Consider the following 69,939-nt stretch of genomic DNA (forward strand, 5'->3'; position numbering starts at 1 on the left):
CCAATTATATTAACCAATACACTGCCAGGGACACAGCAGGTAAGGGATATGGAAACTTAGCAGCAAACATTGGCCCAACAAGTGAAAATCCCTTCACCAATACAATTTCTAATCAATCTTTTAACTACTCAAAAGAATCTGTGTTTAGACAGTTTAGAACATCTCCTGCCTCTCACAGTTGGGAGGCTCTGAACAATCACATGAGGCCGGAAAAACCTATTCAGGCAGGCTAGAGGATTTCCAAAGGAGTTTGTAGGTTAAACACTGTCACACCCAGGAATTATTAACTGGAGCTGTAAGCTAACTTTTTTCAGAGAGGTAGTGGGGGACAGCCCCCCGTAAAGTCAGAGGTGTAGGTGAAAGCACAAAGCAGAAAGTAGGCAGATTCTGGTTTTGGGGGTATATGCTCGAGAATTTCCAGGGGGACTCCTGAAGCTCGATCCCGCCTTTGCGTATGCCGAGCCTCCTTCCTCATGACCTTTGTCATGGGCGGAGTTCCTCACGCTGGCTACCGGCAGTGATAGAATTCCAGTTGAGCTATTCCAGATCCTGAAAAGTGCTGCACTCAATATGCAATATGCACTCAATATGCAATATGCCGGCTCCCGGCACAAGCTAAATATGAATAAAACTACCTAAAAAGAAAAGTCCTCGCTGGAGGTATCTCTAAAACACTGTCCACAGAGAGACTTCTGAAATATAGATTAGCCCTGGGATTTCTTTGGAGGGAATGATGCTAAAGCTGAAACTCCAGTACTTTGGCCACCTCATGCGAAGAGTTGACTCATTGGAAAAGACTCTGATGCTGGGAGGGATTGGGGGCAGGAGGAGAAGGGGACGACAGAGGATGAGATGGCTGGATGGCATCGCTGACTCGATGGACATGAGTCTGAGTGAACTCCGGGAGTTGGTGATGGACAGGGAGGCCTGGTGTGCTGCGATTCATGGGGTTGCAAGGAGTCGGACACGACTGAGCGACTGATCTGATCTGAATTGACTCCAATACAAACTAAAAAGTTTTTTTTTTTAATTTAAGAAAAGAAAGAAAAATTAAAAAAAGTACACTTTACCAAACTGCTGCAAGTTATAGACAGCTTAAAAGACAGGAGAAAATACATCCTCTAAATCTGGAGAACAAAACATTAAAGACTCAGCAATGCTTTAAACTGGTAAGAACAGATGCTTGATCTTAGCAAAAGGCCAAGCTTCCCTGGTGGCCCAGATGGTAAAGAATCTGCCTGCAATGCAGCAGACCTGGGCTCGATTCCTAGGTTGGGAAGATCCCTTGGAGAAGGGAATGGCGACCCACTTCCAGTATTCTTACCTGGAGAACTCCATGGACAGAAGAGTCTGGTGGGCTACAGTCCATGGGGTCGCAAAGAGTCAGACATGACTGAGCAACCAATACTACTAACTCTTTAAAAGCAGTCATAAAATTGCAGTCATCACCATCAGTTCATTTAGTCCCTAGCAGTTAATTTTTGTTTGGCTTGATCTTGGGTTAGCAGGTTTGTGAATCAGTTTTCCATTAGAGTTTTAGAAATTCTTACCCAGTTCCATGTTATGATCCTAAAGTCATTAGAAACCTGCATTCTAGAGTCCTTGTCAGGGTTTTTCCCATGAATCACTTGGAAGAGGAAGCATTTTTTCCTGTGGTTGAAGGTAAATTTTTTTCAGAGGAGGGTCAAGAGTAAAGCAGAAACTAACTTTTGTGATTTCTCTGAAGTTTGCAAGTAGATAACAAAACCTCAAAGTCAGGTATAAGACTGAGGTCTGATATCGTGTACACTGCAGTTTCTCCTGAAGAATACGTTTCAGAGCCATCCCATTTCCAGCAAAGATATTTACAACATTTTCCTAGTCCACAGAATCTTCCTTCTCGGGGCAGATGACATTAAAGGGAAAGAAAATCCTTTATCATGTTTTACCAAGAGTAAACTAATCACCTAAGAAATGTCCTGGCTTAAACAGAAAGAAAATGAAACCTTCATTTTGTATCAGGACATTATTGAGCTCAGGAAAAAAAAAAAACTTACAAACAAATCTGTACAATTTTAGCCAGCTTTGACCTCATAACATAAAATTCCTTTCCCGTAAAACTTCTGAAGCTTTCTCTACTCAATTTAGACTTTGTCTTCTTTTCCCTTTCTTATTCTGGAGTGACCAGTCATTTTATTTTAGGACAAAATTACTCTCTTTTTTTCCTTAAAACACATATTTATTGCATACTCTTTATAAAAAAAATCCCATTTTATTCTCATATTTTCTATAGAAAGCTGTTTCCCTTCCTTTTTGTTGTTCCTAAGTGTTATCTTTACACCTGGATTATACATTTTAGCTATTAATAAACCTTAGTTTTCAGTGAAAACTAGGAAGCAGGCAACTGTCTATCATGTATTAGCAAATTTGTATAAATTTGTTTTTCATAGTACTATTTTTTCATGTAGCATAAGACATATATATTAATAGATCCAAATATCTTTTGTCTTTTTGTAATAAAAAGCCAGAAGTAGTCATAAAATGGGATAAAAAATTGACCCACGCTACGACATTATGCCAAGCCAGAGAAACCAGACACAGAAGGCCACGTATTGTGCGGGCCCGTGGGTATGCCGTGTCCAAGAGGCGAATGCATGGAAACGGAAGCTGATGAGCGGTTGCTAGGGACTGGGGAGGGGCACTGGGACTGACCTTCGACGAGAATGGGGTTTCCTTTTGGGGTGATGGAGATGTTGTGGGATGGGATAGCACAACGGTTGTGCAGAAGAGTTGAAGGTACTAAAATCCTCTGAAGTGTATGATTTAAAATGGCGCATTTTTTGTGGTTTTGTGAATTATATCAAAAAATCTAAAAACACTGTAGCTTCTATTTCATTTGTCTTACTTTTCATGTATGGATGTAAGAGTTGGGCAACGAAGAAGGTTGAGCATTGAAGAATTGATGCTTTCTACCACTGAGGGCTGGTGGACCTCGCTCTCGAGGATTTTCTCCTCCCGGGACCTTCTCTCCTCCCACTCCACGCTTGTTATAAAGACCTTAACACACCTCCTTTGTGAATGAGCGTGAAATGGACTCAGACCAAATCTCACTACGCAAACATGGATGGGATTACCTAGTTTGATTTATTCGAGATTTTATCAAGGACCCACTTGTACCACTGCAGAGGCTGAAGCTCCTGAGAGCCATCTGTGGCCCCATGACCATGGTCAGCCCGGCTGAGGGTCCCCAGGTAAAGTTGGGAGGACACGGTGCCGAGGGAGATGCAGGGTGTAAAGCTCAGACCCCAGAGTGAAGAGCCGGGCTCACCCTCCGTCTCCTCCAGGAGACGGTGAGTACCCTGGCTCAGAGGGACACTGACCGCACACTCCAAAGAGCATTCACTGATCATCACCCTGGGTCTGATGAACGTGCGGCCTCTTAGGACACACACACACACACACAGTTTCAGTAACCTGTGAAAACCAGTGTCCCTGAGATAGGGAGCTTTGCCTCGCTGAAAACTTCAGCTTGAGGTCACCCAAGGAATTTAGAAATGAGTTTGTCTTCTTCTGAGAGAGTGTGTTTATTCAGCCTGCTCTCCTGGTTGTCTCATGACCACCCAACTGCAGATGGGTCAGGGTGGACCGCGGGAAGCCAGGTGGGTGGTTGTCACGTGGACTGCGTGTCCATCCCTGTGAGGCTGGGCTGGGGTCCCTGGAGTCACCGTTGAGGTGTCTGCAACTCTCAGCAGGATAGGCATGCGGACCCCACCTTGTGGGCTCCCACAGTCTTATCACAGGGTTTTGTTTTGTTTTGTTTCCATTTCACGCCTATGGGGAAGAACTCCCAGATTAGATTTTAGGAACTTCGATTAGGTTAGATTGAGGAACTCAAGTGAGATCTGCAGATACTGGCGGCTTCCGCTTGCTGCTACGAAGTGTATGTGCTGCTGTCCAGCCGCTCAGTCGTGTCCCACCCCGTGGACTGCAGCACGCCAGGCCTCCCTGTCCACCACCATCTCCTGGAGTCTGCTCGAACTCATGTCCATTGGCCTGGCGATGCCATCCAGCCGTCTCCGTGTAGGTGTATAAGGTGTATACAACACGGTGTGCAAGACGTGGCTTTTCAAGGTCAAGCCTGGCCTAAGTGAGGCTTACAGGGGACTCGAGAGAAAATGCAATTTAGTGCTCCGTGAGGGTGTTCTCCAAATTGTGGGGGATGGCCATGAAATCAGTTAATTGGACCAAGAATAGAATTAAAAAATAATAGAGGGGATTTCCTTGGCGGTCCAGCAGTGAAGACTTTTAATCCCAAAGCAGAGGGCATGAGTTGACCCCTGCTCAGGGAGCTAAGATGCCACCTGCTGCAACTGAGGTCTGGCACAGCCAGATATTTAATGATAAACAAATATTTGTAGAAGTAGAAAGAAAAACAAATAAGCAAAGAGATGTAGACGGACAAGAGTTAGAAAAACCTATAATGGGGGCTCCTATAGATTCAAACCCAAACACGCAAGGACCACCTCTCTCTTCCAGGTTCACATCATCTGTGTGTTCCACGGGTGAGACGTCCTGGGAGAGAGTCTCTTTTTCACTCACTGATGGGTTTAATTTGTACAGTTTTCGGTTTCAGAAATTGGAGAAGGAAAATGGCAACCCACTCCAGTTTTCTTGCGTAGAGAATTCCCTAGACAGAGGAGCCTGGCCCGCTGCAGTCCACAGGGTCGCAAAGAGTTGCACACGACGGAGCAACTATCACATTTCACTGGTATCAGAAATAAGTGAGCATCTTAAAATGTGTTGATAAATTTTACATCCTTGTGATAGACTTGAGAAAAGCTTACGTGACTATCGATGTTATAGATGACAGTTCTTTATTTTCCACCCTAATTTTTGTACCCTAGTGTCAGGGTTCTAGGTTCTGCATCAGTTGGGACATTTATCATGAGTAACAACACCAGAGAAAAACCACAAACCAGCCAACCAACCAATCAAACAAAAATCCTGAGAAAGATGTAGAGTGGTCTAGATTAAGAACTTACTTTGTCTGACAGGGCTACCCTTGTGGCTCAGCTGATAAAGAATCTGCCTGCAATGCGGGAGACCTGGGTTTGATCCCTGGGTTGGAAAGTCCCCCTGGAGAAGGGAAAGGCTACCCACTCCAGTATTCTGGCCTGGAGAATTCCATGGACTGTATAGTCCATGGGGTCACAAAGAGTCGGACACGACTGAGCGGCTTTCACTGTAGTTTTCAGATTCCATGTGTAAGTGAGATTGTACAGTATTTGTCTTTCTTTGTCTGACTTCCTGCACTTAGCACAATGCCCTCCAAGTCCACCCAGTTTGCAGTAAATTCCCTAACAATTTTATTGCCACGGGTCCTGGCAAGACCCAAGAGAGAAAGGGAGGAAGAAAGGAAATTGGCAGCCCCAGATCAGGAGACAGACTTTTCTAGGTGCCCTGCATGGTCCCACACCTGCCTCACAGACGATTGTGGACATGCTGGCCTCAGGGGGATGGTGTGGGATTCCCTCCTCTCCTGTTGTGTTATCTGGAGCCCTTCTCCTTCAGTTGCTCAGTCATGTCTGACTCTGTGACCCCATGGACTGCAGCACACCAGGCTTCCCTCTCCTTCACCATCTCCCTGAGTTTGCTCAAAATCCTGTCCATTGAGCCGGTGATGCCATCCAACCACCTCATCCTCTGTCATCCCCTTCTCCTCCTGCCCTCAATCTTTCCCAGCTATATTATACATTATACTGATAATGTATAATATCAAGTTTAATTTTTCTAAACTGACACGAATTTTATTTCTTGCCCATATTTCTTTTCACTTTGAGACCCCTCTGCCTAGCTTCTCTGTCCTTACTTGAATTTGCAACACCATCAAGTTTATCGTGAACTGAAAAGCCATAATCTTTCTTCCAAATGACTATGGAAGGTGTTAAATGAGACGGATAAAAAGGAGCATTTCTTTAGCACCTACTGTGTGCAGACTCGTACTTTGTGTTTTCAGATTCACGATTATAAAGTTAACAGCTATTACTTCTTTTTAAAATACTCATTTCTTTATTTGGCTGTGCCGGGCCTGAGCTGCAGCATTCAGGGTCTCTAGCTGGGGCACAGGGGCTTAGTTGCCCCGTAGCAGGGGGGGCTTAGTTCCCTGATCATGGATCGAACCAGGTCCTTTGCAAGTAAGAGTCTTAAGCACTAGACAACCCGGGAAGCCCCAGAAGCTGCGGTTTCTAACGATGGACATCAGCAAAGAGGGTCCACTGGGGTCACACGGCTGATGCATCGTGGGGGAGGAGGAGATTTCCAAGATCTTCCAAATATTCCACAGTGGGTACACGGCCCAGCCCGACAGGAAGCCTGGTTTCCTGGCTCAGAGTCCCACGCCCTCCCCAATATTGCAAAATCTGACTTCTTTCTATGCAGGGCCACCATACTCCTTGCTGACTGAGCAAGGCAGGAGCTCTGGGGCTGTCATTCTGGCATATGCTTCATTCTGCTGTGCAAGGGTTTAGAAGATGAGGTGCCTGACATTTCCACTAGTCATGTACAGAAGTGAGAGTTGGACCATGAAGGAGGCTGAGTACTGAAGAATTGATTCTTTTGAACTGTGGTGCCAGAGAAGACTCCTGAAGAGCTCCTTGGACAGCCCCTTGGAAGTCAAACCAGTCAGTTCTAAAGGAAATCAACTCTGAATACTCATTGGAAGGACTGATGCTGAAGCTGAAGCTCCAATACTTTGGCCACCTGATGGGAAGAGCTGACTCATGTGAGAGAGAAATGTCAAGCGGAACCACTAGAATTATATAAAAATTTGAGACGATAGCAAGAGGTACCTAGTAAGAATCAAGTATAGTTTCGAGTTCACAATCCTGAGTTTCTACAGAATATACTTTTTCAATCAAAATAATTATGTGTGTACCAACTGCTGTTTGTAAAACTAAAGAAAGGACTGAAGTGATGAAATACCATTTTTTGGTCTGAGATATCATAAAATTGAATTACACTTGTATACTTATATCCCCTGTATAAATTACTATATCAAAGTCTTTAAATGCTTTTTATCTCTGGGGGAATAAAAGAAATGCTCATTTTACTGGGCCCCAGTGCTCATAGAAGAAAGTCTGACTTATAGTCAAAGCTATGGTTTTTCTAGTAGGCATGTACAGATGGGAGAGTTGGACCATGAAGAAGGCTGAGTGCTGAAAAATTGATGCCTTCAAGCTGTGGTGCTGGAGGAGACTCCTTGGACAGCAAGGAGATCAAACCAGTCAGTCCTAAAGGAAATCAGTCCTGATTATTCATTGGAAGGACTGATGCTGAAGCTGAAGCTCCAATCCTTTGGCCACCTGATGCGAAGAGCTGACTCATTGGAAAAGCCCCTGATGCTGGGAAAGATTGAAGGCAGGAGGAGAAGGGGATGACAGAGGATGAGATGGTTGGCTGGCATCACTGACTTGATGGACATGAATTTGAGCAAACTCTGGGGGATCATAGAGGACAGAGGACCCTGGTGTGCTACGGTCTATGAGGTCACAAAGAGTCAGACATGACTTAGCAACTGAACAACAGCAATAAGTCTATCTGAATAGTGGAATATTATTCAGGCATGAAAAGGGAGGGAGTTCAAACTCCTGCTGCAACATGGATGAATTGGAAACATGCTCAGTGAAAGAGGCCAAAGACCACGGATTATCTGCTTCTGTTTATGTGAAGTGTCCAGAATAGGCAAACCTACGGCGACAAGAAACAGGCTGTGGCGTCAGAGGGGATGGTGGAGACCAACTGCTCGTGGATGTGGGGTTTGTAGGGGGTAATGAAATGTTCTGGAATTAGGCAGTGGTGGCGGTTGCACAATCTTGTGACTAGACTAAAAACCGATGTGTATACTTGAAATGAGAGAAAAGTATCAAATGTGAATTATATCTTAGCAGAATAAAATAAAGTCCAGAGTCTTCCTGGAACACACAAGACCCTCTTTTTCCAAGCTGGCGTAGCCTCGTGTCTTGCCCTTGTTTGCTGCCGCCTGGGCTCTGGCCTCCTGTCTCGCTTTCTCTGGCTTCTGACCTCTGCCTGGTGTTGCCCTTGAGCCAAAGCCCTCGCCCCACTTCTCCCCGCCCTTTCATATGCTGTCTCCTCTGGACCCTGCGGAGATCAGCTTAGAAATCACCACCTCTAACAGTCATCTGTCTCCGCCCCAGATTGTGTTGACGCGTGCATGTTATAGCTTTCTGAGTGCAGACATGCTCGACTGCGTGCCAGCTGTCTGCTCACCCTTCAGTCCCCTGGGAGAAGCAAGCGCTTCGGAGGCAGGAACTGTGTCTAATGCTTTGGCCATAGTCTCTTCCAAGTGCACCAAGCCGTATCAGGTACCCACTAAATGCAGGCCCTTGATCTTCTCTTCCAAACACACTGGATAGTTACTTTTCATGAAGGTGAGAACAATCAAGCTCAAGGAAAGGAGCAAGTGGAAGTGAAAGCTGCTCAGCCGTGTCTGCCTCTTTGTGACACCATGGACTGTATAGTCCATGGAATTCTCCAGACCAGAATTCTGGAGAGGGTAGCCTTTTCCTTCTTCAGGGGGCCTTCACAACTCAAGGATGGAACCCATGTCTCCCATGTTGCAGGTAGATTCTTTATCTGCTGAGTCACAAGGGAAGCCCAAGAATACTGGAGCGGGTAGCCTATCCCTTCTCCAGCGGATCTTCCTGACTCAGGAACTGAACTAGGGTCTCCTGCGTTGTAGGCAGATCCCTTACCAGTGAGCTATCAGGGAAGCCCCAGGAAATGAGAAGAATGTTTAAATCCCGTAACACGTGGGAGCCATCCTGGAAGTCCAGACCGTCTGACCATGAAGACCAGCTTTGCCCTCGTGGCTAGGTCTGGTCCTCAGGGGGGCTCTTGCCACCCCAGCTCAGCATGTCACCCCTCCCAGTGCTGTCCAGCAAAGCTGGCTGAGCCGGAGTCACAAACCTTCAGGCAAGGGTGGTCCCCCAGCCCACCTGTTCTTTTCCAAGAGTCTGGCAGCTAGAGACTTTGCAAAATCCAACACCTTGAAAGAATACATCAGTCGTGTTGCAGCCTCCAGCTGCTGGACAGCGTGTCAGTAACAGTTAACCCGGCGGGTCTGTCTGTCCTGTGGGAGCCGGGAGGAAGCACGTGGGGGTCTGCACGGCTGTAAAACACCGCCTATCGGTGGCCTCGGATAGGAACAAGGTAGAGGCTGGACCACAAGAAGCCACCGGTGCCCAGAGGGTTTTGACCACAGAGGCGGCAATTTCACGTCATGTGATCTGGTCGCCAGCACTGGGCACCTGGAGGCCTCAGGAGTGATGGAGAGGCCATTGTCCCCACAACAGACCCGAGCAGAGGCAGCCTGGGTTTCCCTGTTACTGTCCTCACCCACGTCAGGGGCAGGGAGGCCTCTAAGACATTCAACACAGAGAAAGGGGAGGCTTGCGCTTCTTACAGCTCAGCACATGCTTGAGGCCAGAGCAACCCCGCGGGGAGGCGGGGGGCATGGGAAGGGGCTGCATGCTCCTGGCAGGAGAGCAGAGAAGCCCTCGCCCTGAATGTCTGGAGCCACTTGGAGAGTATCCCAGACAAGGAAGAAAGGAGTGGGCCCGACTTGCCTTCCAGAGGGCTGGTTATTCTCTTCGAGGCAGACCTCCGGTTCTGGGTGGGGGTGCTAGACAGAGTGAGCAGCCATCTGGGGTGTGGTCCAGGTCAGAGACGATGCATGTGGTTGCGGGCGCAGAGCAGGGGGAAGCTGAGGGCCAGGAGAACAGGGATGCTCTGATGACTTGTGATGCTGCGGTCAGTGGGGTCTCCAGAATTCTCTTACATTCTCTGGAATGTCATCCCTCATCAGTTGCTCCTCTGTCTCATATTTTAGTCTTTACATTTTCACGTTCAGGAAAGACTGAAGCACAAGCAAGCACGTCGAAGAGGTGAACAGAGAAACAAGAAAATGGGCGTGTGAGGGGGTCGGTGCTGCGTGGGCTTCAGTGCGTCCCACTCTGAGCGGCTGTTGAGAAAAGGGTGTTGAGAGTCAGGAAAGGCTTGAGGACCGTTGCCCAGAACAGCAGCCAGGCAGCAGTTCCTGACTTGACTTCTGAGCGGCAGCAGACCTGTGGGCTTCCCTAGTGGCTCAGATGGTAAAGACTCTGCCTGCAGTGCAGGGGGCCTGGGTTAGATCCCTGGGTTGGGAAGATCCCCTGGAGAAAGGAATGGCAACTCCAGTACTCTTGCCTGGAGAATCCCATGGACAGAGGAGCCTGGCGGGCCGCAGTTCCTCAAGTCGCAGAGTCAGACACAACCGAGCGACACACACAGGGCCTATGAGTGTCTTCACTTTTCAGATGAGGACAGAGTCAGAGGCCCTAGGTGGCCCGACCCAGGCGTAAGTTGGAGGGGCCTGGGGGCTGGATTAAAGAGAATGATATGGCCGTGAGCTGGTAGCGGTACCCAGCAGCGTCATCAGGGTGCACTCTGCCAGGTTTGCACGGGAGGAAGTCCCCCATAGAGCGGGACCCTCCAGAAGCCACAGCACAGGGTGCCACCTGGCACAGGGGAGCTGCTGGGGCAGAGGGGAGTTTCAGAGGGATTGTGGGTCTCGGTGACATCACTCAGCAGCGTGGTGGGAGCCTCTGTGTCAGAGAGCGCCAAGCGGAGCTGTGGCTTGAGGTCTTTCCTGGCCGGTTGTTTGTCTTATCTATTGCTCACAGATGATGGTTGCAGTTTTGGATAAACAGGCAGGTCCTGACTGACTTAAAATCTGTTTATTTGGGCTCTAAGTGAAGTAAGTCAGAAAGAGAAAGACAAATATCAGGATATCACTTAATGTGAAATCTGAAGTACAGCACGAATGAGCCTACCTTAAACAGAGACAGAGTCACGGACACAGAGAATGGACTGTGGGTTGACGAGGTGGAGGGGCTGGGGGAGGGACAGTGTGGGAGGATGGGGTTGGCAGAGGTTTGCTTTTATATACATAATGGATAGGCAACAAGGTCCGACTGTATAGCACAAGGAGCTATATTCAATATCCTGTGAGAATCAAAATGGGAAAGAATAGTTAAAAAGAATGTGTGTATATGTATAACAATCACTTTGCTGCGTAGCAGTCATGAGCACAGCACTGTAAATCAGCCACACTTCAACTGAAAAAAGCAATTGGCTGTGTCAAAATTGAGTTTGGTACTGGTGGGCTTGGAGCTAACGGGTTCTGGCCTGCAGTACGCAGAGGGCATCTCTGACTCTCTTGGGAAACACCAGCTTCTTCCAGCTGGTAGAGGGGAGGCCCGTGTGCTCAGCGGCCTGTGGCATCGTCGCTCCCTGCCCAGCTGGGCATGACGTTCTTTTGGTTCTGACATGTGTGTGTCCCCCCTCCACACAGCTGGGGTTCCAGATTCCAGGGAGGAAATGGGGCTGGGACTTACATGCAGGGAAGATACGGCCGGGAGCAACCCTCTCAAGACCTGGCCTTAGGCAGACTTTCTTCTAGCTCAAGTGATGCCTCCATGGTTGCCCCAACAACACTTTAGGGGTTGGTTCTGAGAGCACTGGGAATGGGTCCTAGAGATGTGTTTCAGCTTCTGCTCTTCCAGTGGTCCCATCCGTGGAAGAGTCTGTCCCAAACGTTCTTGGTGGTGAGCGCGAGGTACCGACAGTAAGTCAACATCCAACACCCTTCCCACCTCCATCACGCAGCAACATGCCCCAGAGATGCTAGGATCTAGAGCCTGGACCCATCCCATGGACCACTTCTCATGTTCTTCATTGTATAATGTGGCTTGATTTTTATTTCTATAAAAAAGGCAACTAGGCTATTGGTCTTTCCAAGGGTCGTGCCCCTGGGTGCCTTCTAGAACAGTCCACCTGGGCACAGAGGTGAATCTGTCCCTGGAGGGGACACGCGTGAACCAAGATGGGCGGTGGAGAAGAAATGGGACTTCTCTGTAGGAGATCATGCTCTCACCTTTCCTCCGAGTGTGAGAACCCTCTCACTCGCCCCTGGCCTCACCATCTTCTCTGGACCCTCAGGTGAGATGGCAGGAAGGCTGTGGCAGGGTGAGAAGTGGGGAAGAGATTGTTACACCATTAGCCTTACAGTCGATCTCTGTCCTTCGCATCTCAAAGCCTGTTTCTTTGTTTTCAGGCTCGCCATCCATCGTCCTCCTTGTAGGATGGTGAGAATCCTGCCGTTGAACCACCAATGCCATCTCTGTCATTGTAGCTCTTCAGTTATTTGATTTCTTCCTTGATTTTTTCCTCAACCCTTCCTCGACAGTTTCTCCATGGCCTTGCACATGATTCCACCATTTTCAACCATCTAAAAGTTTTAAACCTTTGTGTGTGTAAATGCCTCAAATTCTTAACAGTATCTGGTAGGGGATATTAATATTTAGCCATTATACAATTATTGTTTACATTTTAAATCAGTATATTGTGTTTACAGTAAATGATGTATGTTTAAGTTTTTATGTCATATAATTTAGTTTGTTAAAGATAAGAAAAAAATTATTGCTCAAAAATGTGTACTGTTACAGTCCTTACAAACCGCTGATATTCTCAGGGTCAATAGTTAAGAACTAATGGCATTTATCTTGGGCTTCCCGATGGCTCAGATGGTAAAGAATCTGCCTGCAATGCCTGAGACCTGGGTTTGATCCCTAGATTGGGAAGATTCCTTGGAGAAGGGAATAGCTACCCACTCCAGCATTCTTGCCTGGAGAATTCCATGGACAGAAGAGCCTGGTGGGCTACAGTCCATGGGGTCGCAAAGAGTGGGACATGACTGAGTGACTAACACTCACTTTTTTTGCATTTATCTTCACATGCTTGTAAAATCACTGCACTTTCATGGTCTGCAGGAATCACATGAAAAACATACTCTGAATTTTGGAGGGAAACATGTCACTGAAGCCACAGAGGATGGTTATTAAGACCTCTAACTGTAGATTCAGACCACCTTGGGGAGACCCTGACTCTATTCTTGCTTGACTGAGAAGCCATTAATCATCCCCCGCCTTTGTTTCAGCATCCCTAAGATGAGGATGAGAACCCCTTGGAGTTTACTGAACTTCTTGGTTATATGCTACTGCCAAGTCACTTCAGTCATGTCCGACCCTGTGCGACCCCAGAGACGGCAGCCCACCAGGCTCCCCCATCCCTGGGATTCTCCAGGCAAGAACACTGGAGTGGGTTGCCATTTCCTTCTCCAATGCATGAAAGTGAAAAGTGAAAGGGAAGTCGCTCAGTCGTGTCCGACTCTTAGCGACTCCATGGACTGCAGCCCACCAGGCTCCTCCATCCATGGGATTTTCCAGGCAAGAGTACTGGAGTGGGTTGCCATAAATGTTCTTAATAGATTTTAGTCTTAAGCCATCATTTCTTTTTTTCTCTTTTCTCTCCCTCCTCTCCTGGGCTCCCATTATGCATATTTTGGTACTTCATCATGTCCCACAGTTTCCTGAGACTTTTCATTTTTGCTCATTCTTTCCCCTCATTTACCTTTGATTTATATAATTGCTATCAATCGATCTTAAAGTTTGCTAAATCCATCTTCTGACAGTTCAAATCTCCTTTTGAGCCCTTGTAGTGAACTTTCAACTCTATTTTAAACTCCAGAATTTCTATTTGTTCTTTTAAAAAATCATTTCTCTTTCTTTTTAAAAAATTAATTGAAGTACAGTTGATTTACAGTGTTATGTTCATTTCTGCTATACAGCAAAATCTGCTACACACACATACACACACACATACACATACACACACATACATACACACATACACACACATACACACGCACATACACATACACACACACGCATACGTTTTTTCCATTCTTTTGCATCGTGGTTTATCCAGGATATTGATCATAGTTCCCTATGCTATACAGTAGGACCTTTTTATCCATTTATACGTAATAGTTTCTTTATTGATTTTTCTCCACTTGATGAGATACTGTCATCACACACTTCTTTCCTTCTTAGGCATGGTTTCTATTAGCGCTTTGAGTGTATCTGTAGTCGCTGCTTTAAAGTCTTCCTGCTGAATTCAACATCTGGTCGGTCTGACCATCTCTGTTCTCTACTTCTCTCTTACTCCAGTGTATGAGTCATACTTTCACATTTCTTTTGCATGTCTTGTAACTTTTGTTGAAAACTGAACATTTTAGATAACATATTGTAGAAACATGAATACTGTTTCCCATCTTATGTAGCTGTGAGAATCTGCTTACTTTGCCTAAAGTTTCCTTATTTCTTGTAAATGGTGATGGTATCTCTGTTCCCACCTGCTAACCATGACACTTACTTCCATGACTTACTCAACCTGTAGAGTTGATGCTGATGAATGTCAGCTGGAGGAAAGTCACTGAAAGAATTCTGGTCCCCCTACTTTCTAAGGGCTTCCCTGGTGGCTCAGGGGATAAAGAATCTGCCTTCAATGCAGGAGACCAGGGTTCGATCCCTGGGTTGGGAAGATCCCCTCGATGAGGGCATGGCAACCCACTACAGAATTCTTGCCTGGAGAATCCCATGGACAGAGGAGCCTGGTGAGCTACAGTCCATGGGGTCACAAGAGTCGGACACGACCGAGCGACTAACACTCTCACACGTCCACCTACTTTCTAATGATACAGTAAACTTGTTGGCTGAAAGGTTTAGCAGTGACACGAAAACTGAGTTAATATACTCTCTTCACATATAGTTCTTAAAATTGATAGATAGTCCTGAACTTCTGGAATTCATCTGGTAGCAACAGCAACTAATTATCGGAGAACTTTTATATGAATGCTTGGCAACAAATAAAAGTGCTGAAATGTTCAAAATGTTGAACAATTTTTTTGTTTGTTTGTTTCATGGCTTCTTCTGGAACACCTTTGTTGAGATTTTCACTGATGGATGCAAAAGCAATGATGGATTAAACAGCCTGTGCCTTAGCTCAGATCAAAGAAGCGGCAAAAAGTGTGACAGTACTATTGTGTCGTATTCTTTCCCATCATCACGGCTTCACAGCAATTTTCCGAAAAGGCACCTTCACCCAGGAATGTCCTTTACTCTTGATGAAGCAGTAAAAACTCTTAATTAAAAAAAAAAACTCTTAATTTTGTGAAATATATGCCTTGAGTACATGACTTTTTAATACTTTATGTGACTAAACAGGGAAGTATATTAATCTAAGTATATAATATAATATATAATAAACTTGCATATTATATAACTAACATTACATATTTAATAAATATAATATATTATAAATATCTGTCACTTTGGCTTTATACCAAAGTACAATAACTTTTTCAAGCATTGCAATTACTTGAGCTGAGATCTTAACTAGCTTCTTCCTTCTCTTGATCACCATTTTTATTTGAAAGCATGATTGATTGACCAACTGTGCATATCAGTTCAGTTCAGTTGCTCAGTTGTGTCCGACTCTGCGACTCCATGAACCGCAGCACACCAGGCCTCCCTGTCCATCACCAACTCCCAGAGTCCACTCAAACTCATGTTCATTGAGTCGGTGATGCCATCCAACCATCTCATCCTCTGTCGTCCTCTTCTCCTCCTGCTCTCAATCATTCCCAGCATCAGGGTCTTTTCAAATGAGTCAGCTCTCTGCATCAGGTGGCCAAAGTATTGGAGTTTCAGCTTCAGCATCAATCCTTCCAGTGAACACCCAGGAGTGATTTCCTTTAGGATGGACTGGTTGGATCTCCTTGCAGTCCAAGGGACTCTCAAGAGTCTTCTCCAACACCACAGAACAAAAGCATCAATTCTTTGGCGCTCAGCTTTCTTTGTAGTCCAACTCTCACATCCATACATGACTACTGGAAAAACAATAGCCTTGACTAGATGGACCTTTGTTGGCAAAGTAATGTCTCTGCTTTTGAATATGCTATCTAGGTTGGTCATAACTTTCCTTCCAAGGAGTAAGAGTCTTTTAATTTCATGGCTGCAGTCACAATCTGCAGTGATTTTGGAGCCCCCAAAATAAAGTCAGCCACTGTTTCCACTGTTTATCCATCTATTTCCCATGAAGTGATGGGACTGGATGCCATGATCTTAGTTTTCTGAATGTTGAGCTTTAAGCCAACTTTTTCACTCTCCTCTTCCACTTTCATCAAGAGGCTCTTTAGTTCCTCTTCACTTTCTGCCATAAGGGTGGTGTCATCTGCATATCTGAGGCTATTGATATTTCTCCTGGAAATCTTGATTCCAGCTTGTGCTTCTTCCAGCCCAGCGTTTCTCATGATGTACTCTGCATATAAGTTAAATAAGCATGGTGACAATATACAGCCTTGATGTACTCCTTTTCCTATTTGGAACCAGTCTGTTGTTCCATGTCCAGTTCTAACTGTTGCTTCCTGACCTGCATACAGATTTCTCAGGAGGCAGGTCAGGTGGTCTGGTATGCCCATCTCTTTCAGAATTTTTCACAGTTTATTGTGATCCACACACTCAAAGGCTTTGGCATAGTCAATAAAGCAGAAATAGATGTTTTTTTTGAACTCTCTTGCTTTTTCGATGGTCCAGTGGGTGTTGTCAATTTGATCTCTGGTTCCTCTGCCTTTTCTAAAACCAGCTTGAACATCTGGAAGTTCATGGTTCACGTATTGCTGAAACCTGGCTTGGAGAATTTTAGGCATCACTTTACTAGTGTGTGAGATGAGTGCAATTGTGCGGTAGTTTGAGTATTCTTTGTCATTGCCTTTCTTTGGAATTGGAATGAAAACTGACCTTTTCCAGTCCTGTGGCCACTGCTGAGTTTTCCAAATTTGCTGGCATACTGAGTGCAGCACTTTCACAGCATCATCTTTCAGGATTTGAAATAGCTCAACTAGAATATAACTGTGCATATAAATTTTCTCAAAATGAACAAAGTGAGCCAGTCATTTCAAGGAAAACAACTGGAGCCACTGATACCATTTGGATTTTCAAGAAAAAAATTAGAATTCCGAAAAAAACATGCATCTGTTACACTGAGTATAATGGCTTCCCAATGATTAGAGTTTTCTGATGAGATTCACGGGGATGTTAACAACGTGACAGACTGATAGGCTGTTGTTTAGTCGCTAAGTCTTTTCTGACTCTTTGTGACCTCGTGAGCTGTAACCCTCCATGTTCCTCTGTCCATAGGACTCTCCAGTCAAGAACACTGGAGTGTGTTGCCATTTCCTTCTCCAGGGATCAAACCCATGTGTCCTGAATTGGCAGGTGGATTCTTTACCACTGAGCCACAAGGGAAGCCCCACGATAGACCAATAGATAGATAGATGATAGAGTGTATAACGAATTGTGTCAATACCTGAAAAATCTACATAACTCCATGAACCGATATTTTCCAGATGACTTATAAATGATACTATGAAAATAATATATGGTAAAAGATCTGACCAAAATGCAATTTAGATAAATGATTTTAACTTAACAGTGTATGAAAGTTTATTGATATGATTTCAGATTCCACATTACGACTAACCTTGAAGAAACTACCACTTGTTAAGTTTTGGCATAACTTCAAGGAAGCATGGGCTTTCTTGATGGCTCAGTGGTGAAGAATCTGCCTGCAATGCAGGAGACTCAGGAGATGCAGGTTCAATCCCCAGGTCAGGAAGATCTCCTGGAGGAGGTATGGCAACCCACTCCAGTATTATTGCCAGGAGAATCACATGGGCAGAGGAGCTGGAGGGCTACGGTCCATAGGGTCATGAAGAGTCAGACATGACTGAAGCGACTGAGCATCCATGTACATTTCAAGTTTCACAGAACGGTCCTGGAAAGGCCATCCAACTCCTCTTCCCTTTTCCTCCAACATATCTGTGTGAGGTCAGGTTTTCTTCATGCACATCGACCAAACTAACATTTTGCAACAGATCAAATGCAGAAACAGATACTCGAACTGTCTTCCCATGAGCCAGACACTGAAAAGATGTGCATAACATGTAAAACAACACCACTCTTCTCACTGAGATTCTATATTTTTTAAAAAAAATCTGTATTTACTTTTCATTAAAAATAGACTGGGTGGCTCAGACAGTAAAGATCTGCCTGTAATGCAGGAAACCCAGGTTCAGTCCCTGAGTCGGGAAGTTACCATGGTAACACGACATGGGCTTATTGTTTTATTTTAAAATAACTTTATGCATTTTAATTCTTCAGCTTTAGGATGGTAAATATCAATAGGTATAAATGACACACACCAAAGTTCTTTGGGGCCTTAAGATCAAAATACTTGTGAACCACCTTTGAGGAGTTCCTAGAGATGTGGAAAGGGGGGGACGCGGTGCCCTTTTCACTTACCGTATCCAGCTGTGGGAGACGCTTGAGCTGGCTGACACAAAGATGCCAAGCTTTAGGCATGCACCTGTCTTTTGGGCAGATACGATTAGTGTCCTCTCCTACGACCAGCAGGACACTTTCCTTCCCTTCTTGTTCTTGTCGAGTGTGTCTAATTGTCAGTTCTGGGAGGCACAGTCTTGGAAAGACCACACCAGCTGCTCATCACGGGAAAGTATCTCATGCAATTGGAAGTAAAACTGAACATAGCAGGAAAAATCTTTCCGGGGCGAATTTGGAATGTGTTTTCCAGGCACTAAGTCGTGTCTCACTCCTCGCGAGCCATGGACTGCAGCACACGGGGCTCCTCTGTCCTCCACTATCTCCCAGAGTTTGCTCAAATTCATGGCTACTGAGCTGGTGATGCTACCTAACCATCTCATCTTCTGCCACTCCCTTCTCCTTTCGTCCTCGATCTTTCCCATCCTCAGGGTCTTTCCTAACACTTTGGAAGGTGTGATAAATGATTTCTGGTTCTGCTCATCCCTGGGAAGCTTAGGAGCCTGGGCTGGACCATGGTGACTCCACGCCAGAGGGCATGACTTGAGACTTTCATCATTTATTTCTGATCTTCCCAGGGGGCTTGGCCGGAGCTAGCCTCTCTCCATCCTCATCCTCCTGCTGTCTCTCCCTAGGGGCAGGAGGTCATCCTGTCCACAACTAGACGTGATTTCTGAAAAGAACGTGGCTCACGTGTTCAGATGGAGTAGATTCAGCTGTTCCCACCCAACCCCATGGTCCCCCCTGGAAGTGCTAGTCTAGAAGCAAGGGTGCTCAGCGTCCAGGACACCTGTGTGGTTGTGGGGATATGAGAGGCTGAGACTTGGAAAGAGATTAAGGGACAGAGTACCGGGGAAGATCAGGATGTGAGTTGAGGAGGAAGATCCCACGCAGTGTGGCCCTGGAGGGACATTCTCCCAGGCACGACTCTCACATAAGGCAAAGCCACCAAGGTATAGCGGGTAGTTCAAAGTCTCAAACTTCACCGAGATGATGGATGCCAAGAGTCAGGCTTGTTCCAGTGTGCTGCAAATGTGTGGTAAAGATTTGGTTCAGAGAAAAAGCCACAAGTAGAGACAGCGATTCTGAGAATATCGAGGCAGAAAGCGAATGTGAGGATGAGGCAACGGGGGAGGAAACGTGACCGTGAGATACGCTCCTGAGATGATGCTTGGACTCTGATTGGCCAGTGACCCCACACAGGAAAAGACAAGCGGCTTCGAGCCAACTTGATAACACTCAGAGCCCCACTCTCCTAAGGAGCTCCTGAGGGTGGCTCAGTGGCCCAGGGAGAGAGTGGACTTCTCCAAGATCAGACTCCTTGAGAAGGTCCTTCCTGCTCTCACAGACAGGATCCTGGACTGAACCAGCACCCAAGGTAAGAGCGAGCCGTCCGCCTCCTCCTTTACTACATTCCCCGGGTGGTAAGCTCGAGTCTGCTTTGGAGCCCAGAGCATCTGTGGCTTCTCAGGTTCCTCCTGCCTACCACTTCCCTGTGTCTTCCCTGACCTGCCATTGCTTTGTTGTTCATCCAACCTCTTCTCCCTGGCCCCCAGGCTTCTGCCTGCTGCTTTGATGGGGAACTCTGATGTCTCAATGTGGACCACACCACTGATGCCTAGGTCCTGCCCTTCTGGACATTTCTCCAATGGGGTTTCCCCATCATCTTAAAAGATGAAGCTGTGAAAGTGCAGCACTCAATATGCCAGCAAATTTGTGAAACTCAGCAGTTGCCACGGGACTGCCAAAGGTCAGTTTTCATTCCAATCCCAAAGAAAGGCAATGCCAAAGAATGCTCAAACTATCCAGCCAAAATAGCTCAGTTGGGAAAGTGTTAGACTGAAGATCTAAAGAATGCTTAAACTATCGCACAATTGCACTCACCTCACACACTAGTAAAGTGATGCCTAGAATTCTCCAAGCCAGGCTTCAGGAAAACCGTGAACTTCCAGATGTTCAAGGTGGTTTTAGAAAAGGCAGAGGAACCAGAGATCAAGTTGACAACATCCACTCTCGAAAAAGCAAGAGACTTCCAGAAAAACATCTATTTCTGCTTAATTGACTATGCCAAAGCCTTTGACTGTGTGGATCACAATAAACTGTGGAAAATTCTGAAAGAGATGGGCATACCAGACCACCTGACCTGCCTCCTGAGAAATCTATATGCAGGTCAGGAAGTGACAGTTAGAACTGGACATGGAACAACAGACTGGTTCCAAATAGGAAAAGGAGTATGTCAAGGCTGTATATTGTCACCCCACTTATTTAACTTCTATGCAGAGTACATCATGAGAAATGCTGGGCTGGATGAAGCACAAGCTGGAATCAAGATTTCCAGGAGAAATATCAATAGCCTCAGATATGCAGATGACACCACCCTTATGGCAGAAAGTGAAGAGGAACTAAAGAGCCTCTTGATGAAAGTGAAAGAGGAGAGTGAAAGAGTTGGCTTAAAGCTCAACATTCAGAAAACTAAGATCATGGCATCCGGTCCCATCACTTTATGGCAAATAGATGGGGAAACAGTGGCTGACTTTATTTTGGGGGCTCCAAAATCACTGCAGATTGTGACTGCAGCCATGAAATTAAAAGACTCTTACTCCTTGGAAGGTAAGTTATGACTAACGTAGACAGCATATTAAAAAGCAGAGACCTTACTTTACCAACAAAGATATGTGTAGTCAAGGCTATGGTTTTTCCAGTGGTCATGTATGGATGTGAGAGTTGGACTATAAAGAAAGCTGAGTGCCGAAGAATTGATGCTTTTGAACTGTGGTGTTGGAGAAGACTCTTGAGAGTCCCTTGGACTGCAAAGAGGTCCAACCAGTCCATCCTAAAGGAGATCAGTCCTGGGTGTTCATTGGAAGGACTGATGTTGAAACTGAAACTCCAATACTTTGGCCACGTGATGCGAAGAGCTGACTCATTTGAAAAGACCCTGATGCTGGGAAAGATTGAGGGCAGGAGGAGAAGGGGACCACAGAGGATGAGATGGTTGAATGCCATCACTGCCTCAATGGACGTGAGTTTGGGTAAACTCCGGGAGTTGGTGATGGACAGGGAGGCCTGGTGTGCTGCAGTCCATGGGGTCACAAAGAGTCAGACACGACTGAGCCACTGAACTGGCTGATGCCGTTTTTACATCAGGACTACACAGCACAGAGAGACAAGTGCCTTAAACCACAGAAGTCTGAAATGGGACAGCTACTGAAGCCAGCAGTCACAGGGCTCCTGAAAGAGGCAGTCTAGGACCAAAGATGAGCCTACCTCAGTGAAGATGGCTTTGTCCTGACCAGCCTTCAACCATCGAAGCCACTGCCCAGCCCAGGGGGGCAGGTTCCTTCCAAAAACAGGGCCTCGGGAGATTTTGGTGAGCAAAGCAGAAGTCATTCTTGATGACACTCATCTCCTAGTGATCAACCCTGTGTCATTAGAAAATTGTTACTAGTGCATTACAGATCTACAGTCTAAAGCCATCTGAAATACGGTAAACCCTGCCAGCTGCTGATGTATTTCACTAGTTCAAACTTCCAGGACCTGCTGCTGTGCTGCCAGCCCCCATCTGCTTCTGAGCCCGGCTCTGAGCTGCCCAGCCCTCACTCCCTACTGTGTCTTCCTCTGCACTGTTCCCCAGCCCTGCCCCTTTCCACCCTGTGGTGTCCTCCCCTTCAGCAGCTTCAGCTCCCACTTAAGATGTTTGTTAAATCTACACCTCCAGACCACAGCTCCCTTCCAAAATCTTGGCTATCTGAACGTCTTTACGTGGGTGTTCCACAAACAATCCCAAATCAACATAAGTAAAAATGAATTATCTTCTACTTACTGACTTCCTTCTTCAAAGTCTGCTTTAAAACTTAAAAAAATTTTTTTAAATTAAAGTATCATTGATTTACAATGTTGTGTTAATTTCTGATGTACAGCAAAATGACTTTGTTATATGTATGCATATATATTCTTTCTGTTTCTTTTCCATTATAGGTTATTACAAGATATTGAATACAGTTACCTGTGCTATACAGTAGGTCCTTGTTTATCTATTTTTTATGCAGTAGCTTGCATCTACTATAGTACAACTTTTGAGCACATCATACAAGTGTTAATTGCTCAGTCGTGTCCAACTCTTTGCAACCCCACAGACTGTAGCCCGCCAGGCTCCTCTGTCCATGGGATTTTCCAGGCAAGAATACTGGAGTAGGTTGCATTTCCTCCTCCAGGGGATCTTTCCAACCCAGAGATTGAACCCGGGTCTCCTGCCTTGAGGGCAGACTTTACTGTCTGAGCCACCGGGGAAGCAAATGCACTAGTTAATTAGCGGGAGGGGTAGGCACCCAACCCAAACCCTCTGATCCCAAAGTCCCCCTGGCGCCCACCAGTGAGTCCACATTTCAGATCTAGTGGACGGGGTCCTGCGTGGGGATGTAATTTGTAGCAATGAGAGCATGCATTGAAGAGCACACACTTGGGGGATAGTGTTAAACATGGCATTATTCGTCGGCAATTGGATAAGCAAGTCTAGGGCTGGAGAGATGGAGGCTGACGATGTGTGTTTGGGAACTGAGTGACGAACAAGAGACCATGTGAGTGGATGAGATCGGATTCACGGGTGTGGTTTAAAGAAAACAGGACAGAACGCTGGGGAACACAACCTGGAAAATATCAGCTTCTAGGGGATGAGAAAAGAAGAGGAGCTGAGTTAGGCCGAGTACAAAACAAGGAGAAGTTGGAAATAAGGGAGGGGAAAGGCAAGAAGCATGTAACCTGAAGGGCAGAGAGGACCTCTCAGAACCTGAGCCTGACCATGCAATGGGAGACCTCACACAGGAGTTTCCTCAGAGCTGCCGCAGCAAATAACCACAGATTTATAACCTTACAGTTATGGAGGCCCAAGATCCAAAATATAGGTCTCACTGGGCTAAAATCGAGGTGTGAGCAGGGCTGTCTCTCTTCCAGAGGCCCCGGGGGAGAAGCTGTTCCCTGGTCTCTTTTCGTCTTCTGGAGGCGCCTGCATCCTTGACTGGGGCCCTTTCCCTGCTCTTCAAAGTCAGCTATCACATCACCCCTACTTTGTCTCCCACATCACAGCTCCTTCTCTGACTCTCCTACCCCACCTCCTTCTCATAAGGACCCTTGTGGTTACCTGAAGGGCCCATCTGCCTATCTTACAGTCAGCTGGTTGGCGGCCTTAATTCCATGTGTAACTTTTATCTCCTCTCTCCAAATCTAAGTCATCATGGGCCCTGGGGATTAGGACACCCCTGCGTGGCTGACCCTCTTCCCTGAGTCATTGGAATCAGGGTGGTATTGAAACAACTGGAGTTGACGAGATCCCCAGGGACTCAGGCACAGGTCTCCCTACAGACCTCAGGGCATCTGAGCTGCTGAACACAGTGGACTCGGCACCTGGACCCAAGTAAGGAGCCAGACCAGATGCCTCCACCCACCTTCACATCATCCATCATTCCCTCCCGGTACCCCAAACTGCTCTTCATGGCCTAACTATACTAAGAGGTCTACCCTTGGAGTAGACATGCTCCCTCAAGCCCCTGGCTCTTCCTCAAGTGGTTTCTTTGCATCGGTATCATCTTCTTGGTAACGTCTACCATGTCTTCAAGGGTCAACTCCCACCTGAGTACTAGAGCTCCTGTAGTATGGCCACAGGACAGTCACACTGTCCTGTAAATGGTTGATCCCTTGGGTTTCTTGGGGTCAGAGACCAGATCCCCCCAACTCCCCCCACCCTGCTTTCTGCTCAGAGCCTAAGCTGGAGGGGACACCTAGCAGATCAGTTTGTTGAGTGTAGAGATGAATGCCCAAGAGGCCCTGCTCATGAGGACAAAGCTGAGCTGCCCTCTTGCCCTCTAGAGAGAGCCAAGGACCACAGGAAGGACCTGCACTCAGAGCATTTGTGTCCGGGCTTGGGAGGGGGCGAACAGAGGAGACGGGGAGAGAAAAAGAGACAAGTGAGGGGAGGTGGGAGGCACGGAGGGAAGGAGTCGGGGGAGAGGGAAGAGGAGACGGGGAGAGGGGGAGAAGCGAGAGCCCCCCTCACTTGCCTGAGGGTCCATACCTCCATCTCTGACTCCCCAGGAGTGCCAGGAGTCACAGGACAGGGGGATCCAACAGTCCTGCCGAGCCCGGATCGCCTCACCATGGACAATTACTGCGAGACTCATCATTCCAGCCCTGACGCTGCAGAGCGGGCTGAAGGGTCACACGATGTTGAGCATGTGGCCCTCCGGTCCCTCGCTGTGGTTGTGGCCCTTTTCGGACTGGTGGGAAATGGAATCGTGATCTGGTTTGTCCATCTGTCTCACAAGAAGACCTCCTTCATCATCTACAGCCTCAATCTGGCCATAGCGGATTTCATGAACCTTGGCTTCCAGATCCTGTTCTCTGTCCGCCATATCCTGAAGCCTTTCCTCAACCATTGCTTTGGTCTTCATGCCCTCTTTATGGTCCTGAGGTGGTTCTTCTACCTCACTGGTCTGGGCATCATGACCGCCATCAGCTTCCAGCGCTGTCTGTCCGCCCTCTTCCCTATCTGGTATCGGTGTCATTGCCCCAAGCACCTGTTGGCCATCGTGAGCACGCTCCTTTGGATTCTGACCTTTCTGTTAAATGTGCTGAGAGGTCATGCCTGCGGTCAGTTATTCACCAAAGAGGAAAAGTTCTGTGACGAATTTAAGACTGCCACCGCTGTGTCGGTCTTCCTCCAGTTCTCCGTCCTGGGCATTTCCAGTCTGTTGTTGCTCCGGCGAGTCCAGGCCAGCTCCCAGAAGCATCAGCCCAGAAAGTTCTACCTGGTCCTCCTGCTCTCGTTCCTGGGCTTCCTCTTCGGCCTGCCTCTCAGTATCATCCGGTTCTGTACAACTGAGAAAATTCACATCTTCAATGACATCTGTGTCCTCTTGTCCTGCGTCAACAGCACGGCCAACCCTGCCATTTACTTCTTCATCGGGGGCCTTCAGAGGGAGCGGTCGATGGAGGCCCTCAAGGTGGTCCTTCAAAGAGCCCTGGGTGAGGAGATGGAGGATGCTGAGGACCAGAAAGTGACCCCAACTGGCAAGACGGAGAGCGTGAGCCTCTGATGGAATGGTGGGGGGCTCCCAGTGGATCAGTGTCCCTACAGTCTCGTGGACGTACCCACACCTCACCACCAGCAGGAGAGAGATCCCCAAGTCAGCACCCCCAAAGAGCTCCCTTCCCAGCCTCCCTTCTGTGTAAAAACCGAGAACAAATCACCAGAAGTAGGTGTGTATGTGTGTGTGAAACCAAATGCACACATCTGAGGCCTTTGCTTGTGCTCAGGCGCTCAGTCGTGTCCAGCTCTGTGCGACCCCGTGGACTGTAGCCCGCCAGGCTCCTCTGTGCATGGGATTTTCCAGGCAAGAATACTGGAGTGGGTTGCCATTCCTTTCTCCAGGGGATCTTCCTGACCCAGGGACCGAACTCAGGTCTCTTGTGTCTCCTGCACTGGCAGATGGATTCTTTACCACTGAGCTGTTGGGGAATCCCACTGAGCCTTTCAAAACCTGTCAGATTATCCTTCAGAAAGTTTATGAAGTCACACTGACCAACCTCAGAAGGTCGACTTCAACATCTGACTTATTGTGAAAGTTCTGCTTGTTTCCAGGTTGGGATGCAAAATTCCTCTCGGGTAAAGCCTGGGCGTTGGAGACGACGTGCCTTTGTCCTCTGCCCATTTTTCTGGCATGTTCTGGGGTCTGAATACAGTGCTTTTGTTTTTAAGTGGATCTACTTTCTGGAATGTGTGTTCTCTCTCAAAGTCCTCTCCTTCCGTCTTTAGAATTCCTGCAAAATAAAGCTTTGTGACCAGTGCTACCTGGGGGACAAGGTCCAGTTGGGGCCGGTTTGGTTCCGTCAGTAACTCATGCTACAGTGACACTCGGCTGTCCATATGGTCCCCAGACTGCTTTGGTCATTTGAGGGAAGTACTTCAGCCCAAGCTTGTAGGACCACCCCAGGGTGAGCAGAAGGTGCTGGTGGGTCTTACTTTTCAGGATCGACCCCAGAGACTCCGAGCTAGCTCTGGGTTTGACGTGAGGCTTGACAGGAGATGGGGCATGGGGCTTGTCTGTGGGGCTCAGAAAAAAGGACCCTGTGTGACAGGCTGGTGCTGCAGACAGGAACCCATCGGTTCTCATTAGCCAAGCTCTGGCGACTCTCATAACCAGGGGACACTGCCCTAAAGCTGGGGGGACACTTCCTATAATTGGGGGACATTACCTTATAATTGGGGACACTGCCCTAGAGCTGGGGAACGCTCTCTATAACTGGGGGACATTGCCTTATAACTGGGGGACACTGCCCTAGAGCTGGGGGACCCTACCTTATAAATGGGGGACACACCCTATACACTGATGACCAGCGGCCAGGGTCCTGGGGCCTTTGAGTGCAAGCGGCCCCTGCAGGACAAGGTACAGGACACCGCCCCTGACCACTGCCCCAGGGCTGACCGCCCTCCACCTCCTTGCCCTGGGGCAGAGGCCCCCACCCTGCTCCCAATGCACAGGGTGCAGGAGCCGTGGCCTCAAGGGGGCATGCAGGGCTGTGGGGGCCAGGGCAGCAGACAGGAGGACTCTTCTCCCCAGGGAGTCAGCAAGGTGCCTGTCCTCTCAGGAACAGTGGGGGGTGTTGACACCTGCAATGGGGGGCCTGCCCGTCACCCCAGGTGACAGCCATCCCAGAAGCTGACAGCATGGTGTGAGCCGTCACCCCTCCACTGCTGAACCCCGTGGTCACGTTATCTTGAGTTTATCTGTATCTCCACCAGCGAGGGCCCTAGGCTGGGATGAGACCCAGGTGGTCAGGGAGGACTGCCCGCATTGGACCCACCCATCACTGGCTGGCCATGCCCCCCAAACCATCCTTGAATTAGGGGAACACTCATCAGCAGAACTGGGCCACATCACCTACCTTTGACCAGTTTTGTTTTCTTTCTGGAGTCTCCTGAAGGCGGACTGCGTTCTCCTTTTAAGAGGAGACTGTTGCTGTGTTTTAGGAAAAACGCCTTCACGGGGTCTTAGTACACGTGCGCTGCCGTAACACGTGTCACTGACTTGGTGACTTGTGAACAAAACTGCGCGGTTCAGAGCTCTGGAGGCTGGGAGTCAAGACCAGGTCCAGTGGGGTGCGGGGAGGGCCCTCCTCTGGGTCGGTCTGGTGACTTCTCACTGGAGCTGGGGGCTCTCTGGGGCCTCAATAAGGACCCTGGTCTCCTCCATGGGGCTCCACACACAGGCTCTCATCACCTCCCAGAGGCCTCTCCTCCAACATCATCACATGCAGGGACAGGGTTTCCACACGTGAGTTTCGGGGGGTGTGAACATTCAGCCTGTAGCCCTGGGATTTGGCTCCACAAGGCCAAGACTCTCCTAGAACAGGGGTTGGAGATGGTGGGCAGGACATGGCTTCTCATCATTGCATAATATGCTGCCTTTATGTCAGGTGACTACATCCCAAACTTGTGGCCCTTGGTGGGGTGTGGGAGGAGTGGTCATTCTGCCCCCGCGCCTGCAGGAGGGGCTCTGGATCCTGGGGTGGGAGACACGCAGATGGAGCCGGCCTTCGGGGAAAGAGGGCAGGGTGCCCTGTCTCCTCCCCTCGGCCCACACCTGCGGTGGAGACTTCTTAACACGCCCCGGGTGTTGCCGTCACCGTGGGGAGGTGAGGAAAGGCTGTGCGCCTGCTGTGCGGCCCAGTTCTGCAGGCGCATCAGCAGGAAACGTGGACGTAGTCCAGAGCTGGGGCCAGGCCAGGGCCTGAGGCTTCCTGTTCGGAGAACTCACCATCTATTTTTCCTAATTCTGTAACACCTCCTGGTCCTCTTTGGAGGACCTTGGGGTGGCAGCCAAATAGTTCAGAAATGGGCATATGGCCTAACTGAGCTCATCCGGGGCTTCTACTGAAGAAACCCTCCATGCACTTGCTAGTCTCCTGCTGGACTTGAACTTGGGAGTCTGTACAACCAGAGTCACAGTGTCGTGATGCAGAGAACGGAGGAAGCCCATGTTGAGAGACAGGCTGGGGGAGGAGAGAAACAAGTTCCGATGATGTGGCACAAACCCTGGGTCCAGCCAAACCTGAAGCTGTCACTCTCTGGACTCAGCACGTCAACCAAGAAATTTCTTTCTTTGTTCGCCAGGTTCTTTTCTTGGGTGGGTCTTTTGGTAACTCACATGTAGAAACTTCATGCTGATGCAGTTTGCAAATATTCCTGGGGAGTCTCAGGAAGTCCTGGGGTTCCAGCAGAATGGGGGCTGAGCTGTATCGCTCACACCCAAGCTGGACCTTCCACAAGGCCAGCAACCAGAACCCAGCTCTCTGATCCCACCTACACCAGCCTCACCCCAGGACGGTGAGACCAAGATGGACAGAGGAGGCTGGAAAGGACAGTGGACAGCAGCCTCCCCAGAGGTCTCTCCCTAGGGCAGCACATGGCAGGGTCAGGGATGACGACCCCACAGCCTGGCCCCGGGTACATGTGAAGCCCTCCCTGGTGGCACAGGACAAGCTGCAGGAGGACCTACGTCCCTGCAGGTTGAGGTCCTCAGAACGACAGTCACAACAACCAGGGCTAGTGGTAAAGAACCCCCCTGCCAATGAAGGAGACATAAAAGATGCAGGGTCGGGAAGATCTCCGGGGGGAGGGCATGGCAACCCGCTCCAGTGTTCTTGCCCAGAGAATCCCCAAGGACAGAGGAGCCTGGCGGGCTACAGTCCATATCGTTGCAAAGAGTCAGACACGACTGAACAACTGGGCATGCATGCAGGAAACAGAACTGAGGGAAACGGGCCGGTTTACAGTGAGAAGAACCATACGCAAGACAGAAGAAGAAAAGGAGGAAGGGCTGCTTTGCAAAACTACAAAGACTGCAAGGGTGGGTGACCGGTGGGGACAGTCACTCTAGAACCACCCTCTACCCCCCAGCACCTCCTTCATCCCCGCCCGGAAAATCCTCCTGCAGCTCAGGTGAGACTCAGGAGATGCCACACAAGGGCCAGAGGGGCTGGGGAAGTACTGGCTTCAAGAGGGTTTAAAACCACATCCTCTGTGGGGTGCAGAGAAGGGAACCCTCCTCCACTGTTGGTGGGAATGGAAATTGGTACAGCCACTCTGGAGACAATATGGAGGTTCCTAAAAAAAAAAAGACAAAAACTAAAAATAGAGCTGCCATATGATCCAACAATCCTACTCGTGGGCTGTTGTTCAGTCACTAAGTCGTGTCCAGCTCTTTGCAATCCCATGAACTGTAGCACACCAGGCTTCCTTGTCCTTCATATTGCCCAGAGTTTCCTCAAACTCATGTCCATTGAGTCAGTGACGCCATCCAACCATCTCACCCTCTGCTGCCTCCTTATCTGGAGGAAACGCTAATCCAAAAAGGCACGTGTACCCCCCTGCTCTTTGCAGCACTAGTCACAATAGCCAGGACATGGGAGCGACCCAGATATCCACCGGCAGATGAGTGGATGAAGAAGATGCAGTGCACACGCGGCGGGGTGCTACTCAGCCACAGAGAAGAACGGAATGACGCCGCGCGCAGCAGCCCGGACGGACCTAGAGATCGTCACACTAAGTGAAGTCAGACAGACAAACTTCACAGGACGCCGCTTACACGTGGGGTCTAAACCAGGACACGAAGGAGCCTCTCTGCGAAAACAGGAACAGACATAGAGAACAGACTTGCAGGAGCCAGCAGGGAGCGGCCGGGGAGGGTGCAGCGGGAGGCGGGGTCGGCAGGTGTAAACGTTCACACGTGTTCTCAGGACGGATAAACAACAAGGCCCTACAGCACAGCACAGAGAACTGTATTTATATCCTACGACCTCCTCTAATAGAAAAGAATATTTATATAAAAAAAGATATAAGTATGCATATATACATAAAACGGAATCACTTTGCTGTCCAGCAGTAATTAACACAACACTGTAAATCCACAGTATGTATTTCAATTAAAAATTCAAATAAAATCGCATCCTCTTCCCTTCAGCCTTTTTAAAAATGGAACTAGACTGTATGGTTCCCTCTCCTTGAAATACGTCAGATGGGGCTCCACTCCCGCTCTTGGTCGCTGGCAGGCGGGGAGCCCTCCGCACAGGGCCCAGCCTCAGTCCACGCCGTCTAGCTCCTGCCGCTGTCTCCCCTCCAGCTGGAGGACCTAGAAGAGGAGACGTGGTGGTCACCACGAGGGCCCGAACAGCCACGCTGTTGAAACGCACCGATCTACCCGAAAGAGCGTCACAGACACAGGATCGAAAACGCAGGTCTGCAAACTGCACCTGCAGGGCAAGGAGACCTAGGGTTGGGGGTGGGGTGGGGTGGGGCGGAGATCCCGAGTCTGGAAGGACCTGTGCCGGCCGGGGGTGGGGACAGGGGTCACTGCTGGGCTAGAAGGTCACAGCAAGCCCATCTTCACCAAGCTGTGTTTTCCTACATGTGCGGATCTTCCAGCTGCGGTCTCTGAACCCCATGCCTGAGCATGTCTTGGCCGGAGCCAAGTCCGGCCCCTCACTAGTTCTTTGTGGGGAGGGGGCGTCCACGGCACTGTGGGGTGCTCAGCCTCATCTCTGGACTCTGTCTGCTAAATGGGGTGGGGTACAGACCTCACCCCGGGCGGGATAACGTCTCTGGACATGGCCTGACGCCCCCTGGAGGAGGGTCGCGGCTACGCAGGGTCGCTTGGCTCCCATCACCTCCTCATGGATGCTCCCTTCTGCCCCACCCCGCGGTCCTCCAGCTCAACGCGGCTCTTATTGTAAGAGGAAAGAACCTTTGGGATTTATTACAATTTATCACTAAAGCAGGGGTCCCCAACTCCCGGGCCATAGACGGGCACCAGTCCACAGCCTGTTGGGAACCAGGCTGCACAGCAGGAGCTGAGCGGTGGGTGGACAAGCAAGTGAAGCTTCGTCTGCCCCCCATCACTCACGTTACCACCTGAACCATCTCCCCTACCCCCCATCTCTGGGAAAACTGTCTTTCGTGAAACTGGTCCCTGATGCTGAAAAGGTTGGGGACCACTGCCCTAAAGAGATGTTGCCCATTATACGTAAGGGTCATCTCTGGGAACCCTGCCTCCCAGGTAAGGAGCACCAAGCTGAAATGCCTGTGTTTAGTTCACAGGAAACACTGACCAGACCCACCTGTGAGTGACTGCAAGGGAGAAGGAAACGAGCCGTCCCCCCCACAAGCCCACGGGAACCAGCAAGTGTTTGACTTTGCTCCCTCCCCTCTTAGTATAAAAGGAGCCTGGATTCTAACTCAGGCAAGATGGTTCTTTAGGACATGAGTCCCCCACCTTCTTGGTCTACTGGCTTTCCCAATAAAGTCGCTATTCCCTGTCTCAGCAACTCATCTCTCCATTTACTGTCATGCATCAAGCAGGACGAGCTTGGACTTGGCAACAGTATCACCATGTATCACTTTCACGGATGCCGTGTTCACTCATCAGCCGTCTTTCTCCTCCCATCACCTTCACTGGGGAGGGGCTGCCTCGAACTTGCCTCTATCACAGAAAAGGGAAGGATCTAGACTTGCCTATTAAATTGATTTTGTTTCTGCTTCCTTTATTCTACTATTAATCAATAAAGAAAAACAGATGGTTCAGACAATGCAAAGCCAGTTGGACGCCCCAGTAGTCTAGAAATCACAGTGGTTGGGCTCACACTGACCGTGGGATGGAGCTGCTAATTTTAGCATCCTCAGTACAGCCCAAAACAGCACATGCCAAGCTCTGATGGACCTGAAACATCCTGGACGCTTGGCAGAAAGCAGGACAGTAAAAAAAATGCCACCATATACATTAACCATGTACAGGGAAGCCTGGCGTGCTACAGTCCATGGGGTCACAAAGAGTCGGACACGACGGAGTGACTGAACATTAAAAAGCTTTTCAGTCCTCCGTGGAGACGAGCAGGTGGAGGAGACGAGCTGGTATTCCCTCGACAGATGTTTAAGAGGGAGAGAAAACATTCCCCCCGGCTCACCTGGTTTTCGATGCAGCGGAACTGCCAGGGCCAGCGGGTGTTGTACAGAAATGGCCGCAGGTCGAACCTGTTGTCGTCCGGGCTGTAGCTCTCGGCGTGGTATGCGGGGGTCAGTGTGGTCATCTTGTGTCTGTTCATGGAATACTTGGAGAAAAAGCACTTCACTTTGTCAGCCACCTGGGAGGCGAGGGGTGCACAGGGCCTGGTGTTAGCAAAGCCGGGAAGCCCCCACACTGGCGTTCTCAGCAGCATCGCGCAGGCCAGTTAACAGCCTCCCCTCAGCAGCCGCAGAGCACTGCCTTGGGACTTCCCCAAAGCCAGGAGTGGACCGATGCTGCTGCCTGGGCTAGAGCAGCGAACTGGAGCTGTAAGGATGGGGGTTCCTGACTCCAGCATCCTGGAAACTGCATCAGGAGACCTGGGCAGGGGTCCCAGGAAGATGTATTGCTATTTCATGAAGCTTCCAGATGGTTCTGCAGGGACCACCCTGTCTATGGGCTTCAGCCCTAATGCGCCTGACAACTAGGGGAAAAGAAGCCATATTCTGACCTCGGAGTTCGTCCTCTGCCCCCAAAGAGGGGAGGAGCTTGCGTGTTGTGAGGGGGCCCAGCCCCACTCAGATAAGCTCAGCCAGAGCAGGGGAGGGCTGAGAACGGGGCTGTGGTTCCTTCCGGAGTGCTCTCCCCCTAAAGTCACACAGTGGCCACCTGCTCCAGAGCCAAACCTACCCGCAAGGTGACCTCGCCTGCCAGCTCCCTGCGGACGCTGGGCGCCTCGCCTGCCAACTCCCCTCGGACGTCAGGTGCGCCTCACCCGCTGGCTCCCCGCAGACGCCGGGCGCCTCACCTGTCGGGGCGAGCAGGTATCCCTCCACATGTCGAGGAGTTTGCAGAACATGCTGTAGGGGCCTGTCTTGGCGACCTTCCGGAGCCTCCCGTAGACGGACAGCTCCGCATATGTCATCCCCATGTCTTCCTGGGGACGAAAGAGATGCGCCTCATGAGTGACAGCAGGTCAGCGCTGGGGGGACAGCCTGAAACCTCTGCTGGAGATGGAACCAAACTCCCCGCCCCCGCCTCCTCCCGGCCCCAACCTCGAGAGACCCGAATTGAACATCAGAGGTCAGCAACGGTGACGCTAAGCCCTGGACTCCCAGCCGGGGCCCCAGTTATGGAGCACGGTTGCTCGGGGGCAGACAGGAGGGCACGCAGGAGCCCCGGAACGCGGAGGTGGCGGAGGAAGCTCAGCGACAAAGCCAGCACGGCTACCTCATCGGTCTGGGACACCCGTCCGTGGGCCAGGGGCTCCAGCTCAGCTGTGGCCGGTGCTGCCAGGATGCTGTGGTCAGGGCACACAGAGGTCGGTTACAACAGCTGGGTGTTAGCGCGACAGACATCACGCAAGTGTGGAGACGGGGAAGCGCCGACTTTCCAGCCTCTTGAGGGGCAGAGGGCGGCAGTGGCCGCCGGATCTGGCCACAGCCAGGGTGGCAGTGATGGGAAGGAAGCGGGTACCTGGTCTCGGGGCCCGAGTGCCCTTGGAGGCCCGACCGCTTCCATCAGGCAATGGGTGCTACGGAAGGTGGCTGAGAGGGGGCAGAGTGGCCGGGGCTGTGCTGAGAAGACGCGTACCCGGCGCCCCAGGGGCACAGCCATGGCCTCGCGGGCACACGCACCTCTGCAGGGCAGGAAGCTGGAAGCGCTCCACGCAGAGCTGGACGAAGGCTCTCAGGTCCGTCTTGCTGATCCCGCCGATGGGGTTGATGTCAGCGCTGGAGCAGTCGTACTTGGTCAGGTAGCCAAGGAGGCTGCGGCCAGAGAAAGGACAGGTGGTTTCGAGGCAGCAGACCTGGGAGCTGCAGACTCCGAGAACCTGGGGGCCTGGCCATCCTGCCCCTGGGTGCCGGGACACGCCTTCTTCCGGGGCCCTGGAGCCAGAGCTTGGCAGACTCGAGGGTCTCAGGGGAGTCTGATGTGCTGGGGCAGACTGGGGAAAGGGCAGGTGCTGCGGATGGCCAAGGAGGGGTATCCAGCAAGCCGGAGGGGACACAGTTTGGGGGATGACCAGTGCCAGCCCCGAGTGGTGCTCCTTCAACCAAGCCCGAGGTGGGTGTAAGGTCACTCCGTGTCCCGTTAAACGGACGGCTGATGGTACGAACAGGGTCCGGTCTGTGGGCAAGGGTCAGGATTTCCAGGCCAGAAGAGATGGCCATTTTCATCTGACTCCTGTGCCTCTTCCACTCCTTGACTGCTCCCAAAGGTGCACCCAGAGCAGCAGCAGAGTGAGGGGGGCACAGACCCACAGGAGTGGCCTCGGGTGGAGCGGGGTCTCCTCCAGGCTAGGGGCCGCACACACCTCTCGTCCACATTGGCGGATCCGAGCACGAGAAGCCCGCCGGGGGCACCGCGAGACCAGAGGCTCAGCTGAGCGAAGAGGTAGGCGATGACCATCCTCACCCGCGCCTGGCCCACAGGAGGGTGTCACCATGCCGGCCGGGGCTGGGGGGACGTGCGCTAACACCACCTCCCCACACCTCAGACAGCGGGAATGCTTAAGTGATGCAGGAGCTTCTAGCGGCCAGAGAGTCCTGGGGCCCATGGTCCCTTCCCTGAGGGGCTCCTGCACTCAGCAGGGAGGGACCAGGGCCTGAGATGAGAGCTCGGCAGTGGAGAGACTGGGCTGCAAGGCCAGCGGGAGAGACCTCGGCTGCTCCGGCCAGTCCCTGCACCCCTGGGGAAGGCCACCAGCAACCCCAGGAAGGGGATGGAGACAGGGTAGACCCCAGCAGAAGTAGCTCACGCCCCCTCTTTCCCTGCATGGACCACCCAAGGTCCAGCTCCCCTGTAGCCGATCCCTGAAGATGCAGAAGACACACACACTCGGACACACTCACACCTCATGCTCACAGACTCTCACGCCGATGCACACTCACACACACAGAGTCACGTGCTTGCACCCCCACACACGCACACTCAGATGCCCCACTCCCTTACTCTTGCACACTAACCTATTCCTGTGCACACACCTGTGCACACTCTCACCCTCGTACCCCTCCGCACATCTCACACACGCACACACGCAGAGCCCCATCTTCGTCCACGAGGCTGCACGCTCCGCGTCTCTAAGAGGCGGGCTGCTTGTGGACCCCCCGCCGGCCGCCCCTGGGTTTCCTGCGGTCCCTGCGTGCGGACGAGGTGTGCACCTGGACGTTCTGCAGAGCCAGGTTCTCCCGGTCGCTCCCTCCGTGAACCGCAAACCGAGGGCTCGCACCCGTCACCAGGCTGAAGAGGCCCACGAGGGCCTTGACCACTGGGTCGATGTGGAGACCGATGTGGTGGCTGGAAGGCGAACGGGCGGGCGTGCAGACAGTGAAACAAACCCACGGGGCACGGAGCTCGCCGTCTTCGAGGGCCCCGTCCAGCGGCGTTGAGGACATTCACTATGCGCTGCCACCACCTCCAGCTCCAGAGCCTTCCATCAGCCCAGAAGGAGACCCTGTGCCCGTGAGCAGTCCCTCCCCAACCCCCTCCTCTTCCAGCCCCTGGCGACCACGGACACCCTTTCTGTGTGTGTGTGTGTGCATGCGCGCTCCGTTGTGTCTGACTCTTTGTGACCCCATGGACCGTAGCCTGGACAGGCTCCTCTGTCCATGGAATTTTCCAGGCAAAAATACTGGAGTGGGTTGCCATGTCCTACTCCAGGGGATCTTCCCAACCCAGGGATCGAACCTGCATCCCTTTCGTCTCCCGCACTGGCAGGCAGGTTCATCACCACTGAGCCACCAGGAAAGCCCTAAGATTGGCCTATTCTGGACATTTCGTAGAAACGGAATCACACAGTAACTGTCCTTTGGTGTCTGGCTTCTTTCACTGAACTTAAGGCTTTCGGGTTCATGCAGGCGGTAGCCTGTGTCAGCGCTTCCTTCCTTTTCAAGGCTGAGAAGCACCCCTGTGTGCGAACAGACCACATCATTTCTCTACTCAACCGCTGATGCCATGTGAGCTGTGACTATGCTGCGTGGACACGAATGTGTGAATACTTGCTCATTTCTTTGCTTTCAATCCCTCTGGGCATCTCCCTGGGAGCAGGATTGCGGGGTGGGGGTAGCTTTTAGCTGAGCTCTGCTTACAGGATGGGCAGCTCCTTATTTTTTCTTTGGAGGCAGAACAGATGGAACGTTCTGAACGGAACCAAGTCTCCCTGAACAGAAAGACGCACCCCCCGCCTGTGTCTGGTACAGTGGCCCCCGAGGGAGGCAGAGGAGGGCGGGTGGCTGCACTCCTGGAGCGGTGAGGGGCTCTGTGCTCCCACCTGGAGTGCATCAGCCTGCTCCTGGGAAGGACTTAGGGGGAGGGGCGATCTCAGACACGGAGAAGATCTGGGGTAAAGCTGATGGGAAGCCACATCATCAGCAGTTGAGTAAACACCTCGCCTCTGGGGTGCTCAGTGACCCACAAATGGGGTCTCTGGGGGAGCTTCCCGTGGTCCCCGCCAGCCGGCTGGGCCCGACACCAGGGACCAGCTACCTTCCAATCTGCTGGGCCAGCTCTCGGGCCCTGTCGCAGGTCTCCTGGGAGGAGTTCTCGCTGGCCATGTAGCAGGTGGTCAGGACGCGGCCGCAGAGCTCCCGGGGGTCCTGGGGGGTGTAGCTGAGCTGGTTCACGATGGTTCGGACATCAGCCAGCACCTCCAGATCTGAAACCCGTGGGACAGAGGGCACGTGCTGTGTGCCAGGCGCCTGCACCACCCGGTCCCTCTCTACTGCCCGGCAGTCTTGCCGGATGGCACCACAGTGCCCGTTTCTCAGCTCTGGACGCTTTGGGAATGGCCGACGTCACCCCTCATGGTGGCAGGGTGTGAACCTGGGCTGGCCTGACCCCAGGGCCCTGTTCTTTCATCCTGGTCAGGCTGCTGACACACAGCAGCAGCAGGAGGTACCCTGTGGGCTTGACGGACTGGGCCACGAGGGCCTGAGGCCCTGGGACTTCAGCGGCCTTGCTGTGCCCAGGCCCCAGGGCTTGGGGTGATGCTGGGACGTCTCAGCATGCCCCCACCACAATGCTGGGTTGGCCCCTCTGCTCCTCCCGCAGGTTGAGCCCCCCTGGAACCTACTCGGGCCCCAGGCGTCACCTACTTCCACGCTTCACAGCCTCGCAGACCTGGTGGCACATGGAGTAGACCAGGCAGGCGGTGGCCGCGCTGTCCACCCCGCCGCTCAGGGGAAGGAAGAACCCTGCCTGGAACAGGCCAACCGGATGGCGGCGTGAGCGGAGCCGTGAGTGAGCCCGGCTCCCGCAGCAAAAACGAGCGCCCACGAAGTGCTGTCGCCCGGGGAGGAGAAGGGAGCCCTGCGCATTCCACAAGGTGAAGGGAGCGCCACCGTGGAGGGCCCAAGGCTGAGTCTCCACCGTGAATTACAGACGCGCGCAATCACACCACTAGGCAGGAAGTCTTGTAACTCGGGGTCATCAGACAGGACCCCAAAGACGGAGCCAAACCTCAGGGCGACCTCGGCCAGGGTAGCCGAGGCTCCTGACTGAGGCAGAGTCAGGACATGTTTGCATTAAGAAACACCTGTCAGGACTTCCCGGGTGACCCAGTAGTTAAGAATCTGTCATGCAATGCAAGGGACCCTGGTTCGATCCCTGGGCGGATCCACCTGCCGCAGAGCAACTAAGCCGTGTGCCCCAACCACTGAGCTCACACTCAGGAGCCCAGGAGCCGCTATGACCGTGGCCTGTGTGCCTCGAGCGCGGCTCCACGACAAGAAAAGCCGCCGCAGTGCGAAGCCCGTGCTCTCAGCCGTAGAGTAGCCCCCGCTCATGGCAACTAAAGAAAGCCCGAGTGCAGCAACAAAGACCCACCTCAGTCAAAAAGCAAATTAAATAAATAAAACTTAAAAAAAAAAGTCACCGGCATGCCACAAAGTCAAACGCAAACCCACCGTGGAAGGATTAAAGAGGGCTGGCTGGCCAGATTCCCCCCATGTCTTACCTGTCGGCTGCGTCTTAAGAAGTCCCAGAGCCAGCACGCGGGTCCCAGGCTGGGGAATGGTGGGAAGCATGAGGTTGGCGAGCCGCTGCCCTGGTTCGCAGCTCACCTGGGGGCAGGTGCCCAGGTGGACGCAGGGCCGGTGAGCGGCGCCAGCACGCTGCCCCTGGCTGCTTTCAGCCTTTCGAGGGAATGAATGCTTCTGAAGCCTCAGAGCAGCCCCAGGAGGTAGGTGCTCTCGTTGGTCCCGTGGGGGAAATGGAGACACAGAAAAGCAAGCACGGCGTCTCCGTGCCCGAGGGCCCAGGGCAAGGCGGGCAGGGCTGGGCGTGGGGCCCGCGCTCTAGTTACAGTGTTGACTGCAGGCCCTGGAGACCAGGGTGCAAGGCCCCCAAGTGGCCACTTGGCGGTGCAGCAGGGGACGGAGGGAGCGTCCTGGGAAGGACAGTGTGTCGGTCGCTCAGTCCTGTCCGACTCTTTGCAACCCCGTGGACTGTAGCCCACCAGGCTCCTCTGTCCATGAGATTCTCCAGGCAAGAAGGCATGGGTTGCCATGCCCTTCTCCAGGGGATCTTCCCGACCCCCGTCTCCCGCATTGCAGATGGATTCTTTACCATCTGCAGACCCTTCTCTACCCCCTCCCCTGCACACCAACAGCCCCACCTGATCTCCTCGGCGGGACTGTGGTATTTCCACTCGATAGGCTCAGACACAGGCTCCAGCAGGTCTTCATGGCAGGAGAGGGCGAAATCCACCTTCACGCGGGGGTAGGGGCTCACCCTGCTGGCCTGGGAAGGACACTCCCTGAGGGCCTGAACCCAAACAGGCCCCCGGGATGACTGTAGGGGGGATGCTACACAGTTCAGAATCCCTACACAGCTCAGGGACCCTTCACAGCCACCAGGATGGCCAGGACACAGATGGATGTAGCACACGCTGGTGGGATGTGGGGAAGTGGAGCCCTCACACAGCGCTGGGGGGATGCGAGGCAGAGCAGTGACTGAGGACAGTCTGGCAGGACCTCCCACAATTAAACAGAGCATCACCACAGGACCAGGGCAGTCCCAGGTAGATAACAGAAGACACACAAGCATGTCCACACAGACGCCTGGCACATGCCACAGCAGCACCGACCCTCACGGCCAGAGCAGAAATGGTCCAAATGTCCCCTGGCAGGCGAATGGACGCACAGCGTGTGGGGTACCCGGGCAGTGGGGTATTACTCAGCCATACAGAGGGATGAAGAACTAACTCAGGCCTCAGCACGGATGAACCAAAACACTATCCTCAAGGAAAGAAGGCAGTTGCAAAAGGCCACATATTATACGATCCCATTTATACGAAACGTCCAGAATTGGCCAATCCATAGAGTCAGCACAGACCGTGGTTGCCAGGGGCCCTGGGGGAAGTGGACGGGGAGTGACTGACAACTCATGGGTGCAGGTTTCTTCAGGTGAAAAGAACATTCGGACACTGATGGTGGTGATGCTGCTCAACTCCACAGACACAGTAAAGACCACTGCATCTCGTGCTGAGATCAGTGAATTACAGGCTATGGGAATGACATTTCAAGGAAGCTATTGTTAAAAAAAAGTCTCCGTCTTTGATGAGCATCCTATGGGTGTGTTTATAATCGCTTACCGCCAGGTTTCGAGATGAAATCTCCGCCCTGTAGCTTCTGATGTCCTCCAAATCCAACGTGGCAGTGAGCACTTCCTAGAGAAGGGAGTTTCCAAGAAAAATCATGATTTCCTATTTTTTTCCCTCACGCACATGTTTTCATAAGTATGCCACATTATACACAATGAGTCCCGCCTTCTAAGGCAGGGACTAGGGGCCTGGGGAGAGGGGAGCACCCATGGTGCGGCCCACCCAAAGCCCTTCCCTCTTGTCATTGCCACCAGAACGTCTACTGAATTGACACACTTGCTGATAAGACACAACAAATGTCTGCTGGGAGCTTTTGAGCAAGCTTCTTAAAAAGACACAGGGAGAGCAAGGGCCCTCTTTCTGCCTTTGAATGTGGTTGTATGAAGATGGGATGGCTGGAGCTGCTGCAGCTGTCCTGTGACCATGAGGCAACTGACACTGACGCCTACACAGAGGAAGGCCCAGCTGGAGAGTGAAAGAGGGATGCAGCCAGAGCCCCGGCAGTCATCACACAAAGGTCACAGCCCAGATGTGCTGCATGTGTTCTAGGACACGACGCTTCATTTGCCTTTGAGTCCAGATGAGATGGAGGTTGTGCCACGTGCAACCAATAGCAGAAAATAGAAAAGTTTTAATTCAGAGATACGACTCCTTTCTTTATGAAAAGAATCCTAAGCAGATCATACCACTAGGCTATCGTCTCATACGTGCAGGTGCGGGACAGCAGGAACTACCTCTGAGGGGGACCCGGTGTGGCCGGGCGTCTGCTCCTGCTGCCGGCCATGGGCAGCCGTCTATGCCAACACCGAGCCTAACCCAAGACAGAAACGTCTGTGAAGAGACAGAGAACAAAGAACTCCCACTCCACTCATTCTTCTGTCATTTCCCAAGTACTGGTCAGCGAAACCACCAGGCTGCTCCTGACAAAGCCACAGAAATTGGAAAGACCCCAGAGGAGTGAGTCCTTCTTGAGAGGAAGGCCCCAGTCCACTTTTCCTGGAAGTAGGTTAGCTTCACACAAAGGCGGGATCGAGGCCATGAGAAGCATGTGCCCTCGAGAAGGTCCACAGACCAAAGAGGTGGCAGAACTGAAGGGCACTGCCCCCACCCCAAGGCAGTGATGCCACCTCCATCAGGAACAGTCAAATCAGAGAACTCTGGCTCAAGGGCCCCCCGGGGGGGTGTGGGGCAACGGCACCCAGGTTATGGCGTGGCAAACAATCACCCGGGTGCTTGCTGAAATGGGGGCTCCTGGGGGGCCTGGAACCTGCAGCCACCTGCACACCTGCTCATCCAGGTGCAGGTGGTCCCCGAAACTCACTCCAGTCTCCCGGCACCAGGTGCCTGCGGCCCGGACGTCTGGCTGAGAGTCCCGGCCAAGCGGGCCTGCACCGAGGCATGTCCAAAGCAGACGAGCACTGGCTGTCTGCATGGACTTCATCTTCGCCTCCAGCGGCCTTCTGTCTTAATCAAGGTTACTGCTGAACAGCAGGAGGCCTCTGGGACCCCGCCACCTGGAAGGCAAGGTCTGGGTACCATATTCATTCCCACCAGGAAGGCAGGATCAGGGTCCCCATGGTCTGGGGACCGTCTGCAGGGAGGTGGCTTCTTCCAGCTGCACACTGCCAAACCCTGGGCTTCGCTCTGAGCAAGAAATACCATGAATTCGTTCCAAGGTTCCTTTCCTCAGTCCATTCTGAAACCGAAGTTTGATTTCATAACCACCTCTTTGCTGACAACCTCGGTGAGACCGCTCAAGTACGTGAAACGGTGAAGTCACAGACATCGCATCAGAGGGCTCCGGAGAAATTCTTATTCAGAGACACCCGCTTGTCTTGCTCTGGCAGAGAAAGCCCCAGAAACCCTTTTTTTCTCCTGCTACTACCTGCTTCTGTGAACAAGCATTTCCAACACTTGTTTCCAAAAACCCCGAAAAGACAAGATGAGAGATACCATGAGAAGCCTGTACTGGCCGCCTGAGCCCAGTCACAGCGGCTCTTTCTGGCAGAACCGAAAGTTACTTTGTGTTGCGTTTGCAGATTTGGAGTCGATTCCCATTTGGGGGCAATAACCGTCATTTTCTTTATTGGAGGCTTAAAAAACTTTCGAGAGCCACACAATTCTCTTTGCTGTTGTTCAGTCACCAAGTCATGTCCAACTCTTTGCGAGCCCATGGACTGCAGCACGCCAGGCTTCCATGTCCTTCACCATCTCCCGGAATTTGCTCAAACTCAGGTCCACTGTGTCGGTGATGCTATCTAACCATATCATCTTCTGTCGTCCCCTTCTCCTCCTGCCCTCAATCTTTCCCAGCATCAGGGTCTTTTCCAATGAGTTGGCTCTTCACATCAGGTGGCCAAAATAGCTTCAGCTTCAGCTTCAGCTTCAGTCTTTCCAACGAATACTCAGGGTTGATTTCCTTTAGGATTGACTGGTTTAATCTCCTTGCTGTCCAAGGGACTCTCAAGAATCTTCTCCAGCACCACAATTTGAAAGCATCAATTCTTTGGCACTCAGCCTTCCTTATGGTCCAGCTCTCACTATGACCCATCTGTCTTGGGTGGCCCTGCATGGCATGGTTCATAGCTTCATTGAGTTATGGAAGCCCCTCCACCATGACAAGGCTGTGATCCATGAAGGGGACACAATTCTTTACAAGGACCTTTTCATCTTGTCTTATTCTCTCTGTGAAGGAAACTAACATCCAATCACATGGGAAGGCTCTGCACCCATGTTAATACGTGTCTTTAGAAGCAGATGGCTGTGGTTTTCATACTTGTGGCCCCAGTGAAGTCATGATCCCATGGGGGGACATGTCCCCCATCCCCCGGGCTGGTCATCAGTTCAGTGAGACCAGAGGAGCCCCCAGAATGGGGCCTCCCCACCCAGGAGGGCGGGGTAGGTCTCCAGTCCTGCTTCCGGAACGTGGGGCAGTCGGGGGAGGCAGGGCCCACAGCTAGCATGTTGTTGCTATTCAGCTGCTCAGTCGTGTTTGACTCTTTGTGACCCCGTGGACTGCAGCACACCAGGCCTTCCTGTCCTTCACCATCTCCCGGAGCTTGCTAAAACTCATGTTCATTGAGTCGGTGATGCCATCCAACCATCTCATCCTCTGTCATCCCCTTCTCTACCTGCCTTCAATCCCTCCCAGCATCAGGGTCTTTTCTAATGAGTCAGCTCTTCGCATCAGGTGGCCAAAGGATTGGAGCTTCAGCTTCAGTATCAGTCCTTTCAATGAATATTCAGGACTGATTTCCTTTAGGATGGACTGGCTGGATCTCTTTGCAGTCCAGGGACTCTCAAGAGTCTTCTCCAACACTACAGTTAGAAAGCATCATTCCTTGGCCCTCAACTTTCTTTATAGTCCAACTCTCACATTCATACACGACCACAGGAAAAACCATAGCTTTGACTAGGTGGAACTTTGTTGGCAAAGCGATGTCTCTGCTTTTTAATAAGCTGTCTAGGTTGGTCATAGCTTTTCTTCCAAGGAGCAAGCATCTTTTAATTTCATGGCTTCACTCACCATCTGCAGTGATTTTGAAGCCCCCAAAATAAATTCTCTCACTGTTTCCATTTCTTCCCCTTCGATTTGTCATGAAGTGATGGGACCGGATGCCATGATCTTAGTTTTCTGAATATTGAGTTTTAAGCCAACCTTTTCACTCTCCTCTTTCACTTCCATCCACAGGCTCCTTAGTTCCTCTTTGCTTTCTGCCATAAGGGTGGTGTCATCTGCGTATCTGAGGTTATTGATATTTCTCCCGGCAATCTTGATTCCAGCTTGTGTTGCCTTGACCTCTGGGGAAAAGCCTCCAAGGGCCCACCTGCAAGGCTCTTCCCTGCTCTGCTCCTCCCAAATGACCCCCTTATCGCTGGACGACGTGCAGTGTCTGCTTATTCCTGGGACCAGCTCCAGCTCCCCCCGAGCCATGGGATTCTTCCCACAAGCCCATCCCATTTTCCCTGGAGCCAGGGGCCACCCACCCTTTGGTCACTACCAAGCCCCCTCCTTCCGCAGCTCCGGGCCTCTCCTTCAGCTCCTGCAGCCTCGTGGGGACCTCCAGGGCATGCAGGGCTGATACCCCGCCGTGAATCCATCCATCCGGTGTGCTGTGTGGGGGTGTCCCCATAACCTCGGGGTAGGAAACCCTCACCTCACCAAGGAGGTGAAGAGGAAGCAATCAAAACCAGCAGGATCCCTCCCAGGGAGGGCACATCCGGTCCCGGGTTACGGGGAGAGCAGAGAACACAGGCTCTGAATGAGAGACCCTCCCGCCATTGCTCGGGCCGGCTCATACCACGTCATCCAGAGAGAACTGGGACCCCTGGGCAAAGATGCTGCCGTTCATGGCTATGAGAGCACAGCCGTCGTAATACAGCCGGTCCCCATCGCAGCCCTTCTGATTGGCCAGCAAGTAGATCCCGCCGTTCTGGAAAACACAGCGGACAGCAGTGGTCAGCTCTGATCCATCACCTACCTTCACCCTCTGCCGGCCCAAACATGAGAAGCTTCAGGCCTCCAGCCTTGCAACTCTGCTGTACTAGTAGTCAGTGCCCCAGCTCCAGCCAATAAAACACACGCCTCCAGGGAAGGCCCCGCAGCTATGACGCCCTCGGCCTCGCGAGGCAGCAGGCGTCACACAGAGCGTCTACTCTCACCCCCAACAACCCTCCAAGGCAGGCGCTGCCACCTGCCCCAGAAGGGAGGAGAGACGGAACTTTGGAGAAGACAACTCCCTGGATTAGGAAGCTGAGATTCTGCCCCCGGAAAGAGCAGACACGGCCCCTGGGGTCATGCTGCCCACAAGAGCGGCAGACTCGTGGGCATTCCCCGTGCCTGGCTGTGGTGCAACGGGGTCCTGATTCCCGGTCACTTGTCCCGAGACCACTGTGACGGCTGAGAGCCCCGGAGCTGCACGGCTGGGGTGTGAGGCCAGGGGCCACTTGACGGTCACATGCTGGGTGCCCTGCTCCAGAGAGCGGAGGTGGCAACAGTGTCCGCCTCACAGGGTGCTTCCCGCCATTAAATGAGGTCATGGACGTGGGGCCTGGGAGAGGGAGCCACAGGGCCGGTCGGCCATGGCCGGACCCAGGAGGAGCGCCGAGCAGCCTCATGCTCAGGCCTTGCCCTGCACTGGGTGCCGGGTCCCACATGCATGAGACAGACACACGCCAGCATCCCCGCCGCCGCCTACCTTGGTGGTAGCCATGGTCACCAGGTCCACCCGGGCGTGGGCTTTGCGCAGCACGTGATGGCTACCCGAGGCGTTGGTGAAGATCTCCACGCCGTCCAGGCCCATGTCCACGTGTGGGCTGCGGGCGGAGGGGTCGGAGAGAAGAGACTCGTGTCCCCAGCCCGCCCACCCAGCCCCGCAGCTCCTGGGGTGTCTTCCCTGCCCTGGGCTGAGACGCAAGATGGCTGCAAACCCCCAGCCCCCCAGGCCCCGCAAGGATGGGGATCAGGGGGCAGGGCTGACCTGTGGGGCGTCCAGAGCTCCTCACAGACCTCACTCCCGATACAGGTGTCCCATGTGGAGAGGACGGCATCCCCAAAGGGCACAGTTTCCTGGGGGGCGGTAACCAGAGCTCGTGAGGCCCCCTGGCTGTCCTGTCTGGGCCATGTGCTGAGCCAGGACTCCAGAGGCCACACGTGGGACTCGCAGGAAGGCTGCCATTTTGTTTCAAGCCCTAACGAACACCCACCTCCCCCACTACTCCCCCCCGCCCCGAGCCCCGCCAGGAGCAGTCCCAGCCCAGGGCCAGCGGGTGTCTCCCCTGCGGACCGAAGAGCCCCGGCCACACCCTTCACCCGCCCAAGAACCCAGCTCTGAGCTGCCATGACCTTGACTGTGGCTGTAACCAACTGTGACTCAGCTCCTGAAGCTTCTGGGGCCCAGTGGGCCACCAGCATCCACCATGCCGGCTCCCGGATGCTCTTCCGACATCGTCTGTGCTCCGGTGGTCCCGTGCCCACGCCAGAAACGACCCAACTGAGCCTGACAAAGTTCCCTCCAGCTGACAGGTCACCCAGCTCCCGCGCGGCAGGGCTGGGGCAGGATGCAGGCTCCTGTTTCTCCAAGAGCCTCATTCATGGCCCCTTGAGGGGTGGGGCTGCTGGGAGGGGGGTGAGTGGAGATGGAGCTGCCCCCTGAGGGCGCTGCTCGGGTCTGAGGTGTCTCCGGGTTGAACGTGTGCTGAGAGGGTCATGCGGGCATGGAACCCACCTTGGCCACGTCTCTCGGGGACCAAGTTTCAGCTGTGCTCCTATTTCACTCGCTCAAGAGAACTTAACCCTGGAGGCCTGGGATCTTGTTCAGATTCCCTGACGACTGTGTGTGTGAGCTCAACTCCTTCCATCTCCAAGGGCAGGAGCCGGGGGAAGCCCGCCTTTTTCTGTTCTGAGGCCTCGGCTCATGAACACAGCGCTCACCCTGGACCCTGGGCCATTTGTCCATGGACCACCACATCCCCTGCCCTTGAAACCCTGACCACGGAGGGCAGGGCTAGAATCTTGACCCCATCCTCCTGGGACAAGACCAGGGCTCAGGGCAACAAACAAAACACCCAGGATGGCACCCAGGGACGGGCCCCCGACCTGCACTGTCCAGGCTACAGCTGTCACAGGGCTGGCTTGCTCTGCCTCTTGAAAATGGCCGTGGATTTTAGTCCATGTGTGCCCAGGGCCAATTCCCGCAACTTGTTCCCAACCAAAGACAGCAAACAGCACCCTTCCACCTGCAGATGATCCCACGTGGGCTTAGGGGGTCACCTGGTGGGACGTTTAGGATGTGAAAGGGTCCTAGAAGAGTGAAACGGAATGAGTGTCGTGGCAGGAGGATTGCTGCTGAAATGACTGTTTCACACACACACGTGTTCTGGATCACCGTGACTTCACATTGTTCTCGTTGCTGCAACTCAAGGTCAGAAAAGCCTCCAGGCCACTTGGGAGACGCGCAGACCTGACCGACAGTCCCCTCCCCCAGTCTCAGCCGCACCCACCCAGACTGCCACGCGGGTGGCAGAGACCCAAGAGGGCTGGGGACACCGTGTCCCCGGAGTTCATATCCTGAAGCCCTGACCGCCAGCATCTCAGACGTGACTGTGTTTGGAGATGAGGTCTTCAAAGAGGTGATTAAGTAAAATGAGGGCACCAGGCTGGGACCTAATCCCACAGGACTGGGGTCCTTGTAAGAAGAGGTCAGGACACAGACACTCACAGGGACGACCCTGTGGGGACACGGGGAGGAGATGGCCGTCCACACGCCCAGGAGAGCGGCCTCAGGAGGACCAGTCCTGCCCACACCAGGGTCTGGGATTCCAGCCTCCAGGCCTGGAGAGAATGAAAGTCTGCTGTCTGAATCCCTAGGCTGCAGAATTGGTTATGGAAGCCTGAACAAGTTAATGCACCTGGCAACCAGAATGGAAACTCAGGTAGGAGCCAGAGATACCAGGGGCCCCTCAAAACATTCCCTGTGAGCCCCTGGCTCCCAAGCCCCCACTGGAAGTAGATAGCACAGGGTTCCAGCAGGTTCCAGGATGAAGGGATGGACAAGGACCCCCTGGATAAGGCTGCAAGGTCAAAGCTCTTCACACCTGGACAGCCAGGTACCAAAGACAAGACAAGAGAGATTTCTGATGCTGAGTTTTCACAGAATAAACAGAAGCCAAGTAAAGTCTTCCATGAGTTTTACAATCAGAAATCCCCCAAACTCGGCTTGTTGGGCAGCCCCGCGGCTGGAGCCCCAGCCCAGCAGGGAACAGCTGGCCAGGGTGGTAAGCCCCCTCCCAAGCTCCACCGAGCCCATCCCACGGTGTGAGCCAGAAGAGAGGAGGGACATCATGTAGGGACAAGGAGGCGCCCACTCCCCCATTCTCCTGGGCCCCTCCCCGCTTGTGACAGAAATCACCCCCCGGCTGTGTTTTCCTTACATGGGACACAGTGATGCCGTGACTCTGTCCCCAAGGGTCCTGCCCCCACGGCCCACTCCAGAGGAACAGTCTGACAGACGAGTTTTCTTCCTCAAGACTCACCTGCTTCGTCAGGTCCTGTAACATCCGGGGGAGAAAATACTCCTCTGTTTGCCTAGAAAGGAAACCACCACAGACCTGAGTAGGACCATCTCAGGGAAAACGCAAAATGGCATCCAGAGGCAGAGTAAAGCTCAGACTGAGAGTGCGGAGCCTGTGAGCTGGCAAAGGAGCTGTCGAGTTTTGACACTCGCTGTTGCAACCACTTTAAGTCAAAAAGGGAAGAGCAAGGCGACTGCATGAGGCTTCCGGGACATGGAACACCGAGGCACTCGGGGCTCCCTCAGTGGCCCTGCCTGCCCCACGCTTTCATTATGCCCTCTGAGAGGCACGTCAGGGGACTGTCCAAGGAGACACATTTCCCCACAGAGAAATGCGGCTGGAATTTCTGATCAAAGTTCTTCAACCAGAAAGATCGCACTGCATGAAGCCAGCATGCAGAGACAAGCCTGTATCATCACTGAAGCAATCAGTCACGTTCCGAATTGTGAAAGATGGCTAGAGAGTTTAATACACAACTTCTGTACAAGCCATCCCAGAAAGTGAAAGTGTTAGTCGCTCAGCCCTGTCCAACTTTTTGCAACTCCATGGACTGTAGCCCACCAGGCTCCTGTGTCCATGGAATTCTCCAGGCATGAATACTGGAGTGGATTGCCATTCCCTTCTCCAGGGGATCTTCCCAACCCAGGGATTGAACCCAGGTCTCCTGCATTGGCAGGTGGATTCTTTACCATCTGAGCCCCCAGGGAAGCCCAAGCCACTCCAAGGTCTACCCTAAAAGGCAGAATTCGAATACTAGATGGTTTCCAAAGCTGACCTCAAGTAGGCTGTTACCAGATGTACCATGAAGACACTGAATTGACTGGATTTCTTTTTGCTTTCTCAGAATTCACAAGAACCTCCTGGGAGATTTCAGTGACTTTTATTCCAGTAAATTTTTTGATAAAGTTTTTTTTAATGTGGACCATTTTTAAAGTCTTTACTTAATTTGTTACAATATGGCTTCTGTTTTATGGTTTGATTTTTCAGCCCTGAGGTATGTGGGATCTTAGATCCCCAACTAAGGATAGAACCCACGTCCCCTGCACTGGGAGATGCAATCTTAACCACTGGGCCAGCAGGGAAATCCCTTAACTAAAATTCAAAAGCAGAGACATTGAGGGGATGATGCCGTCTCGCGCTCACTAGTGAAGGGAGCGGACACTGCAGATGCCCTCTGAGCCCTGAGCTGCCTTGGCATCCCACGATGAGCACTCAGTTCACCGTTGGTAGGTTTGTTCACAGTGATGTTGCTGTATCACAATCCGTTTTCAAGGGACAGCCGCCCAAGGTTTCTCCCTTCATCGTCACCTCCCCCTTCAATTCACACATGAAGAAGAATGTATACGGGGCCCCCCTGGTGCCTCAGTGGTAAAGAATCTGTCTGCCAATGCAGAAGACACGGGTTTGATCCCTGATCCGGAAGATCACACATGCTGTGGAGCAGCTAAGCCCGTGCTCCACAACCACGGAGCCTGTGCTCTGGAGCCCATGTGCTGCAACCACTGAGGCCGTGTGCCCCAGAACCCACGCTCTGCAGCAGGAGAAGCCGGCACAGAGAGAAGCCCACCCACGTCGCAACTCGAGAGTAGCCCCTGCTCGCCACAAATAGAGAAGAGACCACATAGCAACAAAGACCCAAGGATAAATACACACAATGTTTGAAAAAGAATGTATCTAGACGTATAACTGAATCATTTTGCTGCTCAGAAGAAATTAACACAACGCTGTAAATCAACTACATGTCAATAAAACGTTTAAAAATCACGTTAAAGATTCCGTCGGTAACAGCAGCAACAGTGGAAAAAAACAGCACTAACTGTAAGAAGAACAGGACGATTCTGTCCCAGGGGACGCCTGACAACGTCTGGGGACATTGTAGACTGACAGGGATGCAGATGTATCCGCCAGTGGAGGCCAGGGATGCTACTGCACGCTCTTCCACGCACAGGACGCCCCCACAACAAGACCGAGCCAGCCTCAAGGCAACAGGCCTGGAGTAGAGAAACCTGATCTGTAGGATCACGTGTAGAAAGACGGATGACGGGTGACTGATGACTGAGATTTTATGTGGTGTCTGATAAACTAGCTACAAATTAATCAGCAGCATCAGGCAGCCGTCACTAGACGACAGGCCCCGTGTGGGCAGGGACGCTGGCCCGAATCTGTCTGTCTCCCCCACGCATCCTAGGAGCGGCCACCATCTGGGCTCCTGGACCACGGCGCGGGCAGTGACTCACCGGCTCCTGGACCATGGCGTGAACCAGCGCAACTCTCGGTAGTTGCCCTCATTCGCCAAGGCCATCTTGGGTCTGATGAGCAGGATCTTCCTACAGACAGGGGAACAAGGCCGCTCCTGAGATGAACACGCCCCACGTGACATGGAGCAGCCACCAGCCCGTCCACCCTGACCGTCGATGGGGACAGAGCAGCTAAGACCTGGAGGGTGGGCACTTGCCAGCAACTGATGCCCAGGGTCTGCGAGGCAGACCTTATTACAAGGTCGCCCTCCCAGGACTGACCTTCTGACCACAGAGCTGTGTGTCCCCAAACTCCACCCATCGTCCCTGTACCTGATGTCTGAAGGTGTCAGTGGTGACAGAGCCCAGGAGAAGCAGGGCCACCCAAGACACCTGCCTTCCTGGTACCCCACCGCCATGAAGGTAGTTCCAGAAGAAGCCACGGCCCCTGGGGACCAAGCCCCGAGCCTGGGGGAAAAGGGGGTCGTGCTGCTCCCAGCGGTCACCCACCTGTTGAGGAATATCACCCTGCAGTTATAGCGGACGTTTCGGTGCATCACGGGCCTGCGGAGAGAGGGCACGCACGTCTGCAAAGAGCAGAGCCCCACGTCTGCTTTAACATGAAGTTTCTCCGGGTCCTCTATGGGAATCAGAAGGCTCCTCTGTGGTTTCTCAAATAAAAGTGAACAACAAACCCGAGTGTTTCTGCCACAGCACAGACTCTAAATGGCAGAGTCTTCTAAATCCAGCAAAAGTCCCTCCCACTCAGGGCTTGTCCTCTCCTTCCAGAAGGTTCTCAGACCATTGAGTGGCCGCCTCCCTCCCTCTGCTCACATCCCTGCTGCCATGTCACCTGTCCATCCCCTGCTGGCCTCAGGGACTTACCCCTGCATGTCCCCAGTTCTCTGCCACAGCATCTCTCCTGACTGAGCTCCCCCACCAAGAAGGCAGGGCAGGGGGACCGGCCCGGGAGCCAGGGCAGGGGCAGGGGGTGGAGGGCGCTGGACAGATCTGCTCGCCTCTTTGTCTGGACCCCTCAGGACAAACACCCTCCCTGATCACCTGGAACCTTCCTCCTCTGCAGCGGAGGGGCCAGTGCTCCAGAGGCCAGGGTACTCTGCTGGCCTCCGGCTGGGGCAGCACCAGGCGGGGATGGCAGAGTCCAGCTCGGGGCGAGAGTGCAGGAGCTCAGGGCGGAAGGCATCAGGCACCCGAGGAGGAGGGCCTTAAGGATTGATCATGAAATAAAAAACAATAAGGCCCAGGCCCAGGGACAAGAGAAAAGAGGGCCAGGGCGCGAGATGGCAGCACCCGTAAGCAGGGCGGGCTGTCGAGTCAGGCGGCCGGGCTCCATCCCGCTTCACACTGGCTGAGCCGAGTGGCCCCGCTTCCTCCTCTCGGAGTATTTTAAAGGGCAGGATGCAGGCAGGCTGCCTAGGCCGGGGCTCGGCACACGGATGCCGCCAGCCAGCACTCCCACGTTACGGTTTCCATTCCTCCCGGGCCAAACCAAAACCTCACTGCATTCACGTTCATACAGAAACGTGTTCAGGGCAGGAGGTGAACACCTTTTAAACGAAAAAGAAACCTTTGGTGAATATCTGACTTCCAGCGGGAGTAAGCCTCTCAGACAAAAACAAACCAAAAGCATGACAAGAAAGATTTTAAGCTCAAAACGTAAAATTAAATAGCAAACAACAGACAAGGAAATGTATTTTTATCATATATGGGGACAGCTTGATATCTGTCATGTGTAAAGAACTCTTAATAAATCAGACACAAACACGTCAATTGCTGGCAAAAGAACAAGCAAGAGTGTGTTACAGATGCCGAAAAAACAAATAGAAAAGTTCTATTTCATAAATCATGACAACAAAGAAATATGATAGCTTTGTTAAAAAAAGTTATTGCTTACTCTAAGATTTTCTCTGTCTTGTTTTTCTAAGGTGTCTTGATTGTGAGCTGGCCCCCTGTGAGCAGTGCTAAGGGTAACAAGCCTCTAGGCACAGAAAGCCGGGAGGAGACTCAGCATCTTTCTCTTGAATAAGACACTTCTAGATGGTGAGAATCAGTGGCATCATGGCATAGCCGTTACTTTGTTCAGTGGCACTTATACTGCGACCCCAAGGACTGCAGCCTGCCAGGCTTCTCTGTCCATGAACTTCTCCAGGCAGGAATACTGGAGTGGGTTGTCATGCGAATTCTTAGTTTCAGTATGAGGGATCTAGTTTCCTCACCAGGAATGAAACCTGGCCCCCGCTGTATTGGGAGTGCGGAATCTTAGCCACTGGGCCACTAGGAAAATCCCAGAAAAACACTTTAAAATATGATTGTTAATATTTTAAGGGCAAAAAAGTAGAAAAATTAAAGTCAGATTACAAATTCAAGGCCAGAAGAGGAAAATAGGCCAAGAGAACAAACAAAAAGACAAGGGGAAAACAAGAAAGAAAGAAAACACGGTGACCAGAACACTTAATAGAGTGGCAGGAATCCGTCCATGTGGTGGGCTGGGTGAAGACCCCCACTGATGGCCCCGTCCTGATTCCCGGGACCCGAGGACATGTCACCTCACGTGGCAAAAGGGACCCTGCTGACATCATTAAGCTACAGATCCTGAGACAAGAGATTACCCCAGACTCCCCAGGGCTCTCATCGGAACCACAGGGGTCCTTATACGAGGGAGAAGGGCGCTCGGAAGACATGAGACAAAGGGGGCAGGGGCTGCAGTGATGTGACCTCTGGCTGTGAGGATGGAGGGAGCGGCCTGAGCTGAGGACTGCGTGCCAGCCTGGATGCTGGACTTTACAGGAAAACCGATTCTCCTCCAAGAGCCTCCAGAAGCAACCAGCCCCACTGACCCATTTAGACTTGTGACCTCCAGAACCACAAGACAGCAAGGTTGTGTGGTTCTGTGTTTTGTGTTTGTGGTAAGCTGTCACAACAGCACAATAGGAAGCAAACATGGCCCACATATCAAGGAGTATAATAAATGTGAGCAAACTGGGCTAAAAATCCCTCTATTCACTGCTTAAAAGAGATCCTGCTACACAGATGTCACAGCAGGTGGGAGTGTAGAATACACGCAAGGCTGAGGAAAAAGAAGCAAACCCGGCTACATTCACACCACGTAACACAGAATAGAGACGCAAACAGAGGCAACAACGCCCATCAGTGGGCTTGGTTACACAAAGCTGGTCACAGACACACTCTGGAGTAGGATACTCCGGGGCCAGAGTCCTACCCACGGGACCTGCGCTCGGGGAATCTACACCACAGGGACCTACAGGCAGACCTCGTTTTACTGCAGCTTGCTTTACTGTGCTTCGCAGACATTGTATTTTTTACAAATTGAAGGTCTGTGGCAACCCTGCGCTGAACACGTCTATTGATGCCATTTCCCAACAGCTGTCGCTCACTTCCGGTCTCTCGGTCACGTTTTGATAATTCTCATGATACTTCAAGCCCTCCACCAGCAAAAAGATGATAGCTCGTTGGAGGCTGAGAGGATAGGGTTTTATAGCAATAAAGGTTTTTAAAGTAAGGTATGTATGCACATTTTTAGATAGAACGGTAAAATGTAAACATAACTTGTATATGTACAGGAAACCTCCTCCCTCAAATTGGTGTGACTTGCTTTCTTTCTGTATTTGGCTTTACTGCAGTGGCTTCTCAGAGGTCTGCCTGTAGGCCTTGGCCCTACATGTGCAACTGCACCATATGGAGCTGCACTGTATATACCTACCCCGCGGAGCCTACACTCACATGTCCACACCCTCTGGAACCAGATGGCTTGCATGTCAATGTGCAATGACATGCGTGCACACGTGCTCAGTCAGTCACTCAGCCGTGTCCAACTCTTTGCGACCCCATGGACTGTATCGCACAGGCTCCTCTGTCCATGGGGATTTTCCAGGCAAGAACACTGGAATGGGTTGCCGTGCCCTCCTCCAGGGGATCTTCCCGACCCAGGGATGGAACCCATGTCTCTTATGTCTCCTGCACTGGCAGGTGGTCCTCTCCCACGAGCGCTACCTGGGAAGCCCAGAGTGACAGGGAACCATCCCCAAACTTACTACTAAGTAAGGAAAATGCTGTACATGAGGCTGGGGGACCCTGAGCTCCAACTGTGCAAAGCGTGTTCCCACGTGCACAGCAGTGCTTGGAAAAACATAAAAAATCTCCCCAAAGCTGCCTTCACCTGGGGAGTTTGCAGCCTGCAGGGCCAGGCAGGGAGCAGACGCCACATCCCCAATGTAGGGACGGCTTCCGACACAGCAGGCCCTGGAACGGGCCCTTCTCCCACGCCCACGCCGCACTTACATCCCCACGTCGCAGATGATATCCTGAGTGACCGGAGACTCCAAAAGGGCCGCCAGGACCTGGAGCGAATGCAGGAGGGTGTCCGACTCGTAATAATGATCCCAACAGCCGTAGCCACTGCAGAGGGAGGGCCAGAACAGTGAGTGCCCGGGACACAGCAGGTGGGCGTGGGGTAGGGATGGGGCAGGGGCCTGGGGCCAGGCCAGGGTGACCGTGCGAGGGTGCGCCTCTGGCACCCATTTCTTTATAAAGCCTCCCAGGAGTGTCTATTGTACAACCAGAGTTAGACTCACTGCTACAAAAAAGAAGAAAAGAGATGCACTGTATTGGAAATTAATGGACTGGGCTCCATCTGTCCCTCCTAGTTCTCAGTTACTAAGAAATTCTCTGTCGTGTCAAAAACTGTCTGCTCTCGGATTCTTTTCAACCTTCAACGTGGCCCAAATTACACTAATCTACAAGAAAAGGATGCAAAAGAAACAAAGCTGGATCCAGAGAAGAACATTCTTCGGGCAAAGGGGCCGTGAATAACCATTCAAGTGCCACTTACACGGCTACATGACTTCCTTGCGATTTACTTGAGCTTACACCAGGCTGAATGGTGTCCCCCAAAGAGACGTGTCTATGTTGTAACCTCCAGAACTTATGGCGTGCGTGTGCATGCTCAGTTGTGTCAAACTCCTGGCAACCCCATGGACTGTCGCCCACCAGGCTCCTCTATGCATGGGATTCTCCAGGCAAGAATACTGGAACAGGCTGCAATTTCCTTCTCCAGGTGACCCTCCCGATCCAGGGACTGAACTTGCGTGCCCTGCACTGGCAGGCAGGTTCTTTACCGATGAGCCACCTGGGAAGCCCTTACAACCTGTGGATGTGACCTCATTTGGAAAAAGTGTCTTTAGAGATGTGAGTAAGTGAAAGATCTGGAGATGAGATGATCCTGGCCTATCCGGGTGGGACCTAAATCCAATAAGAAGCGTCCTTACATGAAGGAAAGCAGCGGAGAAGAGGGAGGGGCGGCTGGAGGGGTGCACTCATGAGATGGGAGTGGGGAGTCAGGAGCTGGAAGAGGCAGGAAGGACCCTCCCCTGGAGCCTCGGAGGAAGCAGGATCCTGCCCACACCTTGATTTTGGACTTCAGGCCTCCTGAACTGTGAGAGAATGAATTTCTGCTGTTTTAAATCATCCAGTTTGTGAAACCGTAGTATAACAGCCCCTGAAAAACACTCATACAATGCTCAGTGAGGCCCTGACGTGGGTAGACTGGGTTGAGGGTGATTTTTCAGTGCGGGGGTCCCAGTAATGAAATGTAGAGTATTTGTAAACTACTTTTACTATTATTATTTTTTTAATATTTATCTATTTATATATTTGACTGTGTAGGGTCTTAGTTGCGGCATGTGCGATCTTTCGTTGCAGCTTGCAGGCTCTGGAGCAAGTGGGCTCAGTAGCTGTGGCACAGGCTTAGTTGCCCTGAGGCATGTGGGATCTTAGTTCCCCTGAGGCACGTGGGATCTTAGTTCCCCAACCAAGGATCGAACCTACATTCCCTGCCTTGGAGGGCAGATTCTTAACCACTGGACCACCAGGGAAGTCCCTGTAAACTACTTTTAAATCTTCAAAAAGTCCTTCGCACTCATTGCATAGCAGAAGTGATGTTAAAATGCCAAGCAAACTTTGCTGCCACAAACACTAACCTTTGCCATTCTTAATGCCTAGAGGAGCATTCCTCCGGGCCTCTGGTTCTGATAAGGAAGAGAGCCTGGTTCTTAGATGAAAATGAGGTCAGGGAGATGCCCTGTGTGGGATCCAGACCTGGAATGTCCTTTCCTCTCCAAGGATAAACTCCTGCTCAGCGGTTGTCACTCCCTCAGCTCCTAGGCCACATGTGAGACCAAACACCAGTGCAAGGCGAGAAACCCAGCCAGCTTTGATATCGGCCTGGACTGGGAAAAGTCAGCCTCTCGACGAGCTCCTGTGTTACTCAGTGTAGGAATCCAGGATCATCCAGGCGGGCTGGCCTGCCCTCGTTGAAGGGCATCAAGCAGGCCCACTCATGGGGCTTCTGTCTCCTAGGTGGGCCTGCGTGTCCAATTCTCAACCCCGGCCTCTCCTTCCTTGCCCTTTCAGCTGAGGGCAGCTGATATAGAGGCCTCTGCCTGCCCACCCTGGGGTGTCTATGTGCTCTGCTCTCACCAGATTTCCAGTTCTGGTCCAAGCCTGTATCTTGCTCCTCTGTGTTTGGCAATTTCAATACCTACATGCACAGAGAGAGAGAGAAAGAGAGGCAATTTCAGCACCTACAGCCTCCACAGGAGGCAGATCCAACCTTCTGCTGCCGCTGGTGTCATAAAAAGCCAAAGGGCATCTCCCAGCCCCTGCTGACACCGCAGGAAATGAGACAGAGGCGGGGCCTGCACCAAGGAGAGCAGGGGTGGGGCTGGGGGAGTCACACACTGGGAGTTCATTAACAGTCAGACAGAGAGGACCCTGAGCAGGGAGAAGGCAGGACCTGAAGGCACCGGTGACAGGTACCATCTGCCTCTGGGTTTGAGCAGCAGCTTCCAGATGCAGCAGCCTGGGGAGGAGAGGCCAGCCTAGTGGACACACAATTCTGGCCACCCGAGATGACCTCGCATCAACTAGATTTGCTCTGAGCTCTGAGGAGGTGAGAGCAGGTTGACAATGAAAAAAATAAAAGGAAGAAGGTCCAAGGCACACGGCTGATATGACGCCCTCACCTGAATCACCCTGTTTATACTGTGGTTGGTGGCCCTGCCGCAGGACGCAGCTGAGGACGGCCAGCCTGCAGACCGCCCAGGGCAGCCCACTGCAGCTGTAGAGGTCAACGGTGCAAACTTCCACTCTCAAAGGTGAGCTGGTGCAGGTGATAACTGTTCACGGACCCCGTCACACACACACAACGACCACACTGGTCTCTAAGCTGGTGGCCTCGCCCTGTTCCACTTCCCTCTCTGGACCGGGTTCAGCTCTATAAATGCCACACCGGACCCCAAAGGTACCTGAGGACCGGCTCACCAGCCTGCTCATCTCCACCTCCAGGGCCAGACTTCTCTTACCACGGGTACATACCACATGCCCCAGGCACTGTAACCCACCCGCACCCCGACCTCACTCAGGATCCCTATATCAGGATCCCTATATCCATGGCCGCAAGTTTCTCCAGAGCAAGGCTGCGTATGCGTCACAGCAAACCTGGGCGACCAGAACTGACCTTCGCCTGTCCACCCCACGCCGACCCTAGACTCACTTTTTAAAATCCTTTGCAAATTGCCCTCAAAGTCCAGGGCCCACTGGTTGAGCGCACAGGTGGCCACGGTCACCTTTCGCCCCATCCTGGCTGCAGACGCCTGGGCAAAAAGGCCGGCCGGATAGTGGGGCTTTGTTGTCCTAGGGAGAGAGGTGGCCGCGGCTCGGGTCCTTCCGGGTTGTCCCGCTGCGTCAGTCCAATGGACAGGACCGCAAAGCTGCGGCGTCTCGCCCCGCCCCCTGACGGCCCCGCCCCTCAGGGCTGGACTTCAGAGGCGACGGCGACAGGCCACACCCCCTGACCGCCCCGCCCCGTCCTGAGTCGCCCCGCCCCGCTGGCGAAGCGAGGCCGGGCCAGGACCTCCGAGCTGGCGACGACGGGCCTCGCCCCCGATCGCCCCGTCCCCGCCCCGCCCCGCCCTCGAAGCTCCTCGCCGCGCCTGCGCGGGTGGAGGCCCGCCGAGCGGCCTGGGGCCCGAGAGGATCCACCGGCGGTACCTTCTGGCGCTCCCGCGCCGACCCAGACCCAAGGTGGGACAGTCTTCGGGTTCTGGAGCGCAGGTGGAAGGGCCAGCCGGCCCGCGTGCCCCCATCCCTCCATTTAAATCCACACCTCCCCGCAAACTGCATCTTAACAGGCCTGTACGAGTCCCCCGCCCCACATCACGTTACGTTCCTTTCGTTATTGCTGCACTTCGGCACTGCGCAAGCACACTTATATCGGTTCATCACGACGGGCATTTAAGTAAACAGCCCGGTGCCAGCGCACACGCGCTTGTTTCCGTTCCTATATTCATCTCCTTGGATGGCACCTGCAGTTTCTTTGCACCTACGGTTGCCAGTTTCCCCTGGGGCTGCAGCTACCTGCGTCTCCCCAGACGCCTGACCTGGGTTATGCATATGTGCAACTTTACTAAATGTTGCCCAATTTCTTCTCTGTGGTGTTTGAACCTGTTCACTCCCAGTAGTTTTTCAGGTTTTGTTTCCACATTTCACCCTTTAGTCCCCCTAGGGTAGGAATTCATTTTTCCCCCTTATGAATAATCAGCTGGCTGGCCATCTTTGATAGAACAGGCACCCTTTTCTCCCGGTTTGCAATGCTGCCTCTCCTATACATACACATTTTTACATTTGAAGCAAACTTGTTTCCTATTTATAAAGTAAGACTTGTTCATGGTAGATAATTTGGAAATTTCAGAACAGAACGAAAATGTTTATATGTTCATTCATTTAATTCTAACTTTGACCCTTTGGGGGATAGTTTTCTTTGCCAGAAACACCTCAATCCTTTTCAGTTAACTCAAATCTCTCCTGCCAACCATGGCTGCAGATGGTGACTGCAGCCATGAAATTAAAAGACACGTTCTCCTTGGAAGAAAAGCTATGACCAACCTAGACAGCATATTAAAAAGCAGAGACGTTACTTTGCCAACAAAGTTCCATCTAGTCAAAGCTATGTTTTTTCCAGTAGTCATGTATGGATGTGAGAGTTGGAGTATAAAGAAAACTGAGGGCTGAAGAACTGATGCTTTTGAACTGTGGTGTTGGAGAAGACTCTTGAGAGTCCCTTGGACTGTAAGATCAAACCAGTCAATCCTAAAGGAAATCAGTCCTGAATATTCATGGGAAGGACTGATGCTGAAATTGAAACTCCAATACTTTGGCCACCTGATGTGAAGAACTGACTCATTAGAAAAGACCCTGATGCTGGGAAAGATTGAAGGCAGGAGGAGAAGGGGATTATGGAGGATGAGATAGTTGGATGGCATCACCATGTTCAATGGACTTGAGTTTGAGCAAGCTCTGAGAGTTGGTGATGGACAGGGAAGCCTGACGTGCTACAGTTCATGGGGTCGCAAGGAGTTGGACACGACTGAGCAACTGAACTGAATCATGGCCGATTCTAGGCCTTAGCCAGGGATGGAGCAAATCCTACAATGTCTGGTTGGAGTGGACACTAAGCCCATTCTCTCATAAAGATGTGAGCATGTTATTTGATAAAGAGAGTCGGTTTGGAGGGGTTCCTATTGGCCAGTTATGGGACAATTTGTATATCCAAAGATAATGATTTTTTTAAAAAAAGGTAAATGACAGTTCCTCAACGAGCAAAACATTTATTAGCCCATACTGAGAAAGAATTAAATAAGAAAGGGAAATTCTTTACAGAAAAAATGCCAACTAATCAATCCTGAAAGGAGGATGAAGTTAGATCACCCTTTTGCATCAAGAAGTTTGATTCGGGCAAGAGTCATCATTAAATGCTAGATAATTGGACCGAAGGTTATTTGGGAGCAGTGTATTTACACAGTCTCAAAGTATCACTCCACAGCTTACTCATTAATCATGAAAGGAAAGTGGAGACTTTTGGCAGAAACCACATGAACCACAGGATCAAACTCACCATCGACAGAGGGACAAAGTGACATCATGTTGCCCCCTGCTATGATGTATGACATCTACGTAGTATATTATCCAGCCCCACAATGGACTTCCCTGGTGGTCCAGTGGTTCAGACCCTGCAGGGAGCACAGGTTCCATTCCTAGTTGGGGAGCTAAGATCGCACATGCTATTCAACGTGGCTGCGGAAAAAAAAAAAAACAAGGACAAGGAAAACAGCCAAACCAAATCAAGAGACTTGCTGTGAAGAAAAGCCAGCCTTGACTCTTCAAAATGGCCAAGGACCAAGAAGATACAATAAAACAAGACAGAAAGCAGTGCTGGGGCAGAGGTCTAGATTAAGGGAGGCTGAGGAACCAAGAGGACTAAACGCACAGCGTGGTTCCCCAGTTGGACCCTGGATTTTTTAATGAGCTATAAAGGACATATGGGCTTCCCTGAGAGCTCAGTTGGTGAAGAATCCGCCTGCAATACAGGAGACTCTGGTTTGATTCCTGGGTCAGGAAGATCCACTGGAGAAGGGATAGGCTACCCACTCCAGTATTCTTCAGCTTCCCTTGTGGCTCAGCTGGTAAAGAATCTGCCTGCAACGTGGGAGACCTGGATTCCATCTCTGGGTTGGGAAGATCCCCTGGAGAAGGGAAAGGCTACCCACTCCAGTATTCTGGCCTAAAGAATTCCATGCACTGTACAGTTCATGGGCTCGCAAAGAGTTGGACACGACTGAGCAACTTTCACTTTTTCATAAAGGATATGATTGGGACAATTGGAGGAAACTGAATGTGAGTAGTATATCAGACAATAGCATTGAATGAATATGAAATTCCCAGAGTATGGCCACTTTATTTTGATAATGTAGGAGAATGTCCTTGTTATTAGGAGATGAAATATTCAGGAAAGAGGTATCATCTATAGCTAATTAGTGTTTCAGGAAAAATACACACAGCTACAGGAAGGCAGAGAGAAATTGAATGTGGCAAACTTGACAGCTGCTGAATCTAGGTATGTGGGTGTTCACTTTACTATTCATTCAACGGCTTTGCATGTTTGACATCCTCAAAATAAAAAACTGCAGAGGGAACAAATGTTTCCATGAGGTACACAGAAACGCCCATGCAGACCCCTCCGGCAGAAAGGCTGATGCCCAGATGTTGCAAGTGGAGCCGCCCCCTGCCACCAGATGCTGTCTGGGTTCCACAGCCACCCAGGTCAAGGTCATGCCCTTGCAAAAGTAGCCTGTGTACCATGATTGAGGGAGGCAGCGGTATATGAGAGAGGGTTGGCCGTTCCTGCTGTCAACAGAAATAATAAACCAATCTATAATAGGAATGCTGCTGCTGCTGCTAAGTCACTTCAGTCATGTCCGATTCTGTGCGACCATAGACGGCAGCCCACCAGGCTCCCCCATCCCTGGGATTCTCCAGGCAAGAACACTGGAGTGGGTTGCCATTTCCTTCTCCAATGCATGAAAGTGAAAAGTGAAAGTGAAGTCAAAAGCTCAGTCCTGTCCCACTCCTAGCGACCCCATGGACTGCAGCCCACCAGGCCCCTCTATCCATGGGGTTTTCCAGGCAAGAGCACTGGAGTGGGTGCAAGAGGAGACCTTGAGTCTTTGAAGTTTGCTGCTGGCAGCTAGCAGATTGCTGTTCTGAGACTAGCTGGTGGTCCTTGAGGGTGATACAGTTCAGAAAACTCAAGTTCTCAGTGACGCAGGAACATGTCTGAAACCCTGTCCACAGTGGTCATCCAGATCCATTTCAAATGCCTGAACCGTAGTTCCCCCATTTCGATTTTTTTAAATGGCCTTCTTTGTTTTGAATGGTTAAAGCAGATGTAGAACGCCCGGTTTAATAGGCCACAGACGGGTTGTTCTGGTGAGCCTACAGTTCGCGCCCCCCGCCCCCCCCAACCCCCGCATTCCCCATTCAAATTCTCCCTCTGGCCAACTCTGCTACTTCTTGTCCTCGAGGCTCTGCACAGCTGATCGGTGCCCTGAACTCCCTCTCTGGCCCCCTTCCAGGCGAGCCCTCACCTTCCAGCCGAGAGCTCTCCCTGACACCCCGAATAAAACTACAGCCTGCACCGTCCTGCTTCTGTCTCCTCCACACCGGTTTTCACCATATTCCTCATTGACTGTTTGTTTACTGATCCCGCTCCCCCCGCACCGCCACCCCACCCCACCGTGCACCCCAAGGGCAGCGATCTTGTCTGTTTCGTGAGTTGATGTGGACCCGGCAGTCCGTACACGATTGGCTCAGTGTGTGCTGAGCGCCTTTGAAGCCCCACTGGCAGAAGAGGAAACAGGCTGGGGAGCTCAGCGGCCCGCCCACGACCGCGGCTGGGGACGCGCCCCCCAGGCTGGGCCGCGCTCCCGGGGCCCCTGGGTGTCACCCCCGCCGGCAGGCGGCGCGCTGGGCAGGTCCTCCGCTGTCAGTCTAGCGCCCTGTGGCTGCCGAGAGGAGCGCGCGGTGGCCCGGAATCAGCCCACGGGGTGGGGCGAGGCGCCGCGGCCAATCGCCGGGCCCGAGGGGCGCCGGGTCGCACGGGGCCCGTCTGCGATTGGCCGCCTGTCTCTACACCTCATCATGGGGACTGGGCGGCGATCGGCTCAGACCGCGCAGGTCAGAGCTGGCGCGGAGCCGGGTGCGCAGGTGAGCAGGCCCCCCGCGCCGGTGTGGGCCGCGCGCAGGTGGGTCCGCGCAGGGGGCGGGTGGACAGATCGGGGGGCGCGCGCAGGCCGGGGGGTGGGCTGGGCGTGGAGGGCGGCGGGTGCTCCGCGTAGGAGCAGAAGCATGGGCAGGGGGGCGCGTGCGTGCGGGCGAGCAAAGTCTGGAGGTCCGGGGGCTTCGGGGATGCTCGTCCCTTGGCGGTCGTCGGGAGCTCCCTGGGCGAGCCGAGACGGGGCGGAGCCAGGTGAGTGCCTCTTGGGCCGGGGGGACGGCTTCCTTCCTCGGGTGCCCCGCGCGAGTGGGTGCAGTTTCCTGTTGAGGAAACATGGACCATCTGTCTGCTCACTGAGAAGGGGGGAGCCCGGAGCAGCGGACTCTGAATTGCTAGGAATAGACGAATTGCAGGGGGGCTGGGGGGTGGGGGTCGGGGCCCAGGCCGGCAGTGCAGAAAGTTGCTCACAAAAGACCAAACGCGCCCTCCTTCTCTTCCAGCGTTCCCCACTAACTTAACTGATGGAGTACTATTGCCTCTTTCTTGAACATTTTATAATTTTACGGAAAAGGTTTTTAAGGGTAGGAATTGCTCTGGTGAGATTTCAGACAAGAAGAGAAAGGAGGGAGGAAAACTGAAAAGGTGGAGATCGTGTTTATCAAAAGTGGTGTTTCCTGAATGTCGGGCGCTGTGCTGAATGTCCGGTGCTCTGAACTAAATTCTCAGAACACTGCGTTCTGGACATCACCCCATCTTACAGATGAAAAGACTGAGGCTCCCCAGAGGTGCAGTGACATGTGGAGAGTCGTGTACTTAGCGACACAGCCAGGGTTCAAACCCAGAGATACTGGCGACAGACTGGTTTGGAGGGAGGAGTCCTCAGGGCAATGGCTACATTTACTGGCAGCGTGGGGGGTGGGTGGGCAGGTGAACAATCCCAGGTGCCTTGAAGGCCCCCAGGAAGACTGGCAGGAACAGGCCTGAGGGGGTGGAGTTACCCCACCGGCAGGACACTCTCCACTGAAAAACCAGGATGGTTTCCCAGGCGAAAACCCAGAAACAAACATGCAGTTACTTCTTATAATAATTCTCATAAAAATCCTTCTGTATACCTACTGTTTAAAAAAAAAAGTTACGGATTAATGTAGTAGATTAAGAAAGTAGGTTAAGACTAAGATTAGAAAAAGCCAAGAAATGAAGTTGCAAAAGAATTTGGAGGTAAACTAATTTGGGGGGAAAAAAGGAGGTTGGGTGTGTATCTAGTGACAAGTAGCTTTGTGACAATCTGGAGAATAAGCAGCCAAGTTCAGGGACTCCTGGGGCTGGACTGAGGGGATTTACACTTTTTTAAGAAATCATTTTGTTTATTTGTTTCTGGCTCTGCTGGGTCTGTGCAGCTTTGAGGGCTCTCTCTGGTGGCAGCGAGCGGCGGCTGCTCTCTGGTTGCAGTGCGCAGTCTTCTCATCGCGGCAGCTTCTCGTGTGGTGGAGCATGGGCTCGAGGGTGCTTGGGCTCAGCAGATGCGCACCATCAACATCCGACACAGGCCTAGTTGCTCCGAGGCATGCGGGATTGTCCTGGATCAGGGACTGAACCCACACCTCCTGCCATGGCTGGCAGACTTTGTTTTTACCACTGAGCCACCAGGGAAGCGCCTGGACTTGGATGCTTGACTTCTAAACGTGATTGTGTTTAGGGAGCATGTTTTTCATTGAAAAACAGAAACCCTTGCATCTGCAGTCAAAGCTGCAGTTTACCCTTTAGAATTAGAGAGTTAGAATTAGGACTTGGTGTTTCTGGAATTTCCTTCCAGGGCTCTTGCCTATTTCTGGAGGCCCCAGAAGGGCCTCAGGCGTGGGTTGCTCTGCCCCAACCAGGACCTCGACCCTCTACACAGCAGCCGGACCAGAGCGCTCCAGGGCCAAGCTCTGGGAAGGGCCAAGAGCCATCTCTGCATTCGGCAGCTGAGGCTTGTGAATTGCACGTACAGGTGAGGGCATGACCACCCCACCCAAAGTGGGTGGGAGGGTGTAAAACTGCAGGTAAACTCAGCTATCACCCCACACATCGCTGCCCCCTGCCTTGAGGACCGATGACCTCCCTGCCCCCAGAGAGAGCCACAAATGTTCCCAGAACTGTGGATTTAAGGACTCCCAAGAGCTATTTCAACGGCTCTTTTTATTGTTGTTAAATTATTTTATAATACAAGTACATGTCTACTAGAAAAATCAGGAAAAGGGGCTGGGGCCCCCACGTGGAAGGCCCACAGTGTTGAGGATTTTGGTATGTGGCTTTAAAACATAGTATTTAATTTGCCTGTGCCCAGTGCTAGTTGCGGCAGGTGGGATCTAGTTCCCTGACCGGGGGTTGAACCTGGGCCCCCTGCCTTGGGAGTACAGAGTCTTAGCCACTGGATCAGAGTGACCTTTTGAATCGCTTCTTAGGGATAGACTGTCTTGCAGCTTGCCCTCATGCTGGTACCTACCAGGGAAGCTTCTTCCGTGTTAACCTCATTCTTTGTAACAGCTGCTGAGTATTCTCTGTACCAGGGCGCGTTGTTCATCTCCTATTGATAGTCCTTTTGTCAGCTCCAATATGTTGCAGGTGCTCCAGAATGGAAGTGCATGCATCTGCCTTTTCACACAGCCATCTGTTTATGTCCCGGGATAAATTCCAACAGGTAGCAACGGAGCCAACCCGCAAGTCTACCTGGCCTCTGGAACTGTCCTCCAGTTGAAGAGCAGCTGCCTAGCCCTCACTGGGCCTGAATTCTATCATCCCTTTAAGTACAAGTTAGGGCACATCTGTCTTTTTATGTGTCTCCTACTCCTTAGACAGACACATTTCTAAACCAGAACCTCTGCTGTTCCAGTAATGTTCCAGCTGCTTCTGTATGTGTGTTAGGATAGTACCTAGCCCAGCACTCACAAAGTGACGGTTGTCATCACTGCTCTGAATTTTTGATTTTATTACTATTTTTGTTTTGGCTGTGCTGGGTCTTTGTTCTCAGCTTGTGGCAAGCGTGGGTGTGCTCTGTTGCGGTGCGTGAGCCTCTCGTTTCGGGTCTCCTCGTCGTGGAGCGTGGCCTCAATGGTTGTGTTGCAGGGGCTGTGTTCCTCTGTGGCATGTGGGCTCCTCTGGGACCAGGAATCAAACCGGTGTCCCTGCATTGCGAGGCGGACGCTTACCACTGGACCTCCAGGGAAGCCCCACTACTCTGAATTTTACTCCTCCGCCTCCCAAGTGCGTCACAGGAGGTGGTGTGCCCCGCAGACCCAGCTCCGTCCCCGGAGGTCTGTGCTAGCTACTTTCTCCACTTTCCTTGCCTCAGCTTCCCCATCTGTAAAACTGGGCCCGATGACAGCAATCTCGAGAGTGGGCTGGGAATTCTATGGGTTCACAGGTGCTGGCAGCTTGGTAGCTGCTCGGCGAATAGTGGCCCCTGTGACTGCCTGGTCACCCAGGGACGGCCCCCACAGGATCTTGTGCTCCCCTAACACCTTGCTGCTCCCCCAGCAAGAATCAGAGCCTGCTTCCCCTGCCCTGGAAAGGCGGTGGGCTTCCAACTCAGTGTAGCCAACAGAACGCTCCGGGAGTGATGTTACGTGCCTTCCCAGGAAGAAGAGGTAGCTTGGGCACCTCCTCCCTCTGCCCCGAGGCCTCCATGCTGGGAGGAAACCCACGCTCACCCACATCATCACATCCCAGGCTGGAGCTAAGCTAGCCAGCCTCCCCAGGTCCCTGACCCACAGGCACACTGAAAGAGGGCAAAGGATGGTTTGGTTTGGTTTGGACCACACCGCTCATGGGATCTTAGTCCCCTAATCAGGGACTGAACCCAAGCCCTCAGCAGTGAAAGTGCAGAGTCCTAACCACTGGACGGCCAGGGAATTCCCGAAAGACTATTGTTTTCAGCCTCTGTGCTGAGAAGAGATGAGTTGCGTGGAAGGCAGCAGGATGGTTCAGGGTTGGGCATTGCAGGGGCATCTGCCTTAGACCTCTGCCAGGCTGAGCTTCACCCCAACACCCTGCGTGAGCCCACCTTCCTGAGGCCTGGGTGGTGCTGACGGCGATCTTGGCAGTGGCTGCCTCTCTGGGAAGAAGTTTGATGGGGCTTGGGAGGGGCTTTGAGCACCTGGCCCCAGGACCTCGTTTACCCCACAGAGTGGGTTACTTTGTAGATGAGGAAACTGAGGCCAGTGAGTAGAAGTAGCTGCTCACGGTCACCCACTTTGAGTTCCAAGTGGGGACGTGTTGGCAGCAGACCTGATCCTGCAGGGAACTCACAGCCTTGCCAGTGCTATCTGGGCCGCCTGGGCATCACCGTGCCATCCCATCTTTGCCATGCTTCTGCACCTCTGATGCTTCTCCAAACACCAAATCCTCAAGATGCCAAAAGGGCTGGCACAGGACTTAGGTCATCTGTTGCATGGGTCCCGGGCTGTTGATGGTGGTGTTCTCAGCTAGGAACGCTGAAGGCACTCACCTGGCCTGCTTAACTGTGAGAAGCCCCATAGACACTGCTCCCACTGGGACCACGTGGTGGCCAGACCGGCCTTGCAGTTCTCATGATTGCAGGACACCATCAGCAGAAGCCATTAGGGAAGGTTGAGGAACAAGGTTGATTACTCACAGGTCCTGTGGGTACTTGCCTGCCTGCATCCACTCAGCCAGACTGTGTGTGGAAAGAGGATGAGTGTGTGGGCCTAGAGCCCTGCCTTTATCAGGGCGTGAGAGTGGAGTGTCTAGAGTTTCATGGGCTCACTCTTTTTAAAAAAATATTTGTCTGTTTTTAAATGGAAGATAAGAGCTTTACACTAGTGTTGATTTCTGCCACACATCAATATGAATCAGCCATAGGCATACATATGTCTGCTACTTCCCATCTCCATGAACCTATTTGCAGGGCAGCAATGGAAACACTAGTCACGCATGGATGTGAGGGTTGGACCATAAAGAAGGCTGAGCACCAAAGAATTGATGCTTTTGAATTGTGATGCTGGAGAAGACTCTTGAGAGTCCCTTGGACTGCAAGGAGATCAAATCACTCAATCCTAAAGGAAATCAACCCTGAATATTCATTGGAAGGCCTGACACTGAAGTTGAAGCTCCAATACTTTGGCCACCCAATGCCAAGAGCCGACTCGTTGGAAAAGACCCTGATGTTGGAAAGACTGAGGGCAGAAGGAAAGGGGGTGACAGAAGATGAGATGATTGGATGCATCATTGATTCACTGGACATGAGTTTGGACAAACTCTGGGAGATGGTGAAGGACAGGGAAGCCCGGCGGGCTGCAGTCCACGGGGTCACCTGTGGAACTCAAAATGCGGCCCGGGGAGCTGACCAGGGTGCCGAAAAGCCCCATGCACTTCCTTGGCTCCTCCTTGAGTGTCTGTGGGGGCTTTGAAGCCCCAAGACACTCAGGAAGGTCACTGGGCCCAGTAAGTCTGCAGAGAACCAGGCTCCAAGCCCAGATCACTGTCTGTGATGCCCTGTATTCACGGCACTCACTTGTTCCAGGAACGCCTAGGGAGAAGATGCATGTTTCGGGGAAGGGGTGGGCGTGGGGGTGGAGTGGGCAGCGTGGGACTTGATCCAGGTCGATGGTGTAGACATTCCAGGGTCGTGTGCACTGCCCAGTGTGAGTCTGCAAAGAGGCCAGCTTGGGCTGTTCATCAGTCCACCGTGTTAAGGCTCATCTCCAGGGCAACTCCTCCAGGAAGCACCCTCCATCCAGCTCTACCCATTGTTTATAAGTGCTTCCTCTTGGCAGACATCGTGTGTGCCAGGCAGAGAAGCTACAAGATAAGATTACCTTATCGTGGAGATCCCCACACAAGAGGCCTCTTGCACTTTCAAACCCTGGGTGCTGAGCCGCACCTTTCGCTTGGTTACCAGGTGGGACTTGAGAAAATTATCATTTCTGATCCTTATCTCCCTGAGTCTTTTCGTCACCTTTGTGTGCCCTGCAGGACTCCGTTCAGCGAGTTGAAAAGGATCTCGCAGGCCTGTGGAGCATAGGAGTCTAGAGAGTTGAAAGGAGGCAGTTCAAGAAGGAAAACCTACATTCTGCAGTGGAGCCGCTTGGAAAGAGGTTGGAGGTAAGCACCTCTCAGGGTTACTGCTTGCTTTCAAAGGCAGCTGGTCCATCAGCGCTCAGTGTCCACTCCTGCCTGATACTTAGGAAAAAAAGTTAGTTACTTCCTGGACACCACCCTCTCCCCTGTTTTCAGCCGTCTAATGCTAAGGGTGTCCCTTCCACATTTATTAAAAATTCAATGCTTATGACAGAGGTGCATGGATGGTTCAGTGGTAGAATTCTCACCTGCCACGTGGGAGGGACACATTCATTTCCCGGCCCATGCAGCCACAGCGTTCCCTTTTGGGGCTTCTCTGGTAGCGCAGGCGGTAAAGAACCCACTTACAGTGCAGGAGACACAGGAGACCCGGGTTTGACCCCTGGGTCAGGTGGATCCCTTGGAGAAGGGAATGGCTGTCCACTCTGGTATTGTTGCCTGGGAAATCTACGGTCCATGGGGTGGCAGAGAGTCAGACGTGACTGAGCAGCTCACACACACGTGACAGAGAGGTGAATGAAGGCCATTATAAGCTTAAAATAATTATGTGGGCTTGTTTTAATCCTTAGAAAACATGCTTTTGTGTCCAAAGTTAGCTCCTAGCCTATACTTTTCTGGCCCTTTTGCAGTTTTCCAGCATGTTAATCAGAGCAACTGCCATGTACCAGGCTCAGTATTCTGTGTTTTGGGCTGTAAAGATGAGTGGCCCTCTGTCCATAAAGAACTCTTTGGTCTGCCTTGTACGTCATAAATGCTCCATAAAATAAGGTGTGAAAATAAAGTGATGTGCTGCAGTTTTCATCATTGAAAAATTTTAAGTGAATGTACAGTTGTATTAAAGCGATTCATCTCCACATTTAGAATAAAACCAGCATTAAAAGACTTACATATAAAAAATAAACAGCTCCCTATGTCA

General features: G+C 52.0%; 3 protein-coding genes across 12 annotated transcripts in view; 2 read left to right on the plus strand and 1 right to left on the minus strand.

Annotated features, from left to right (window-relative positions):
* Nucleotides 1-23,624: 23,624 nt before the first annotated feature.
* Nucleotides 23,625-25,693, plus strand: LOC113886492 (mas-related G-protein coupled receptor member B5-like). Its single transcript, XM_027532715.1, has one exon. It carries the CDS (start codon nt 24,485-24,487, stop codon nt 25,421-25,423), a length of 939 nt encoding a protein of 312 aa, XP_027388516.1. The 5' UTR covers nt 23,625-24,484; the 3' UTR covers nt 25,424-25,693.
* Nucleotides 25,694-30,146: 4,453 nt separating this feature from the next.
* Nucleotides 30,147-58,089, minus strand: NADSYN1 (NAD synthetase 1). 6 transcript variants are annotated; one of them, XM_027531622.1, is made up of 21 exons: nt 57,888-58,089; nt 56,813-56,873; nt 54,617-54,733; nt 50,807-50,860; nt 50,297-50,386; nt 48,021-48,072; nt 45,467-45,555; nt 45,185-45,302; nt 44,288-44,419; nt 39,978-40,052; nt 39,000-39,148; nt 38,340-38,388; nt 37,480-37,582; nt 36,872-37,040; nt 35,548-35,683; nt 34,701-34,807; nt 34,021-34,152; nt 33,614-33,683; nt 33,192-33,320; nt 32,346-32,522; nt 30,147-30,517 (listed from the first exon to the last, which is right to left on the minus strand). In XM_027531622.1, exons 1-21 carry the CDS (start codon nt 57,970-57,972, stop codon nt 30,467-30,469), a joined length of 2,145 nt encoding a protein of 714 aa, XP_027387423.1. In that variant the 5' UTR covers nt 57,973-58,089; the 3' UTR covers nt 30,147-30,466. The 6 variants fall into 6 exon arrangements, with proteins under 6 accessions (XP_027387423.1, XP_027387425.1, XP_027387427.1 ...); XM_027531624.1 differs by having other exon boundaries at nt 39,000-39,124; nt 57,888-58,088; XM_027531626.1 differs by lacking the exon at nt 56,813-56,873 and having other exon boundaries at nt 57,888-57,977.
* Nucleotides 58,090-62,830: 4,741 nt separating this feature from the next.
* Nucleotides 62,831-69,939, plus strand: part of DHCR7 (7-dehydrocholesterol reductase) — a 19,701-nt gene continuing 12,592 nt past the window's right edge. Inside the window, exons 1-2 of one of the 5 annotated variants that reach the window (XM_027531641.1) lie at nt 62,831-62,935; nt 68,919-69,047. The gene's annotated coding sequence lies outside the window, so the exon portion shown is untranslated. Of the gene's footprint in view, nt 62,974-63,172; nt 63,198-64,773; nt 64,936-68,264; nt 68,388-68,918; nt 69,048-69,939 lie in introns of those variants that run through there. The other 4 variants (XM_027531643.1, XM_027531645.1, XM_027531644.1 and 1 more) reach the window with 4 other exon arrangements.

The sequence above is a fragment of the Bos indicus x Bos taurus genome, chromosome 29 (assembly GCF_003369695.1).
Source record: "Bos indicus x Bos taurus breed Angus x Brahman F1 hybrid chromosome 29, Bos_hybrid_MaternalHap_v2.0, whole genome shotgun sequence".
Lineage (NCBI taxonomy): Eukaryota > Metazoa > Chordata > Mammalia > Artiodactyla > Bovidae > Bos > Bos indicus x Bos taurus.

Coding starts and splice junctions, on each gene's coding strand:
- LOC113886492 (XM_027532715.1), top strand. CDS start 24,485: ATGGACAATTACTGCGAGACTCATCATTCCAGCCCTGACGCTGCAGAG.
- NADSYN1 (XM_027531620.1), bottom strand. CDS start 46,077: ATGAGGCTCTTGGAGAAACAGGAGCCTGCATCCTGCCCCAGCCCTGCC. Junction 38,389..38,999: donor AGTCCCGCCGAGGAGATCAG/GTGGGGCTGTTG, acceptor ACCATTCCCCAG/CCTGGGACCCGCGTGCTGGC. Junction 37,583..38,339: donor TCTTAAGACGCAGCCGACAG/GTAAGACATGGG, acceptor GGCCTGTTCCAG/GCAGGGTTCTTCCTTCCCCT.